The sequence below is a fragment of the Sorex araneus genome, chromosome 7 (genome assembly GCF_027595985.1).
Source record: "Sorex araneus isolate mSorAra2 chromosome 7, mSorAra2.pri, whole genome shotgun sequence".
Taxonomy (NCBI): Eukaryota; Metazoa; Chordata; class Mammalia; order Eulipotyphla; family Soricidae; genus Sorex; species Sorex araneus.
This window is the reverse complement of record NC_073308.1, coordinates 7,772,878-7,844,966: the sequence shown is the minus strand read 5'-3', so window position 1 is coordinate 7,844,966 and position 72,089 is coordinate 7,772,878. Positions and strand designations below refer to the sequence as shown.

The 72,089-nt window shown below is 43.7% G+C and overlaps 1 pseudogene; it reads right to left on the bottom strand.

Moving 5' to 3' along the window:
- Nucleotides 1–16,998: 16,998 nt before the first annotated feature.
- LOC129406566 (leucine-rich repeat-containing protein 37A3-like) lies at nucleotides 16,999–68,104 on the bottom strand (annotated as a pseudogene).
- Between the last annotated feature and the right edge of the window lie 3,985 nt (nucleotides 68,105–72,089).

The window sequence follows — 72,089 nt, the reverse complement described above, 5'->3', positions numbered from 1 at the left end:
TGAACTCTGAGCACCGCAAGTCTTATGAGTAGCTTCTGAAATTTGAGCACTGCTGAATGTGGCCTGAAAATCAAGAATAAGCAAACTTGAAGTAGGGCAGGGGAGACAGTTTAAGTAGTGACGGCACCATATGGCCCCCTCGGCATGCTGTTCTGATGGTCTGAAATCACCAAAATGTTGCCATGATGCCCTGCTAGCACCTCTGGGCTAAGCATGAAGAGCATCACAAATGGTTCCATGATGTATCAATTAATTTACAAGAGATGTCCAGAACTGGAATATCTATAGAAATAGAAAACATCTGCATGGCTGCCAGAGACTCAGAGAAAGGGGAACAGGAAGAACTGCTACTGGGTGCTACAGTACTTCTTTCACGGGGGTGCGAATATTCTAAAATTAGATTGTGGCAACAGTGGGTGGCACAGTTCTGTGAATAAATTAAAAACCACTCACCTATGTATTTCAGATGAGTACATGTCATGCCATATATGTAGTTATTGACTATTTTAATATATTACCTTGAGAAACATGTCTTTAAATCCTTTATTTTTAACTGGATCTGCTTTTTATTGCGGAAGTATAAAAGGCCTTTATATATTCTGGCTATTAGGCCCTTTAAAGTTTTTAATGTTGGGCCAGAGACACAGTATGTGGGTTATGCCACTTGTCTCCCACGTGGCTGACTCCAATTCTATTTGCTAGTACCACATATGGGCTCCCAAACACTGCAAGGAATATTTATTGGGCACAGAGCCAGGAGTGAACCCTGAGCAGTGCTGGTGCCCAATGCCCCACCTCCTTCCCCCCCATAAATAAAGGATTTTAAATCTTTATGGAAATTCAACTTAAAATTTTCTTTCTACATTAGATAGTATTACTATATTATATAGAAGGTCCAATCAGGGGTCAGAGTGATAATGTAGAGTGTAGTGCTTGTCTTATAAGCAACCGGCCTGGGTTTGACAACTGGTACCTTCGATGAGCTTCAGGCTGCCAGGTGATCCCTGAATGAAAAGCCAGGAGTAAGCTCAGTAAGCCCTGAGCACCACTAAGTATGGCCCCAAAACAAAAACAAAACAAAGATGCAATGCTTTCTTCAGCTGAACTTCTACGAGGTAGGGTAGGAAGAGACAACGAAGGCACATATGCACCAGAAGCCTACTGCCTAAAGACTCAGTCCTTGTCAGGATACAAAGCCAGCCAGTGGCTCTGCCCAACCTCTGAGGAGCACTGGGAAGGTGGCATAGGGAACAGCCTTCCGAGGAGAACCAGCCTATGGGACAGACATCCCAGTGGCCAGGAGGAGAGAAGACACAACTAAAGCTCGAAGTTCTTTGCTGGAAGAAAGTTCTCAGAATAATGGAACATCAGCAAGGAGAGAAAGCAAGCTCAGCTTCTCCCAGAAAGACACCTCAGAATTTGGTTTCCAGACAATCCAAACATTGTTCTCACACCCTGCCTCTCCCAGGGAATGCAGGGCCCATGGAGAGGCCGGGAGAGCCCAGGCCCACAGCCACCAACAGGTCCCCTTGCAAGGGCCAGAAGGAGGTAGTCTTTCGACTACATGGGAAGGAATGGACATCATGTGAGAGGGGAGGCCAGGCCGAGGGATAGTTGAGCAGCAGCGGTTCCTGAGGTCTCCTTACTCCTTTAGAGCATATGACTGGGGATCAAAGGGAAATATCAGTGCTGTGGGGGCTCAGGGAGGTCCCCTGAAAGATTTCCAGTGAGCCTGCTGCCCTAGGGCTTCTTGATGGCTCTGGGCACCACAGGGTCAAAACCTATATCCTAGTCACCCATGTGGGTGGCCACTGAGGCAGTTACTGTCTTTGTACATTTACTGTTTCCTGATTTTCCCAAGTATGAGTGTTTTGGGCTCTGAGGCAGAACAATTGTTGTCCACTTTCACAGAGAAAACTGAGGTTCAGTAGGAATGGGCCCAGAGAAGGCACAGAATTCTCTGGTCTCCTCACCCCAACCCTACGCTTCTCACCAAACCACTGTCACGGGTATTAAAATAAAAGCATTAAAGGCAACTTATTAATGAGACTTTTAGGAGATAGGCAGATGCTCCAGTTGGTTGGAGAAGACCTAAACTCATGGAGAAACCACAGTGCTGAAGGGGCAGCGGCTCCAGTCAGCTCCCACGTCCCAGCACACAGCTAGGAAGGAACTGCCCTGGTTGTTTGGGTTTTCAGTTTTCATTTTCCTCTTTATATTCTTTTACCTTCTCTATACACTTCCAATTTTACTTCTCCAATTTCCATTTTCACTCTCCCCCACCCACCCTGCTGAGATCAAAGAACAAAAAGAGAAGAATGCTTTAGAAGAGGCTTACATTGAAAGAAGAAATGCAGGGGCTGACTTTCCTGCCTTCAAAACACTTCATCCAGGAGTAAAAAGCAATCTGTGCTCCTGAGAGACTTCTCAGCCATCCCTGCTGGCCAGCTCTCTGGGGCCTGACCCCAGTCCTGTACTGGGCCGCGTGGAGCAATAGACTGACTCTCAGTCATGCAGTGGCGGTGCCACCTGATGAATCGTGTTCTGCAGCTGGGGAAGCATGGCAAATTTTGCTGTTGGAAGAAGCGTGACAAGGTTATCTTCTGACTCAGAAGGGCAGCTGACTTTTCAGCCACAAGTGCTCAATGAGTAAATGGCACTGTCTTGCACTGAGCCAAGCTGGATTTCTGGACTAGTGTCTTGTGAGGGGCAGAATGGGGGTGGGTGGGAGAGGTGGGGAGAGAGAGAGGGGAAGGTCTGTGTGTGTGTGTGTGCAAGGGAGAGGGAGGGAGAGAGAGAGAGAGAGAGAGAGAGAGAGAGAGAGAGAGAGAGAGAGAGAATGGGAACTGAGCCTTTGAAGGAACCAAGTGTAGAGAGAGAAACTTCCACTGTATGATTCCCAGACTAAGCTTGGGATACAGGAGGCAAGGATAGGTTGCTGGGGGACACCAGGTGAAAACGTTCTTTCCTTCCATCCAGCCAAGAACACCCTTTTCCCCTCACACTCTTCTCTCATGTTCCCTAGGACTCTGAATAAAAACAGGAACTTCCCCGCCCCACAAGTTTATCCACCAGTGCACCTCCAGGGCCCCGAATAGTGCTTTTGGGAAAACACTTGCTGAATGAAGTGATGAATAACATAAAAACAAGGGCAAGTCAAAGATAGCTCATGGTGGAGAACAGGCCTTGCCCACAGAACACGGGTTTGATCCCCAGCACCACACAAACCAACAGAGGCCTGGGGCAGGTGTCTCCAGTCACTGAGAAAGGGAAGTGAAGAGGAGAGCTCCTCCCATTAAACCCAGCTGCAGAAGGTGAAAACCAGTCCGATTTCTGGCACCTTAATGAGGGGGATCCTGGAGGCACTTGAAGGAGTCTCAAAGGAATGAGACTCGGAGAAGCTGCACAGAGACTATGGGTTCTCCTTAGGGTCCTTATCAACAACCGTGAAATAACCAAGTCTGCTGCCCGGTCAAGAGAATGTGGAGGGAATGTGCACCCACCGTGCATGGGGCAAGTGTGTGTGCTGCTCTGAGGTCATAGTTCCTTGGGTTCAGGAGTGTCCCAAATGGTCAAAGCTCAATGACCTGGCACCTGCAGAAAGAAGAAACAAACTTGACAGGCCCGGGTGGTTGTTGGGGCTGACCAGCAAACAGCTCTGGCTGGGGGAGCACAAGGTGAGGAGCCTTAACATGTGCAGGACAACTCACACACCATTCTGCCACCACACAGTGGCATCTCCACTTCCCCAGGCCAGCACTGTGAATGGAAGGGCTGGGTCCTGCAGCTGCAGTGGAGTGAGCGACTGAGGCACCAGCACTCACCTTCAGGGATTTGGCTGCTGCCTACCAGGCGGGTGGCCAGCACAGGGAGTCCAGCATCAGTGCCAGACACACAAACCCCAGGAAGCCCAGGGGAACAGAAGGTGAGGAGAAACTGGCTACGCAACAGGGGCGGCCCCCCATGCTAGCTGACCAGTGGAGCCTCTCGGGGGTCAGTCCAGCCAGTCCCCTTAACTGCCAGGCTGTCCCCCAAGCTAGCTGACCCCAGGAGACCCCTCGGGGGCAAGTCTAGCCTCCCCCTAACTGCCAGGTTGTGCGCAAGCGTCTGTATTTAGCTGCTGTGCGGCAGTGAGGGGGGTTAGCAGAGGGCTTGAACTTTCTCAGACCGCATGGGGACTGGGCCAAGGGGCCATGGGTGCAAGCTGAGGCCGCGGGCAGAGGTGCAAGGACCTTGCTGGGTTTGTCATGAGACGGATGAGGAAGCGGAGACGGGGGCCAGGGAGGACGGGAAGGACATGGAGTGAGGCGCTGAGCTCGGGCACATTTAAGGGCTGGTCCAGGTTGTCACCAAAGCGCTGGGCTCCACCGGCCACTCGCCTTGGCTGTGCTGGTGAACGTGGGGCCAGCGGAGGTGGAGGGGGGCTTGGAGGAGGGGCCCCTGGTTTTTGGCTTTTTTGGGGTAGACACCCGACAGTGCTCAGGGCTCAGCCCTACGTTCCGCACTCAGGAATCCCATACGCGATGCCGCGGGGGATCGAACCCGGGTCCCCGGGCGGGCCTCGGGGTGCACTGCAGGGAGCTGAGGGAAACTGGGCTAAGGGAGCCGAGCCCGCGAGGGGCAGAGCGGCGAGGGCGGCCCCCGGGGTCGCGGGGCGGCGGCGGGCCGGGGTCGGGCTCGCGGGCTCGCGGGCTCGGGTGGGGAAGGGGCTGGCAGACGCCGGGCTCGGGGCGGGCGCCCGGGGGGCTCCGCGGGGGTTCCCCGCCGCCGCGACGCTTCCCCTCTGCTCGCCCCCTCAGCCGTCACTCACCACAGGGAGCCGGGAGGCGGTGACGGGCGCTCAGGGCCGGGGCAGCCCCTCAGCTTCGCTCCAGACGCGGTGGCCGCCTCGCAGCCTCAGACAACTGGAAGCAGCGCCCGCGGCGATGACGCAAGCACGTCGTCTGGACGTCGGGCCACGCCCCCACGCGACGGCCCAATCGCGGAGCCCCGAGGAGGTTGAGGGCGGGGCCAGTCATTAGGGGCTTCGCCCCAGATCCCGGAGGAGCCTGTAGACCTTCCCCCTAGTGGGGCTTGCCACTGTCGCAGGTGTCTTAGGCACTAGATCCTACTGGCTACCTTCCCTTGCCGGCCACCTTCTGTGTAAGGATCGTCCGTCTGGGCTTCTGTGAGTGAAGCTTGCCCACTTGTGAAGCCGCCCGTCTTTGCTTTTCCAGGCCGTTGGCGCTGGGGACCAACAGAGCTCAAGCACCTTCCTGCCCAGGGGGCTCTCAGGAAAACGTGTTTTCCCTACTCCTTATAACAGGAGCCGCCCTGAAAGCCCACCGCGATGTTTTATAGTCAACTGTTTGGCATCTGTCCCAAAGACCCAAGACATTTGCACCCTTCTGGTCTTTGCAGCACTATTCACAATGGCCAAAATCTAGAGCCGACCCAAATGTCCAAGAATAGAGGACTGGTTAAAGAAGCTGTCTCTATCTTTAAAGGTACATCTAGAATGGAATACTACTCAGCTCTAAGAAAAGATGATAGCATGTAATCTGCTGCTATGTGGATAGATCTGGAGATTATCAGAACAGATGAAATTAGTCAGGAGAAGAGACCCACAATAACCTCCCTGACATATAAACGAATTACGAATAAAACATCAGTACTTTGGCTCCTTCTTTTTCCGGGTGGGATGTAGAGATCACTCTCAGGTCTGTGGTTGGGAAATGGTCACTCCTGGCAGTGCTTCTGGGACCATGAAGTGTTGTGGCTCGAACCCTGGCCTCCAGCATGCAAACTCTGTGCTCAGCCAGTGAAGGCAATCTCTGCAGCCTGTGTGACCTTTGATGGCAGCCCCAACTTATCCTTCCCTGCAGGGCATGGTGAGAGTTGGGAGGCTTTGAAGTTCAACCCCAGCTCATGGACTTGGATGTGTGAGCTTGAGCACTTGAGCACTGGCTGTCTAGAGAACAGCTATCTCTTATTCCGCATCCACAAACTGAGAGCCCTGACAAGGAAGTGACGGGCAATTCACTCAGCACACTGACCCGCAGAATGTGCTGGCCCCAGGCTCCTTGCAACACACTCATTTCATATGTCCAAAGTGTCAGCATTGATGTTGTGCTCCTTTAGGTACGTGATCAAATCTGGCTCACTGCTCATTTTCCTCACTCATGTATTTAACTTTTCCTGGCTTACAAGTGCACGGGTGATATATCAAGATGATTACTTTTCTTTTTGGGTCACACCCGGTGATGCACAGGGGATACTTCTGGCTCACACCCAGGAATTACTTCTGGTAGTGCTTGGGGGACCATATGGGATGTAGGAATCGAACCTGGGTCAGTTGTTTTCAAGGCAAATTCCCTACCCACTGTACTATTGTTTCAGACCCCAAAGATGATTATTTTGGAGTATCTAAAGGTTATGAGTATCTTCATTGTAGAGGGAGATCTGTGCTTCTTCCACTGCTACTGGGGTTCTTGCTGCCACAGATCTATCTCAGGTGGGATGGAAGGTGGGGTGCATGAGACTGGGATAAGCCCACTGGACCCAGGAGAGCCTCGGGCAGTACCTGGCTGCACCAATGTTTGGTTTGGGGGCCACACCTGGAAATGCTCAGGGGGTTCTCCTGACTGCACTCAGGAGTCACACCTGACCATGCTCGGGGACCATATGAGATGCCGGAGATCAAGCCCTGTCAGCAGCATGGAAGACAACCACCTTTTCCACTGTCTCTCTGGCCCCTCTTAATTTTTTAAAAAATAGTTTGGGGCCATATCTATCCAGGTCTTACTCTTGGCTCTGTGCTCGTGGATCACTACTGGCAAGGTTCAGGGGATTATATTGTAGGGTCACGGATCAAACTCAGGTCACTTGTGTGCAAAACAAGTGCCCTACCCACTGGTCTATTACTCCCGTCCCTCCACCAATGTTTTCTGAAATCGAGGTGGAGAAATATCATCTTAGTCAACTACTGCTCACACATTCTTCTTTACTCTGTGCCTCCCAGCATCCTGCTCACTGCAGACTGAGGGGGTTGGTTTGTTTAGCTTTTTGAGAAATGGGGCTTCGTCCCAACCTAGTGGTGGTCAGGGGATACTTAATGCTCTGTATTCAGGGGTGACTCCTAATTGGGCTTGGGGAACCAGAGGTGGTGCTGGGAGTGAATTACACATTGGTCAGTAACCTGTAAGGAAAGGGCTCTCTTTCCAGCCTGGAAGACTGTGTTTTTCATTGTGTTTGTGTTTTAAAAGAATACCAAGCCCCCCCAAAAAATAAAATTTTCTGCAAGGTTTTAAGGGAGGAGAACCTTCAATTCTAAGATAGGGCATGCACTTGTGAATAAGTCTGAGAGCTTGGGAAAACAGACAGGCCTTTAGCATCAACAGCAGTATAGACACTGCTGCAAAAGTTCTAACCATTTCAAGAGCCCGAGAGTGTGACCATAAGTAGGGGTAGGAATTGAATCTGCTGTCATTAACTGCTTTGGCACTTGGGGAGCCCTTGGACAGAACGACAGGACTGCTTGTGATTTGCTTTAATACTCATCCCTTCTGGAGGATGATGGCTTTAATAGCTTTTCAGGAATGATTATTCTGGGGCCACAGGAGAGCCTCCCATCCTTCCATCCTCCCACTCCTCGTGGACCTCATCCCCGCCTCGGGGAGGGATTCCAGCTCACGTCCAGCATTTCCTGCCAACAGCCTTTATTGGTTACATGAACGTTGACCTTTTCGGCTTTACTTCCCAAGCCCATCGCTGGACTTATTCATGTATGCATTTTAAAGTGAGAAAATAGGTATTTTATAGGAAATGCTGAGAGGCTCTTCAGAAAATAAAATTTCCAGGTGGCGTGTTGCAGGGAGCTGCCTGCTCACATAGCCCTAGGAGCTGCCTCACACAGAGGGCCAAGAACACTTGGCGTAGCTCCCTGTACTGCCACCCCCAGTACGCAGAGAAGCTATTATATTGCCAACCCAAGCCTATAGAGATTAATACATTCCCACCCTTAGCCTGCTGAGAAGTTAACAGGATATAGATGTGTTAATAGATTAGTAATCCCATCAAGGGCCAAGATCCAGAGACAATATAAAACAAATCTCCCAGAAGCACGAGGCCGCTTTGTGGCTGCACAACCACTTATAGTCTAGCCCACTGATGTGCTTAAAGCAACACACGTGTTAGGTTTTAACAAACTTGCTTGTATTCACTGATATACAGTCTCCGTTCCTCTCGGAGAGCCTGGCAAACACCGAGTATACCGCCCACATGGAAGAGCCTGGCAAGCTCCCCGTGGCATAATCGATATGCCAAATACAGTAATAGTTAAAGGTCTCATTCCCTTGACCCCGAAAAAGCCTCCAATCATTGGGAAAGACAAGCAAGGAGAGGCTACTAAAATCTCAGGGCTTGGATGAATGGAGACTTTACTAGTGCCCGCTCAAGCAAATCGATGAACAACGGGATGACAGTGATATAGTGACAGTGAATAGATTAGTAGGATACACACGTAGCTGTACGGTCTGCTAATCATTAAAAGGTTTAGGAGTGATCAGGTTGTTCCCCATTGCATTTTGTTAAGATCAAAGAAATGTATGATCTTAGGAATATGCTTTTTGCCATTACAATCGATGACAATGCTTGCCAAGTTCCTGACAGAGATGTAGAAAAGGCTTCCTGAAATAAAGATCGAGGCTGCTGGTCCACGAGCACTCAGACCTCTCAACCACTAATTTGTCTCTTTAAGATCCTCACCTTCCCTTTTAGCCCATTCCTTTGACAGCCCGCACGCACTCTAAGTGGTGCCAGAACTAAGGGCAAGAGGAACCGAGGCGTGTGGCCTGGAAAAGACAAGGCAGCTGTGGAATAGGTAAGGAAGTCTGGGGCGGGACAGTTTTGGCTGAGTAAGGGGGGACAATGGAGCAACAATTAAGTAATCAAAAACTGTTTGCACAGATGCTTGCTTTAATGATTCAAAGTGGAGATTTAAAGTAAAATAAAGTCAGATTGTAAAATTTTTGCAGCATGTACATACTGTTTCTCCTTGGTTTCCTAGCCAAGGAATTGTAAATGAGCCAACTCGGAAACAAGAGCTTGGATCAACAGCTTGGATCAAGATCTCCAGAAGCATTTTAATAATTGTGGTCCTGATAAAACTCCAGTAGATAATTTTGCTCTCTGGAAATTTATTATGGAAGGGATCTGCTTCCAGGAAGAAAAATGTGTTCCAGAACAAAAAAGGGAGAAAATAGAAACTAAGGAGGAGCCAGAACAAGGGACAGTCCCTCGGGTCCTCCCACTTCCACAGCTCCTATAGTAGCTGTTTTAGAAGAAGAAAGTACTAACAATCTTATAGCAGATCCGTTACAAAAATTAACTGTTGTTCCTATTAAACAGGATGAAAATGCTATTCGGGTATCCCAAAGAGGAATCAAAAGAGCTATGCTAGGAGTATCACGTCTCACTCAAGTGAGAAAAGGAATCCGGAGTTCAGACCTCCTCAACGGTCAAGAATCAGGGATGATGTCTCGTTTGCCAAGGCATCAAAAATCAGATGGGCCGGACATGTAATGCGATTCAGAGACTGGTCCAGAATTGTTACCGACTGGATTCCACGGGACATCAAAAGACCCCATGGCCGTCCACCAATGAGATGTTCGGACTTCATCAAAACCCTGAATGAATGGTTTGAGGCTCTCCCTGTTCCTGGAGCTAGCAGATATCATTGGGCTACACTAGAACGCAACAGGGACAAATGGAAATGTTACTGGTGCCCACTAGAGCAAATAGAAGATCAATGGGATGACAAGTGATACAAGTGATATTTCTATTAAGACTCAAGAAGGAAATACTCAGCCTCTTCCTCCATATTCTGAGAGGCAATCTGTGTGGGAGGAAGCGATTGCAAAGGCTACAGCAGCAGGAGAGGATGTCAGGGAATTTACTCTATCTCCTGTCAGACTGAATGTGCATGGAAACCGTGTGCATAATAGTCTTACCCTCAAAGAAATTAAATAGGTGTGGTTTGGGTCGCACCCTCTCTGGATTCCCTCCTCCCCCACAGTCACTGTTGAGTGAGCAGACCCAGTAGTTTGACTTTCTGATATACACCTGTCTGAACTGAGCAGTGACCAGTTAATAAAGAAAATCTCGCTGCTGCAGAGTAGTTCAAGAACAATTATATTTGGGATACATCATGCCTTCTAATTCTCCCTGAAACTCATGAATTTTCGTAATAAAAAAGAAATCTGGTAAGTGGAGGAGGCGACGAGATCTTAGAGCAGCTGATGACATATGCAGACTATGGGAGCTCTGCAGCCGGCCTGCCAAGTCCTGTTGCTATTCCTGGCCTGTATTACACAGTTGTTTTGGATTTAAAAGATTGCTTTTTTACTACACCTTGGCAAGAAAAATATTATTGTTGCTTTGCCTTTAGTGTTCCTACCATTAATTTACAAAACCTTATGAACCTTATCATTGGGTTGTTTTACCCCAAAGAATGAAAAACAGCCCCACTTTGTGTCAAAAGTTTGTAGCTAAAGCTATTCAGCCTGTAAGAAAATTATTTGAGCGGGTCATTATAATACATGATATGAGTTATATATATATATATATTTGTATATATATGTATATATATATATACATTCTTTCTGGGTCAAACCTGATGATGCACAGGGGTTACTCCTGGCTCATGCACTCAGAAATTATTCCTGATGGTGCTTGGGAGATCCTATGGGATGCTGGGAATCGAACCCGGGTCGGCTGTGTGCAAGGCAAACACCCTACCCGCTGTGCTGTCACTCTAGCTCCCTGAATGTTATTCTTTTTTTTAATTTAATTGTTTATTTATTTATTTATTTTAAATTTTATTTTTTTATTGACTCACCTTGTGGAAAGTTACAAAAGTTTCAGATTTAAGTATCAGTTATACAATGCTCAAACACCCATCTCTTCACCAGTGCACATATTCCACCACCAAGAATCACGGTATACCTTCCCCCTTCTCCCCACCTCCCCAGCCCCCCACCCCACATGTGTAACTGGTAAATTTCAATTTACTTTCACTTTACTTTGATTGCATCCTGAATGTTATTCTTATGGCTGCCAAAATTGAAGATTTAATAAAAGAAGCATATGTGGCATTACAAGATAATCTTAAGAAATGGGGACTTGTAATAGCATCAGATAAAATCCAATGGAAAGCCCCCTATGAATATTTTGGCTATAGGTTATTACAAAACCGAATTGTGCCACAAAACATGCAAATTTAGAGAGATTGTTTGAAAACTTTAAATAATTATTAAAAATCACTTGGAGATATTAATTGGATTCTACCTGATTTAAAATTAACCACTGGGAAATTAAAACCTCTTTTTGATATGTTAAAAGAAGATGCTGATCCTTTATCCCCCAGGGAGTTAACTCCAGAAGCTTCCTTAGCATTAGAAGCAGTAGAGGAGAAACTTCAAGGGGCTCAGCAAAAATACTTGAATTATAATCATTATTATCCTGGTGATAGATTGTTACAATTTGCCTTAAAGACATCTTTTATATAAGATTATACATCACGACCAAGTGGGATTCATCCCAGGGATGCAAGGATGGTTTAACATTCGGAAATCAATCAACATAATCCAGCATATCAACAAAAGTAAAGATAAAAACCATATGATCATATCAATAGATGCAGAGAAAGCATTTGACAAGATCCAACATCCTTTCATGATGAAAACCCTCGCCAAAATGGGGTTTGGAGGAACTTTCCTCAAGATAGTCGAAGCCATCTATCACAAGCCTACGGCAAGCATTATCCTCAACGGGGAAAAACTAAGGGCCTTTCCTCTGAGATCAGGCACAAGACAAGGATGCCCACTCTCACCACTCCTCTTCAATATAGTACTGGAAGTACTTGCGATAGCTATTAGACAAGAAAAAGAGATTAAGGGCATCCAGATAGGAAGGGAAGAAATCAAACTCTCACTATTTGCAGACGACATGATACTATATCTAGAGAAGCCTAAAACCTCTACTAAGAAACTCTTAGAAACAATAGACTTATACAGTAAAGTTGCAGGCTACAAAATCAATACCCAAAAATCCATGGCCTTCATATATGCAAACAATGAGGCAGAGGAAAGGGACATGAAAAAAGCAATCCCATTCACAATCGTGCCCCAGAAAATCAAGTACCTCGGAATCAGCTTAACCAAGGAAGTAAAAGACCTTTACAAAGAAAACTACATAACGCTACTCCATGAAATCAAAGAGGACATGAGGAAATGGAAACATATACCCTGCTCGTGGATAGGGAGAATCAATGTTGTCAAAATGGCAATACTCCCTAAAGCATTATACAGATTCAATGCGATCCCTATAAATATACCCATGACACTCTTCAAAGAAATGGATCAAGAAATCCTAAAATTCATATGGAATAACAAACGTCCAAGGATAGCTAAAACAATTCTTGGGAAAAAGATGATGGGAGGCATCACCATCCCCAACCTCAAACTTTACTACAAAGCAGTAACAATTAAAACAGCATGGTACTGGAACAAAGGCAGAGCCGTAGACCAATGGAACAGGGTGGAATATCCCTACACACAACCCCAAATGTATGACCATCTAATCTTTGATAAGGGAGCAAGAGATGTGAAGTGGAGCAAGGAAAGCCTCTTTAACAAATGGTGCTGGCACAACTGGACAACCACATGCAAAAAAATGGGTTTAGACCTTGACCTGACACCATGCACAAAAGTCAGATCAAAATGGATTAAAGACCTCAACATTAGACCACAAACCATAAGGTACATTGAAGACAAGGTCGGCGAAACCCTCCACGATATTGAAGATAAAGGTATCTTCAAAGGTGGCACGGAACTAAGCAATCTAGTAAAAACAGAGATCAACAAATGGGACTACATTAAACTAAAAAGCTTCTGCACCGCAAGAGATACATTGACCAGAATCCAAAGACTATCCACAGAATGGGAAAGGATATTTACACAATACCCATCAGATAAGGGGTTGATATCAATGGTATATAAAGCACTGGTTGAACTCTACAAGAAGAAAACATCCAACCCCATCAAAAAATGGGGCGAAGAAATGAACAGAAACTTTACCAAGGTAGAAATACGAATGGCCAAAAGGCACATGAAAAAGTGCTCTGCATCACTAATCATCAGAGAGATGCAGATCAAAACAACTTTGAGATACCACCTCACACCACAGAGACTAGCACACATCCAAAAGAACAAAAGCAACCGCTGTTGGAGAGGATGTGGGGAGAAAGGGACCCTTCTTCACTGCTGGTGGGAATGCCGACTGGTTCAGCCCTTCTGGAAAACAATTTGGACGATTCTCAAAAAATTAGATATTGAATTCCCATTTGACCCAGCAATACCACTGCTGGGAATATATCCCAGAGAGGCAAAAAAGTACAATCGAAACAACATCTGCACATGTATGTTTATCGCAGCACTGTTTACAATAGCCAGAATCTGGAAAAAACCCGAATGCCCCAGAACGGATGACTGGTTGAGGAAACTTTGGTACATCTATACAATGGAATACTATGCAGCTGTTAGAAAAAAGGAGGTCAAGAATTTTGTAGTTAAGTGGATGGGCATGAAAAGTTTCATGCTGAGTGAAATGAGTCAGGAAGAGAGAGACAGACATAGAAAGATTGCACTCATCTATGGTATATAGAATAACAGAGTGGGAGACTATCACCCAAGAACTGTAGAAATAAGTACCAGGAGGTTGACTCCATGGCTTCGAGGCTGGCCTCACGTTCCGGGGAAAGGTCAACTCAGAGAAGCGATCACCAACTACATTGTAGTCGAAGGCCATGTGGGGGAAGGGAGTTGCGGGCTGAATGAGGGCTAGAGACTGAGCACAGCGGCCACTGAACACCTTTATTGCAAACCACAACAGCTAATTAGAGAGAGAGAACAGAAGGGAATGCCTTGCCACAGTGGCAGGGTGGGGTGGGGGGGAGATGGGATTGGGGAGGGTGGGAGGGACGCTGGGTTTACGGGTGGTGGAGAATGGGCACTGGTGAAGGGATGGGTTCCCGAACTTTGTATGAGGGAAGTATAAGCACAAAAGTGTATAAATCTGTAACTGTACCCTCACGGTGATTCTCTAATTAAAAATAAATAAAATTTAAAAAAAAATGACATCTTTTATCTTTCCCCATGTTGTTAAATACTTCTATTGCAGGTGCCTTAACTGTATTTACTGAGGGCAACTCTAAGGGATTTGCTAGAATAGTTGTGAAAGATACACTTTAGTTGTTTTCTATTTCTTTTTTTTTTAAATTTTATTGAATCACCATGTGGAGGGTTACATAGTTCTCAGGATTATGTCGGTTGTACAATTCTCAAACACCCTTCCCTTCACCAGTGCCCATCGTCCATCACCAACCCCCCCAGTATACCTGCCGCCCCCTCCAACCTCCCCAGTCCCCACCCTTGTACTTGATAAGTTTCACTTCGTTTACGCCTTATTTCGATTACATTCCATGTTTCAACACACAACTCACTACCGTTGTTGGGGTTTCCCCCAAAAAAGAAAAGCAGTCCTATTGCCAAGGAGGCATTTGATAGTTCTCTACTGCTAAGAATATAGAGATATTAAGTCCCGCTGTTTGTTACATAACTTTTCTTTTTCCCCCTTGCCCCGCGCCACCGAGTTCACGCCTGTTTAGTAATCGCCACGCTGCCTGACAAGGGAAAAAAAACCGAAAAGGATGGTTATTTCCCGTCATCAGCAGGCGTGGGGCTCTGGCTTAGTTGATAGACTAGTAGAGTGTCTGCAAGCAGTTTCTGGAACCGAAGGTCTTGCGCTGGTATCGGCTCCGGCTCGAGATTCCACCAGCGTCCCACTGTTCCATGTACATAATTTTTCCCCTTATATCCCATTCCCACGCCACCAGGTCTGTTTGCTTAATGGACATCACACTGTAGTTGACGACACGCCGCGTTTCTTCCCGAGAAAGAAGAAAATTTCTTCTCAGCCGGCGTGGGGATATAGCTTAGTTCAGTCTAGAGAGATGGCTACCACTTTGATTGCCTTCAATATTTCAGCAACAGACTTACTATTCTTGTTAGGATCTCCCACAAAAGCCCGACCCATTAAAAAGGAACCATTACATAATGCTGATGCTAAGATGACATTAGGTCGGATGCGCGGTTTTGGGTTTCTGTATAAAGTCCAGGGAAAGTACAACCAGAAATAACATCACTACAAACTTTTACCCTTTTATGGTGCTCATAAGATGGAGAAACCTAGAGAGAGGCTCGGCGTCTCCATTTTGCGCTCAGGAAAACCGCGGAACCTGCGCTGTGCTCAGGAGGAAGGAGTTGAGAGGGAGAGGTTAAAAGAATTGGGGGATGCCCGGTTCCCACTGTTTCAGCCCGCCGTGGGGTCTCTGGTCCCATGCCGGAATTAGTTCAGTGGGCTGCTTGGAGTCCAAGGGCGCTTCCTTGGGCTCTTCCATCATGCTCGCTCCACAGCAGGGTCCAAAGGGAGTTGTTTTCTATTTCTACTGCATCTGCACAGCAGTGAATTATATGCTATTTGGAAAACTTTGCAATTATGGAAAGACACTTTGAATATTTTTATGCATAGCTACTATATAGCAAAAAATTTGCCAGCAGTAGAAACAGGCATTTTGTCTCAAATGAGTACCTCTCCTATTGTTACTTTGTTTATTAATATTCAGCAATGCTTGCAAGCCTGGATCTCTAGGGTCTATATAGGACATATCAGAGATGTCTGGGGTCTATATAGGACATATCAGAGCCCATTCAGAGTTACCAGGTCCTTTATCTGAAGGCAATGAGCAAGCAGACCTTGCTCTTAGATATCATACTATTCTTACACCTGAACTGTCACTGTCATTCTGTTGTCATCGATTTGCTCGAGCGGGCACCAGTAATGTCTCCATTGTGAGACTTGTTACTGTTTTTGGCATATTGAATACCGCCATGGGTAGCTTGCCAGGCTCTCCGAGAGGGGCAGAGGAATTGAACCCATGTCGGCCGCGTGCTAGGCAAACGCTCTAGCTGCTAGGCTATTGCTCCAGCCCAGGCTATCGCTACACCTGAACAATCAAATAAATTACATCCTCAAAATGCAAAAGCCTTTCAATATCAATTTGGATTTACTAGAAAGGCAGCATGATTGTTAAAAATTACCCTGCCTGTGCACGTCATTCCAGAATAGTTTCTGATGGGGTTAATCCGAGAGCACTCCTTCCTAATGAATTATGGCAAATGGATGTTACTCATGATCCTTAATTTGCAAAATTGAAATTTATTCATGTTTCTGAGGACACGTTTTTAGGTCTGATCTTTGAAACTTGACAAACTGACGAGGCCTTTAATGATGTATCATGTCATTGTTTTAGTCAATTTTTTCAATTTGGTATTCCACAATTCTGTAAGACTGGTAATGGCCAGGATATACTGGTAACGCATTTTATACTGGTAGCACATTTTAAAACTTTTGCGTTCACTGTGGGGCCTCTAACACCATGTCCTCCGGTGATGGTTCCTATTGCTCCTCATCAATCTGAGTTGAGATCTCCAGTGATGACAGGATCTCCTGGGATCTGAAGGACTCTCGTGCATGGGGGACCTGTGGAGCCTTGATGGACTGTCGTGCTGAGAGGGGCTGTGAAGACCTGATGGACTGTCGTGACTGGGGGGGGAGTCTGTGGTGTCGGGGTGCCATGTAGAGATTTGCTGGTCTGTCGTGCCAGGGAGACAAGTGGTGGCGGGGGGCGCTGAGGTGCCTGAGTCTCCCGTGCTCCCTGGGTCTTCATGGCTGCCTTGGTCTCCTTGGCTGCTTTCTCCTCAGGAGTCAGTTCTGCTGTTTTCACTACTCCGACCTCACTGAACTCCATGGAACAAGAAGAACACAGTCAGCTCTCACAATGTACGTCCCCCCTCTGCACCTCTTCCTGACTTCAATTTGGTATTGGACCTGTCCCATCATTTACCCTTGGTTTCTGTTGAAAGTCTCGTCCTCGTCTGAGGAATCCTTGTTGTGTAGCTTCCGTGCCATGTTTTTCTGACGTGTGGCATTGAGTGGCTGATACATGTCCCTCAACCACAGGGGCTGCCTTCGCCAGAAAAAGTCCTGGAAAAGGCAAGGGGAGCTCGTGATCCTGCACCCTGGCCCACTCCTGTCCTGCCTCAGTGCCCCTCCCTCCCCTTGCTTACCTGAGGCTCATGTTCCACTGAACTTCTCCTATGAAGCAATAATCCAAAGAAGAACCTTGGAGGAAAACACGGATACACATCATTCATCATTCGCCCATTTCCCATGCTTCCTAAGATGGAGGTCTCTGGTCTTGTTAGGATAACTACATGGGTACCTTGGTCTGGAGCCATGATGAGTCAAACCACTATGACCTGACACCTTGACAAAGTTTCCATGCATACCTGTGGCAGTTTTTAGACATTTGCTGGGTCCATCCAAAGGGACAGCAGTCTCTCAAGAGACCATTACATGTACCCTGGCTAGGAAAACATGAATGATATGTAGTTGTGCTCACCACCGTGGCCCCAGCAGATGCTATGTGCAAAGAACAAACTGCCCACCACACTGAGAGAAAGCACTAGAGTCTGTCCAGAAGCCTTTCCACTTGTCGCCTCTGGATTTAGTCTCTCAGGCACCCTTTACCGGAAGTTTTGGTTGGGGGAGGTGATTCTATCGTCCTAGCTGCTTTATCCCAGATGCTGAACTAGAGTAAATGCCTGTGTGCAATTAGCCAAATCCTTTAGCCCACTAGCTTTCATCCTGCAGACAATCGCCAGTGAGCAAAGAAGCCACAGGTATCAGCATCAAAGGCAGGAACCACACTGAGGCACGGCGATGGGTTTTGAGTGTGAACAGAGGAGAGAGCAGTCTCATGATTTACAGGCAGTGTGTGTGTACAGAGCAAGTGGGCGCTGAGTGGAGGCAAGAAATGCAGCTCCCAGTTCAAGGACTCTGGTCATCAATGGAGAGGCCCCAAGGGACAGGGACCATGCTCTTTCCCACTCACCAGCAGTGCACCCCCAAGGGCAAGGTAGTTTCCATTTTCCCTCGGTTCCTTCTTATAAGAGTTAGAGACAGAGGTTGGGGGATGTGCCTCAATGGTAAAGTACTTGGCTTGCATGTGTGAGGCCTTGGGTTCAATTTCTGGCACCACACTGAGCGCTGAGGATGGAGTAGCCCCAAGCTACTGGAAAGAGAGTTAAAGGGGCCTTTTGGGCGTGAGCCTCCAACTTTGGTCTCTGGCACCATATGGCTTCCCTGAGCACAGGTGGGCTGTGATCCCTGAGAGCAGAGCCACCCCACATGGGGGACTGAGCAGCCTGGCCTTACGGGGCCCTAAGACACTAATGCTGAACTCAGGCCAGGTCACAGAGCCAAGTAGCACACGGAAGGGCTCCAGGGTCCCTAAGCACGGCGGGGAAGGACACTCCAAGGTAAATGAAAGATTGACAGACTAATATTTACCTGGATCTTCCATCTTTACACTCCTCTGGTCTATGAGAATGAATCTGTTTTTTAAAAAAATACAATCATGATTATCGTGGTGACCAATCTCTATACAACCTTATTAATTCCATTGATTTTGCTGTACCTACTCACTGATGTCACTTTTTCAGAACAGGAATTCTCTCCTGATTAATAGTCCCGGGACTCTCCTACAGCACATGACTTAAGGGGCACAGTTAGGAATACAGCTTAGTGACTGTTTTAGAGAAATTCAGCACATTAATCCAGATTTAAAATTAAAAAAAACTGAGGTAGGAAACAAAGTATCTGCCAATACACAAACACAGAAACATTCTTTTTAACAATGTTTTCTAAACAGTGTCAAGGACCAGTCTGATGCCTTTCCCATCGCCACTATTCATCCCCAGTGAGGAGTCCTCCTCAATGCAACGAGCAGAGTCGAGTCTTACAGGAGACAAAACTTGGTTGCAATTGCAATGATTCCTCCCCAAACAAACCAAATCCAATAAAGCTTCTATGAGATATGTCGATTCCTGGAGCTATAAATATCATACAGTGGATGGGGCACTTGCCTTGAATGTGGTTGACCCAGATTCGATCCCAGGACCCTAGATGGTTCCCTGAACCCCATTGGGAGTGAACCCTGAGAGCAGAGCCAGGAATAAGCCCTGAGCACAGATAGCCCCCAATAAATAAATAAATAAATAAATAAATAAATAAATAAATAAATAAATATGTCAACTCTTTGAGCGACTTTGACTGAAATTTCAATACTTTAAACATTTCCATGTTTTTGTCCTTAAGGAGATAAAATGGAACAGTGGAATAAGGAGCACGGGCTGCTTTGCATGTGACCCTCATGTTTCAAAGTGGGATGATGGGGTTGGGGAGGTAGCTTAGTGGGAGAATGCCTGCCTTGCATGCACGAGACAGGAGTTTGGTACCCAGCATGACAAGAACAGCAGGAATGGAGGGATGCTAATGCTGCCCTTAGAGGACTGTGAGGATTAAACCAGACAACATATAGGAAACGACTTGTACTGTGGTTGGCATAAATCAGTGCTGTGTTTGCTGGTGATGTCACAAACGAGCAGCTTACACATATCAAAGGCTCAGAGAGCTCTTCCTCAGCACCGTCACTTCTAATTTATTCTAATTCTTTGTTGGTGGTTATGGTGGTGCCAGGGATTGAACCCAGGGCCTCACATGTGCAAGACAGGTGCAACACCACTAACCTAGATCCCAAACCATTCAATCACATTTTGCTGTTTTTTTTTTTTTTTTTTTAAGGCTCCACCTGGCAGTTGGTACTTGTGCGAGCTACTTCTGGAGTGGTGCTCAGGGGCCAGGTAGCACTATGGCTAGCACCTGGGTTCCCATGTGCAAAGTGAGGTGAAGTTTTAGTCCTTTGAGTTATCTCCCTGGCCCTTAAATCACTTATTTAATGTGCCTGCTGGGAAAAGTCAGTGGTGTGTAATTGAACAGTAGACAGATGTAGCTGAGCTCCTTGGAGTAACTACTGCACGCCTGCCATGATCAGAGTAGCCCAATGCGGGCTCAGGCTGCAGTGCGGGTATGTTTGGTTTGGGACCCACACAGCATATGCAGGAACAACTTGATTTGCTCTTTGGGAGGAGTTCCTGATGGCCCTGGTGGGTCTGCGGGACCATGTAGTGCTGAGGATAGAATCCAGGTCTCCGTCATGCAAAGTATGGAAATCACCCCCGTCTTAGTTGCAGTGTTTTAACTTCATCTACCAGGACGGACCTTAAACCTAAAGAGGGCTACTGCACTGATCAGCAGGACAACACCTTTATCTTTCAGTCCCAGGAGGGTGGTGACTCTCCATTTTGATCCTTCCAGTCAACAAGGAAAGTAACCAGTAGAAGAATGTCAGTGAGTGGTGAGCACATCAAACCACTGACATTCTTTTGAATTTAAAAGAGGAAAAAAAGTTTATATTGGGACCAGAGAGAGAGTGAGAGAGCTGAATGGTCAGAGTGCATGCTTTGCATGCAGAAGGTCCAGGCTGGATCCCTAGCTCTGCAAGGTGCCCTGAGCACCACCAGAAGTGACACTCCCCCACCCCGTCCCCCGAACTGAGCTGGGGGGCAGGACCTGAACATTGCAGGGAGTAGTCCCCAAACAGCACACAGGGGGTTCATCTTTTTGTTTCATCTCTATCCTTCTTATCTTCAAAGTTATCTAAGAGCTTGTTATTTTGGTTTCACTTCCACAAGGACCTCCCGGGAGTCAGGTTTCTTCACAAGCCCTGGGATCATCTTTGCAATATGAGAAGCAAGCACACCTCATTACTCAAGACTGAAGAGGAAAATCAAGTGTCATAGGAGGAAAAGGGGCTTCTATTTTCCATTTGTAGACCCTGAATCTATTATAAGACAGATTAAATCCTGGAAGTCTGAATGAACTGTTCTTACCTCAATGAGACAGAAAATTATAATCAATATCATCACGAGTACAGTCACAGATATTGCCAAGAATAATTTGTTATTATAGCCATATCCTGGAACTTCTTTTGTGAGCTGAAAGGAAAAGAACAATTATTTTTATGCATTATTTTTGGAGGGCCACACCCAGTGATGATCAGGGGTTACTCCTGGCTCTGCACTTGGAAATCACTCCTGGAAGACCAATAGGGATGCTGGGGAGAGAATTTGGGGTGGTGGCATGCAAGACAAGTGCCTAACCCACTGTACTATCGCCCCAGCACCCAAGAACAATTAGACAAAAAAATGGGAAGGATTTTTAAGCACATTAGAAAGAATGGCTAACTATTCTTATACAGTCTAAAATCCCATTTTCTCAAATCAGTGGATTATAGGCTTTTGTTTGATATGTTTTGGGGTTGTTTTGTTTTTGTTTTCAGCCCATACCCAGGGTTCTCAGAGCTAAGAGATCATCATGTTTGATCCTTTACCCACTTTCAGCACACGTCTCCCATCCAGGCGATCCCTTCCAACTATCATTGTTATCGTGATCCCTTCTCTATCCCAGCTGCCCTCTCTCCCAGCCCTTGAGGCAGGCTTTCAACTGTGGACCATTCATCCTGGTCGTTGTTTCTAAATGTCCTTGGCTGTTAATCTCATACTAAGATTTAATTTATTTTTTAACATCCCATAAATGAGTGCAATCATTCTGTTTGTCCTTCTTCTGACTTATTTCACTTATGAGACTCTATGAAAAAAAAATCTGTCCTCACCTCACTTTCCTCTGGCTGTTTCTGTTCATCCTGGCCTTCGGTATTGTCACTGATGAAGTTCTCAGTCTTCCACTGGTCCGTATCCCATTCTGGCTTGGGAACCTTTCCTTCCTCCTGCTCACTGAGACGCTTCATCAGGAGGCCGGTTTCAGAGAGGAGCTTGGCACATGCCAGCTTCAACTGAGGCTCAGAGCAGTCCATTTTTATAGTCCGCATCATGTGAGCAATGAGCTTCCTCACGTTATTGTTGGGGATAAGGGACCGCAGCTGCTGGATGTATTCCATCTCCAGTTGTTCTCTTGGGTCTGGTCTTTGTGTGGCAGAGACGATGTCCGTGGCCACGTTGTGATATTCCCACTGCATCTCGCTGGACTGCTTGACAGTCGGCGTGAGGTTGTCCACCATCGGGGCTTCCATCTCATGGGAGGTGCCTTTGCTACCAACAGTTTTCTCTGGCACCGTGATGCCTCTGGTGTTTGTCCCATTTGCAGCATTCGTGCTTTCTGCAGTCCTTTTTCCTGCAGATGAGTGTGAAGGTTGAAAGGACTGGAGCAAAGGTTTGTCCTGATCTCTCCAAGACAGAGACTCCTCTCTTGGCGGGGACTTGATGAGGCTCTTTACTGCAGCGAAAGGAGGCCGCTTGGCGACTCGCACTGGCCTCTCCGGTGCTGATTCCTTCGTCTCTGTATTCACTCTGGGTTTGGCCCTTCTGTGTCCCAGCTGAGAGTAAGATTTCTGAAAATTATAATTTGTTCCATTGTGTGGCACGGGCCTGGGAAACTTCATGTTCCGAACCCTGGCATCTGCGTCTTATAAAACACGGAGAATGTCCCTTAGGTCTTTGGGGTTCTTGGGTGGGACTTTAGGAGTGGCGGCAGATGGGTTGCCCATGGAGAACTCTTTCAGGGGCATGGAGAACACCACTTTGTGCTCCTGGATGGAGGAGGTCTCTTCATTGAAGGAGTTTTCCACCCATTTCGTGGGCCTCCCTGCCAAGGGAAGCTCTTTCGGTTCTCTTGGGGCCGGCTGCCTGAGCCTTCTTTTTTGGGCAATGTTCCCCGTCGTGGGCAGAGCCTCCCCTTTCCTTAGGCTGTGCTGATTGCCCCCTTCTTTGAAGCGCCTCTTCTGGAGGCCCCCGGGGTTCTTGAACGTGCTGCTCATCTGCAGTGGTTTCCTCTCCCCCTCCTCCACCTTTTCTAAGTGCTTTCTCTTTGGGCAGACAGTTTTCAATTTCTTCGGAAAGATTTGATGTTTCAGTTTGGGCCCGAAAAGTATGGAACTGACCAGCGTGGCAGTTTTCTCTCTCTTTCTAGCTTTGTGAACTTTTGCTTGAGTTCCTGCATTTATCAAGCTTTCCAGAAAATGGAGACTTTTCGACTTATTGTATGTTGTATTGTTGGATTCGAGCTGTAGAGACATCGGAATTGTGCTATTCTTCAAATGTTCCAGAGGATTTGCTCCATCTTGCATATCTGAAAAAAGGAGCTTAACGAAGGGTAACAATGTTGATTCAAAATCTCCTATGTTCCCATCCAGGAGAAAAGGCACTATGTAATTTAGCCCAGTACTGATATCACTCTCATCATTCACGTCTAGCTGCTCGTTCACTAAAAGGGACATGCTGTTCCTCTCTGGCGAGGTGTTCTCCGATTCAATGGTTAGCTCGGTGCTGGTTGTCCTCTTTTGGGCCTGTAAAACCTTCATGAAGTCCCCTTTGGTGTTGCTTATGGACTCTTCCTCATCTGTCAAAAAGAAAGAGCTTGCTTGTCATCATGAAAGATGACTGGGGAGAATTTTGGGAGCATCGACAGACAGAAATCCCAGGCAAGCAAATAAGTAATCAGTAAATGAATGCCGTATGGTGGGACGGGGAACAGGGAAACCCTAAATTTACACCTATGATTGACAAAAGGCTGGCTGGAGCGATAGCACTGCAGTTGGGCATTCGCCTTTCACGCGGATGACCCGAGTTCGATTCCTTCGCCTCTCTCGGAGAGCCCAGCAAGCTACTGAGAGTATCGAGCCCTCGCGGCAGAGCCTGGCAAGCTACCCGTGCGTATTGGATATGCCAAAAACAGTAACAATAAGTCTCTCAATGAGAGACGTTACTGGTGCCCGCTCGAACAAATAGATGAGCAACGGGATGACAGTGACAGTGATTGACAAAAGGAGTAATGAAGTGGTCATCGCTATTTATTCAGAATAAATAAGGCATGAAGCTCAGTACATGTCACTATCACTGTCATCCCATTGTTCATCTATTTACTCGAACAGGCACCAGTAAGGTCTCCATTCCTCGAAGCCCAGAGATTTTGCAGCCTCTCCTTACTCATCTTTCCCAATACTAGAAACTCTTTCAGGGTCAGGAGAATGAAACCTATCATTACTGCTTTTGGCATATTGAATACACCACAGGTAGCTTGCCAGGCTCTGCCCATGTGAGTGGGATTGTCTCAGTAGTTTGCCGGGCTCTCAGAGAGGTATATGTATATGTGTGTGTGTGTGTATATATATATATGTATATACATATATGTATATATATATTACTCTATATGTCACTGTCACTGTCATCCCGTTGCTCATCGATTTGCTCAAGCGGGCACCAGTAACGTCTCTCATTGAGAGACTTATTGTTACTGTTTTTGGCATATCCAATACGCATGGGTAGCTTGCCAGGCTCTGCCGCGAAGGCTTGATACTCTCAGTAGCTTGCCAGGCTCTCTGAGAGGGGCGGAGGAATCGAATTTGGGTCGGCTGCGTGAAAGGTCAATGACCAACCACTGTGCTATAGCTCTGGCCGCTCTACATGTATGTTATGTGTGTATATATATATATATATATACACATACATATATACATATATATACTAATTTAATAGATATAGATAAATTCACTCAGTACATGTATTTAGGATTATTCCACTGGCAGGCAGAGTGACAGTAGAGTAGATAAAGTACTTGTCTTCTACGCAGCCAACCTGGGTCTGATCCCCAGCACCCCATAGGGTCCCTCAAGCCTTACCAGGCCTGACCCCTGAACACAAAGTCAGAAGTAAACTTTGAGCACCTCTGAGTATGCCCCCAAACAAGCAAACACACAAACAATAATAATATGATTATTCCACTGGTCCCCAAGGACCAAGTGCCTAGTATTCAAGACAAATATTTGCTGCCCAGTTAGACTCTTTACAGATCAACAATGACTTCTGTTTTATTTTTTGGCCATTTCCAGCCATGCTCAGGGGTTACTCCTGGTTCTGCTTCAGAATTCTAGCAATTCTGATTTCTAGGAATTCAGAATTGAAGTATGTTGAGTTATGAATTCAACATAATCTGGTTCCAACTGTATTCTGTGAATCTGAAAATATTTCAGATCATTAAAAACTAACTAACCTTGGGTCTGTGATTCAGCCACAGGACAGGATTGATGCACAGCTGACTTAAATAACATGCATCTTAGAGATAAGTGACCTTCCTCTATGATTAAGGAGGAGTGTTTTAGATAGAGAAAAATTAAGATTAAAATTGAGCAAGTTCCAAATTCTGATTTAAAGTCTACACTTTTTGAGTAAAATATACCTTTCTTAATGTCTACCTGCTCTTCATGCTTATTGGTTTATATAAACACTGAACTAATTTAATAATTTATTCTTTGTGCTGATAGTTTTACTCTTTAAATAACACAATTTAACACTAAGGTCCATGTTAGAATCTATCTTATAACTGTTATAAGCTAATTGAAAAATATTAATGCCATCAATCACTATTAACATTTGAAAACTTTTCATAATGTATCATTGGGATGGCTATGAGATTAGTTCCTGGTATGTCAAACAAATCACATGTATTTGGATCTTCTTTATGTTTATCAGAAAAACTATTTAATAAAGTTTGCAGACATAATAATGCAGCTATTAGAGCTTTTGGACCCGGCTGTGGAGCGAGCATGATGGAGGGGCCCGAGGGAGCGCCCTCGGACTCCAAGCAGCCCACTGAACTAATTCCGGCATGGGACCAGAGACCCCACGGCGTGCTGAAGCAGTGGGACCCGGGCATCCCCCAATTCTTTTAACTTGTCTCTCTCTCAACTCCTCCCTCCTGAGCACAGCGCAGGGGCCGCGGTTTTCCTGAGCGCAAAATGGAGACGCCGAGCCTCTCTCTAGGTTTCTCCATCTTATGAGCACCATAAAAGGGTAAAAGTTTGTAGTGATGTTATTTCTGGTTGTACTTTCCCTGGACTTTATACAGAAACCCAAAACCGCGCATCCGACCTAATGTCATCTTAGTATGAGCAATATGTAATGGTTCCTTTCTAATGGGGCGGACTTTTGTGGGAGATCCTAATAGTAAGTCTGTTGCTGAAATATTGAAGGCAATCAAAGTGGTAGCCATCTCACTAGACTGAACTAAGCTATATCCCCACGCCGGCTGAGAAGAAATTTTCTTCTTTCTCGGAAAGAAACGCGGTGTGTCATCAACTACAGTGTGATGTCCATTAAGCAAACAGACCTGGTGGCGCGGGAATGGGATATAAGGGGAAAAATTATGTACAAGGAACAGCGGGACGCTGGTGGAATCTCGAGCCGGAGCCGATACCAGCGCAAGACCTTCGGTTCCAGAGACTGCTTACACTCTACTAGTCTATCAACTAAGCCAGAGCCCCACGCCTGCTGATGACGGGAAATAACCATCCTTTTCATTTTTTTTTTCCCTTGTCAGGCAGCGTGGCGATTACTAAAACAGGCGTGAACTCGGTGGCGCGGGGCAAGGGGGAAAAAGAAAAACTATGTAACAAACAGCGGGACTTAATATCTCTATATTCTTAGCAGTGGAGAATTATCAAATGCCTCCTTGGCAATAGGACTGCTTTTCTTTTTTGGGGGAAACCCCAACAACGGTAGTGAGTTGTGTGTTGAAACATGGAATGTAATCGAAATAAGGCGTAAACGAAGTGAAACATATCATGTGCAAGGGTTGGGACTGGGGAGGTGGGAGGGGGCGGCAGGTATACTGGGGGGGTTGGTGATGGAAGATGGGCACTGGTGAAGTGAAGGGTGTTTGAGAATTGTATAACCGACATAATCCTGAGAACTATGTAACCCTCCACATGGTGATTCAATAAAATTAATTAAAAAAAATAATGCAGCTATTAGATAATTTAACCCTGAGTTAGAGAAGCATAAGAATAAGCCCAAGAACAACCTCAAATGTATGATCATCTAATCTTTGATAAGGGAGCAAGAAATGTGAAGTGGAGCAAGGAAAGCCTCTTTAACAAATGGTGCTGGCATACCTGGGCAACCACATGCAAAAAAATGGGCTTAGACCTCGACCTGACACCAGGCACAAAAATCAGATCAAAATGGATTAAAGATCTCAACATCAGACCACAGTCCATAAGGTACATCGAAGACAAGGTCGGCAAAACCCTCCACGATATTGAAGCTAAAGGTATCTTCAAAGATGACATGCATCTAACCAACCAAGTGGAAACAGAGATAAACAAATGGGACTATATTAAACTAAGAAGCTTCTGCACCGCAAAAGATACCATGACCAAAATACAAAGACAATCTACAGAATGGGAAAGGATATTCACCCAATACCCATCCGATAAGGGGTTGATATCAATGGTATATAAAGCACTGGTTGAACTCTACAAGAAGAAAACATCCAACCCCATCAGAAAATGGGACGAAGAAATGAACAGAAACTTTCCCAAGGAAGAGATACGAATGGCCAAAAGGCACATGAAAAAGTGCTCTACATCACTAATCATCAGGGAGATGCAGATCAAAACAACCACGAGATACCACCTCACACCATAGAGAATGGCACACATCCAAAAGAACAAAAGCAACCACTGCTGGAGAGGATGTGGGGAGAAAGGGACCCTTCTACACTTCTAGTGGGAATGCCGACTGGTTCAGCCCCTTTGGAAAGCAAAATGGACGCTTCTCAAACAACTAGAAATTGAGCTTCCATTTGATCCAGCAATACCACTTCTGGGAATATATCCTGGAGAAACAAAAAAAATATACTCGAAATGACATCTGCACTTATATGTTCATTGCAGCACTGCTTACAATAGCAAGAATCTGGAAAAAACCTGAGTGCCCTAGAACAGATGACTGGTTAAAGAAACTTTGGTACATCTATACAATGAAATATTATGCAGCTGTTAGAAAAGGTGAAGTCATGAACTTTGCATATAAGTGGATCAACATGGAAAGTATCATGCTAAGTGAAATGAGTCAGAAAGAGAGGGACAGACATAGTAAGACTGCACTCATCTGTGGAATATAAAATAACAGAGTAGGAGACTAACACCCAAGAATAGTAGTATATAATACTAAGGTTTGCTCCATGGCTTGGAAGCTGGCCTCACATGCTGGGGGAAAGGCAGCCCGGATAGAGAAGGGAAGACCAAGTAAAATGTGGTTGGACATCCTGCACGGGAAGGGAGATGCGTGCAGAAAGTAGACTAGAGACTGAACACGATGGCCACTCAATACCCCTATCACAAACCACAACACCCAAAAGGAGAGAGAGGACAAAATGGAATACCCTGCCACAGAGGCGGGATGGGGTGGGGAGGACGGGATTGGAGAGTTGGAGGGATACTGGGTTCATTGGTGGTGGAGAATGGACACTGGTGAAGGGATGGGTTCTCAAACATTGTATGAGGGAAACACAAGCACGAAAATGGGTAAATTTGTAACTATACCCTCACAGTGACTCACAAATTAAAAAAATAAACATATTAAAAAAAGAAGAAGTTTAGAAGGAAGCCTCCAATTCAACCCGTGGTTCTCCAGTAGATGGAGGACAATTTAATTAGTGGAAATCTAGTTCAGTTTGGCGATATCCAAGAAGAGACAAGTTGTCCTGTTTGCTAATAGAACAGCTCATCTCTTCCAGGGTGGTTGAGAGAATGATATCAGATAGATCAGGTGAAAAAATGCGTCATCGCAGCAATTGATACAGATATAATATAAAATTTTCTCCGTAATTTCTAAGCCTTTTTGTTCAGGATAAAGAGACTTTCACAGAATCCTCATTGAAAGTATGAGTTAAGTTAGTGAGACATTAACATGCAAGGTATGAATGTGTTCAAAATTGGGGGCATGTAAAGCTAACCTAAGAGAAGGTACTGAAAAGATTGTTTAACAAGAAAGGCAGGTGCATGCCGGAGGCAAGGATATTATTTGATAAGCAGGGATGACCCAGAAATGCTCAAAATCTATAATCCTAGATAAGAAAGGTGGCTGTGCAATCAGGACCAAGAGGTTACGGATGGCTCTGGGAAACCACGATTCCTAAGAGAAGTCCAAAAATGTGGAAAAATATGGCCTTTTTAGTCGAATTCTGATGGGTATTCTTAAATGTGTCTTGAAGAATCTTTAAGGAAGAATAAACGAGAATACACATTTAAAAAAAAAGAATAAGCCCAAGAAATTTGAATGGTTTAATGTACTACAAAAATAATATTTTTTAATTTTTTAGTTAGTTATTTTTATGGCTCACAATTATCACGTTTGACAAAAGTTTAACAAAACAAGCCTGCTGTTGATCATAATAAGGTGTACTAAGCAAATATGTAAAATGATATATGATAAAGTTTAGACTTGGTGCTCTGAATGCATCAAAAAGATAAACTACATTTGAAAAATAGTTGGATTTTTTGTGGGGGAGGGGACTACATGGCAATGCTTAGGGGGTACTTCTGGTTCTGCACTCAGAAATCACTCATGATAGCGTTTGGGGAACCATATGAGATGCCAGGAATTGAATCCGGGTTGGTTACACGCAAGGCAATCACTTTACCTGCTTTACTATCTCCAGCCAAAAAAAAAATCTTTATCATGGCTAAATATTTACTTTAATTAAATTTTACATGTGCCTATTACTTATACTTGTTTGCATAATTGTTGATAGCATACTTTTTAAATAATATAGAACCGCCTTATAAAAGTAGATAAATGCAGGGCTAGAGAGAGAGTACAGAAGGTAGAGCATTCACCTTGCATGTGTCCAACCCAGATTTGATCCCTGGAATCCCACGTGTTCCCTGAACACTAGCAGAAGTAATTCCTGAGTGCAGAGCCAGGAGTAAGCCCTGAGCATTAATGGGTGTGGCCCCCAAAAGCAAATTAAAAATTAATTAAAAAATCCTTTTTTAAGGTAATTATGTCCATCAGGCTGGAGTTATCGATAGAACAGTGGGTAGGGCATTTGCCTTGAATGCAGCCAACCCGGGTTCGATTCCTCCGTCCCTCAGGAGAGCTGGCAAGCTACTGAGAGTATCCCACCTGCACGGCAGAGCCTGGTAAGCTCCCGTGGCTTATTCGATATGCCAAAAACAGTAACAACAAGTCTCACAATGGAGACGTTAGTGATGCCCTCTCAGCAACTCAATGAACAACGAGACAACAGTGCTACAGTGCTACAGTGCTGCTCTCAGAAACTATTCTGGGTGGTGCCTGGAGGACCACATGGGATCCTGGGAATCGAACCCAGGTTGACTGCATGAAAGGGAAGCACCCAGGGACTGGAGCGATAGCACAGCAGGTAGGTCATTTGCTTTGCATGTGGTCAGTCCGGATTTGAATCCCAGCATCCCATATGGTCCCCTGAGCACTGCCAGAGCCAGGAGTAACCCTTGTGTATCACCGGTTGTGACCCAATAAAGAAAAAAAAAGGCAAGCACTCTTTCCATTAGACCATCTCTCCAGTCCCTCAACTATGACTTGTTATACTCCCATACCTTTATCCTGTCCTGCCCATATAGAGAGGACTTTTCTCTCTACCTCTTTTGGGTGATAATATTCTTATTACCATCATAGACGAAGAAGAAATTCTTCCAGAAATCAGATCCTCATCTGAATGCACCCTTCCTCCACCTACCCACTAATTCTTTCGCTTATTAGCCTTTAGTGTGATGTTGTTGAATCTGGGCAGATGTCTAAGGATAGGTTAATGGATTTGCCAGAGTATATGTCAATGTGCAATGTTGATAAAATCTAGAAAATAATCTTTTTTGTTTTGTTTGTGGGCCACAATTGGTGATGCTCAGGGGTTACTCCTGATTCCGTGCTCAGGTAATCACTGCTGGTGGTGCTTGGGAAACTATATAGGATGCCAGCAATGGAACCCAGGTCATCTGTGTGGAAGGCAAGTCCCCTACTCACTGTACTATCTCTCTGGCTCCTGAAATAATATCAGAGCTACCAAAATTGGGGAATACAGCTCTTATAAGATGTGTATTTTGTCTTCACTTACTTCCTACTATTTCCAGCTCTAGTTAGGGAACCATACAAAATTTCTGACTGTGAGAAGGTCAAGTATAACATTGTGTAGTTGGGTTTCTTTTGGGGGGAGGTGGGGCCAAACCCAGCAATGTTCAGGGGTTACTTCTCTCTCTGTGCTCAGGGATCACTGCAGCTAGTAATTGGGACCATCTGGGATGCTAGGTATCCAACTCAAGTCTGCCGTATGGAAGGCAAGTGTTGTAGCTGCTAGATGATCTCTCCAACCAAACTCTACTGAAGAATTCAAAGTGCTTTTGGTGGTGGTGAAGTTTAGAGAGGGAGTTAAGGGAAGTGAGGAAGAAGCATGGACTTGCAAAGAGTCCCAGACTGGGAACACGCAATCTAGGCATTAGACACATTTAACACTTTTAGTTTTGCTTCTCCTCACATAAAATAAAAAATGTTATTAGTATCTTATTGTGATTTCGATTATTTGGTTTAGTTATTCTCTAAATAACATTATTGCAGTTGGAGTAACATGGTTACAATAGTACCAACGCTATTGGTTTCCATGTACAAAGTGAACCTCACCTGGACCACCACCGAAGTGTCGAGACACCACAGTTTGTACATCCCTTTTAGTCTGATTCTTCTCCCCGCCACACCCCCCAAATTCCCCAGGATTGATGTTCATCTTATGAAAGGTGATTTGAAAATGATTGTTATGCCCATCTTTGTGAAGGGAGTGATAGACTTGCTAAAAGTTGATTTTAACAATAACACTATCTTTGTGTAAGAAGCAAAGTGATCGATGTGCCCAATTTCTGTTAGCAAATCAGAGTCATACTATCCCGGCATGAAAACACTTTTTTGGGTGTTTCATGTGTGTGTGTGTGTGTGTGTGTGTGTGTGTGTGTGTGTGCGCGCGCGCGCGTGTGCACATGCATGCATGCCCCATATTCAGTAATACCCAAGGAATACTCCCAGCAGTGCTTCAGAAACTGTTTTGTGGGGGGTGCACTCACACCTCCCACATGAAAACTATGTGTTTTAACCTATTGTTCTATTTTCCTGGGCCCTTAAAAACACATTTTGGAAGTTATCAAGCTAAGGTCAGTAAACTTACTATGTGGAAAAATACTTAAGGGCGCCTGAGTGCTTTGTAGATGGAAGGGTTAAAGTTCTAAATAGGCTCAGAGGTGGGGATGGTCTAAGAATCCACAAGGCCATCCATCCTTAGAAGGATTGAATGGCAACCTCTGCTTAGAAAACCAGAAATTCTCAGGCTCTAAGCAAAATTTTCATAAGACAGTATGACTTGTACTTGCCTACTGAATTACAAAAACACATGCAATAAAGTAGCGACACCTGTCCTATGAAGAAAAGGGCGCTTGAGATCTGCTGTATATAAAATCTGTTTACAAACTGCATTCTGTGGCTGAGCTCTCATCTGGAGGACCAGTACCTTGCCCACAGTGTGGCCCTCATTTGTGACCATTAGTGTTAGCTCCCTTCCCCACTTCCATCCCTTTCTTCCATTCCTCTGATGTCTCAGGTCATGCATAGACTGCTAAGGTAAAGACGTAACTGAGATTCTGACTTTTACCACGGGAAATAGTTCTTAGAAATATAGGGAGTTGAACTCTTAATAGAAATAATGCAACTACATAATCAGTTTAAAATGGGCCATCAGTGATTAAAATTAAAATAAAACATAAATTAAAAATCTATTAGCAGGCAATTCAGACTCACCACAGTGTGTGGTACTGGTAGAACATTGAGTAGTACAATGTAGTTTGACTGTCTTGCACATGATTTCAATAATAACTTTAAATTGACAGAGGCAGCAGGTGAGATGCCTAGGTAATATCCTATGAATGGAAACACAGAGAATTAAGTGCAGAGTAAAGGGGTTACTTTAAGTAGGTAGAAGAGGCAGCCAAAGCCACTGTGCAGCTATTCAAAATGTTCCTGAGAACCATGGATGAGGCGCTGCTCGAACTCAGTGGTGGTGGGAACCCAACTGGGAGGTGATGCGTGCAAAGCGTGTACCTTAACCCCTCTAACTATCACTTCAGCCCTCAGAAAATTGAGTTTTGTTTTTGAGCCATATCTGGTGGTGCTCAGGGATTACTCTGGGCTCTCGACTCAGGAATCATTCCTTGCAGGCCTTGGGGAACCATAGACAGTGCCAGACTGAACAAGAGTTAACCACATGCAAGGCAAATATCTAACTCACTATCCTATCTCTCCAGCTCCCAGAGAATGATAAAAATACCAGTTATAACCTGGGGAAATCTGAAAGCACTTTTTCAGACTATGAGAAAATAGGGACTAGAGTAATATTATAGTATAGCAGCTCTGGCATTTGCTTTGAACACAGTTGACCTGGGTTTGATCCCCAGTGTCCATGAGACACCAAAAGGGATTCTTGAGTATCTCAACTTAAAACAAAAATATATATATATATATATATATATATATAAATTTAAACTCAATTAAACATAGCTTAAGAAAAATAAACAAGCTGGGGTATGGTGCCACCAGCAGGTCAACCTGTACCTGCGGGGCAAGAGCATCAGCAGCCAGATGGAGCCTTCTGGCTTCCTGATAACCCAAAATTGCTGATGTACCTGTGACTGAACCCCAACAACTTAGGGCAAGTTTACCAAGAAACTAAACAGCCAAAAGTTTGGTATGTGGGAGCCAACCCACAAACTACGTCTGGCTCAGTTATACAAGCTCAGTTACCAACCATATTTCAGAGCCCCATAAATCTCGAAAGAGATAAAAGCCACAGTTAGGGCTGGTGGTGAGGTGCCCTACGGCCAAGCGGGCATATCCTGCAGGGCATATGCCAATAGTTTATTTCTCTGAGAAGATGGAAACAAGGGCCACCATCCAGAGACACACAAAAGAATCTCTGAACCGAGCAGCTCTCTGCGAGATGCCTCCGGACTTTAAGCCAGGCCAACTTCACTGGGGAGCCTCAGACAGGGGCAGGCATCATCCCTCCACCTGCCCCTTAAAAACCCCGACAGGCACCAACTTCCAGAACACAATGAAAAGTGCAGGCACACAGGTTCAGTGACAGCAAACTCCAGGCCTCAAGGGATAGGGGATGGGCCGGTCCCTCTCATTGGCCTCCCTCTCCCCGAGGGAAGCTGGAGGTCATGCCCACAAACTGCCCTCGGCTGCCACTTAAGCTCCTTAATGGTCAAAATCCAGATACACAAAGAAACTCTGAACTGAGCAGCTCTCTGCAGAGATTTCTCCACACCTTAATTATCTAAACTTTTAAAATTTGAGGAGCACACAGCCACTCCTCTGGTCTCATGACATCTTATACTATTCATAACAAGCAACACAAGAGAGAGTAGCACTGTAGCACTGTCATCATGTTGCTCATCGATTTGCTCAAGCGGGTACCAGTAATGTCTGCATGGTGAGACTAGTTACTGTTTTTGGCATATCGAATATGCCACGGGTAGCTTGCCAGACTGCTGTGCGGGCGGGATACTCTCAGTAGCTTGCCAGGCTCTCTGAGAGGGACGGAGGAATAGAACCCCAGTTGGCTGTGTGCAAGGCAAATGCCCTACCCGCTGTGCTAGCACTCCAGTCCAACAAAAGACAGTATGGGGGAGATTGTCTGCCATAGAGGCAGGGGTAGGGGTGGGACGAGGGGGTGGATCCTGGGGACATTGGTAGTGGATGGTGGGCACTGGTGGAGGGTTGGGTGTCCTATAATTGTATGACTGAAACTCAAACATGAAAGCTTTGTAACTGTATCTCACAATGATTCAATTTAAAATTTTTTAATTAAATTAAATTAACATTCTGAATAAAAAAATGTATTGTGGAGTGCATGTCAAATTCAATTAGCCTAATCAATGGATGAATAAGTAGCAATACTCCAACATTTAAAGAAATCTGTGGCACTGTAGCACTGTCATCCCGCTGTTCATTGATTTGCTCGAGCGGGAACTAGTTACGTGTCCATTGTGAGACATGTTACTGTTTTTGGCATATCGAATACGCCAGGCTCTGCCTTGTGGGCAGGATACACTCAGTTGCTTGCCAGGCTCTCCAAGATTGAGAAACAAAAATAAAAAGCCTTAAAAACCTAAGTGAAAATAAATGTCAGAAAAATCAACTTACAGTTTTTCTAATTCAAGAGTCATCATGAGGATGTTTTGGACTGGTCCAAGCAACACTGATGTTGCTCCCATGTCTCTGAGGGAGAAAACACAAGCATGATGTGAATCCAAATGCAGAAGCTTTAGAGTTAAGTAGATGAGATTAATGAAGCATATATTTGATTCTGGCTTCGCTGTAAAGCCAGGTCAACTGTTTACTCTAGACCATAATTCCAGAGAGCTCTTACAGAAATAAGAGATTTCTCTATCATCAAATTAATGACAATTTGGTAGACTAAATAAATTTCCTTCCTTCCTTCCTTCCTTCCTTCCTTCCTTCCTTCCTTCCTTCCTTCCTTCCTTCCTTCCTTCCTTCCTTCCTTCCTTCTTTCCTTCCTTCCTTCCTTCCTTCCTTCCTTCCTTCCTTCCTTCCTTCCTGGCAGTACTTGGGAGATATGCTAGGTGCTGTACTTGTGGGTTGCTCTGAATAGAGCTCTGAGAAACACGCATGGCGCCAGAGGTCGAATCCAGGCCTCTAGCATGCAGTGCATGGGCTCCAACCACTCACCTATCTGGTCCTCTTTACTTTCTTTTTTTAAGTAATGTTTACATTATTACTCATTACTTTCTGGAATAAATAATACTTCTACATGTATATTTCTTATCTATATGTACTCAACATTGCTCTTTTCCTCTGTTGGCTGTTACCCATGTACATTCTTTCTTAATCTTTTCCTTTGACAATGAATCTCAATTCAACAATCCAGTGTTAAAATTCAAATTATAACTTTTAAATTCAATGCAAAACACAATCTTTGGCAAAAATGGAGAAAAATAAAGACCGCAAATTATAGCAGAAACCATATGAGCTACAAAACTATTATAATACTTACAGATATTTTAATGCTGGCAATTTAAAAAGATATGAATCTTCAATAGTTGTTAGAGGATTATGACTGAGAATTCTAAAAAATATACAATAAAATTAAAATTATAGACATAATCAGCAACTAGCATTAAAGTTTATATTTATTTTATTAGCATGGAACTAGAAGGTGAAAAAACATTATTTTCTGTCATTATCTATAATCATGCTTAGAATCCATAAAGCATTTTTTTTTTTGCTTTTTGGGTCACACCCGGCAATGCATGGGGTTATCCCTGGCTCATGCACTCAGGAATTACTCCTGGTGGTGCTTGGGGACCATATGGGATACTGGGAATTGAATCCAGGTTGGCTGCGTGCAAGGCAAATGCCCTACCCGCTGTGCTATTGCTCCAGCCCCAAACATTCTCCCTTTGGGGAACACTCAAGTCTCTAGATGATAAAGTGAAGAGGGAAGAGGGTGGGAGGGTGGAGAGAAACACAAATGTAGAACAAATTAAAAATATGCTGACAAATTTTTCCAAGTTGAAAACCCTAGGAAGAGAGGCCAAATAATACAGCATGTGGGGTACTTGCCTTGCATGCAGCCCACTTGTGTTCCATTCCTGCCACCTTATATAGGCCCCACAATAAGCCAGGAGTGATCCCTGAGCACAGAGTCAGGAGTAAGCCCTGGGCACCACTGGGTGTGTCTCCCTACCACCCCCAAAGATGAAAGAAAACCCAGAGAGTGATGATGTCTGCAGGAAGTCCTTGCTCTGCAGCAAATATTATTTTTTTTCTTTTTTAAAATTTTATATAGGGCATAAACTCCATATTACTTTTTCAAATTTTTTTTAACTTTACAAGTTAGTCCACAATGTTTGATTACACTGAATATTCAAACACCAATCCCACCACCATTACACCTTCCCTCCACCAAATTCGGGATGTTTCCATCCCAACCCCAATCCATGTCACAAAACACAAACGAAGTAATATATTTCATATTGTCTGTTATGAAGAACTGCTGAACAGGCTTACAAAAAAAGTGTTCACATAAGAAAGAGTGTGAAGATTGTTCTATTTTGGCAGGAACCATTAAGACATTCTATATTGAAAGTAAAGTGAAATTTATTAGTTACACAGGTGGGGGGGGCTTAGGGTGGGGAGGCTAGGGGCGTGGGGGGGTTTGGGGTGTGAGGGGGCGGGGTGGAGGTATACTGGGATTCTTGGTGGTGGAATATGAGCACTGGTGAAGGGATGGGTATTCGAGCATTGTATAACTGAGATTTAAACCTGAAAACTTTGTAACTTTGTAACTTTCCACAATAAAAAATTAAAAAAAAAAGACATTCTATAGGATATCACTAACAAGTTGTTGAAGTTTGGGTGGTGTGAGCTTTGGTATACATATCTGAAAATATGTATAACTGTATCACTGTCATCTTGTTGCTCATCAATTTGCTCGAGCGGGCACCAGTAACGCCTCCATTGTGAGACTTATTGTTACTGGTTTTTGACATATCAAATACGCCACGGGTAGCTTGCCAGCCTTTGCCATGCGGGTGAGATACTCTCGGTAGCTTGCCAGGCTCTTCTAGAGAGGTGGAGGAATTGAACCTGGGTTGACCGCATGCAAGGCAAATGCCCTACCCACTGTGCTATCATTACACCCCTGAAAATATATATGTATGCATATATACATATATTTCCCTCTATGATTTATTGCCTACAAACTGAACCCCATCAAATGTGGTGTGGTAATTATGGAGAATGGGTAGGGAGTGTTTTATGACGTGTTGTGCTGCCACTTTTGCCGCTGCACAGTCCAGGAATATTTTTGCTCGTATGTGAGGTTCGGCCTGAGCACGTAGGGAGCAGCCTTGAGCATTGTGGCGCTTGGGTTAGGGAGGTTTTCTAAGAGGATCTGGTGGAAGCAGTCTTTTTGCCAGTCATTCTCACAGAGATCTTTGTGCCCTGACCTTTGTCACACTGTATGTGATCACTGGGTCACCTGTCAGTCTCCTGGACTTTCAGCTTCTTGAATGCCAGGGTCACCTTGACTGTCACTGGTCTGACAATATTGGGTAGTTACTAGATACTTCAGAAATAACATTATGGATAGCACTGTAGCACTGTCGTCCCATTGTTCACTGATGTGCTCGAGCAGGCACCAGTAACGTCTCCATTGTGAGACTTGTTTTTACTGTTTTTGGCATATCGAATAAGTCACGGGGAGCTTGCCAGGCTCTGCTGTGCGAACATTATGGATATATTGGTAAAATGAACCAGTTCCTTCCCTCCCTCCCTCAGTTCCTCTCCCTTTTCTTTCTTTGGTTTGTGGGCCACACCCAGGAATGCTCAGGGATTACTCCTGATGGTGCTTAGGGGACCATATGGAATGCCAAGCATGAACCTGGGTCAGCCGCCTGCAAAGCAAGCACCTTTCCTGCTATATTATCACTTCAGTCCCAGAAGCAGTTCATTTTTGACAAAAAATTTTGTTCCAAGATGCTAGAATGAATTTTCTTTTTAAAAATAGGCAAACTTTTTAAAACAAGCAGACAAATACACAGGAGGGGAAAAAAACAAAGAAATTTTCAGTAAACTCTATTCAAGAAACATTAGCATTGGCATACCCTAATATATATACACATTAGCATACCCTAATATATATACACATGTATATTAGAATATATGTGTATATATATACACATATATATATATAAAGACAAAGCTAATATCTATTGCCAGATGCCTGGTATCTGTGATCAGCACTTCACATTTAATCGTCACAATAACTTTACTGATAGATATTGTTAGTCTGCTTTACAAATGAGGGAACTGAGCCACAGAGCAGTTATATATAACTTGTCCTAGCCATCAAACTGGTAAAAAGCAGAGCTGGGATTTAAATTCAGTTCAGACTCAAAAGTCTGTTTAACCTGTTGAATGATGAGAAGGGGTTTAAAAGATTGTGTAAGCTTAATTTTCTCAGGGCACTCAATGCAGAAATACCCTTTCAAACTACCTTCCTGGGAGTCCAAGTGACTGTACAATGGGCAGTGTTTGCTCTGGAATTTTTTTTTCTTTAAGAATTTTATTTTATTGAATCACCATGTGGAAAATTACAATGCTTTCAGGCTTAAGTCTCAGTTATACAATGCCGAAACAACCATCCCTTCACCAGTGCCCATATCTCACCACAAAAAAAAAAACAACACAGTACACCTCCCATCCTGCCCCCCCTCACAGCCCCACCTTGAAACTGATATAAATTTCACTTTACTTTCTATTTACTTTGGTTACATTCAATATTTCAACACAAACCTCACTATTATTGTTAGGAGTACCCCACTAGAGACAGACCTGTTTTGAAGAGATATGAGGTCTGCGGCAGCGTGGTTTTGGATTGCTGTACTTTAGCAACTAAGTCCAGGGAGGTTTCTTCCAGATATTGGATCATTGCAAGCTTGTAAACCCCATCTGTGGTCGTCATAATATGTTGGTCACCGTGCCCTTCACCCCCGGCAAGGAAGAGGCGAGAGAAATACCTTTCCCCTCCTGGGCGGGCATGGGGCCGTGGCTTAGTTCTTAGGCTGCAGACATTCTGCGAGGAGCTGCCCATGCCGAAAACTTTAGCTGGCGACTGGAGTCACGTCTGGAGATTTTTATTCCCAGCACCCCATATGGTCCCTTGAGCCCTGCCAGGAGTGATCCCAGAGCACAGAGCAAAAACCCTTACGTGCTTTATCTTCCCATCCTGGAGAGAATATAACAATTACATTTGGAGACTGAAGAGACAGCTTATATGGCTGCATGCAGGTTTTGCCCAGGTACCATCCCCAGAACTACATGAGCCGCAGATCCCCACCTATTGGCGACCCCTGAGCACGGGAGGTGTATCCCCCAAAGCATGACCTGGTGTAGCACTCCCAAACAAAAACTCTCTATTTCCTTCTTCTAAAGATCTTCCATGAGTAAATATTTAATTAGCTATAGTCATCAAGACTTTAGAGAATTGTAACCGGGCTATTGGTGAATCAGTGAAAAGGATAGAATCTAAAACTTCATTTCCTCTTTCACAAAATTAACAACTGGAATATTTGATAGAATCGTATTTTCAGAATTCTTGAATTTTAGTAAGTGGGTTTATACCAAAAACCCAGGAACATTCAGTTGAGAAAAAAGACAAATTCCTGTAAGAATAGTAAGATGGATATTGCTTTAACTTTTCAGACATTTACTCTCCATTCTGAGGGGAGCTTAAAAAGCATCCACTTCCCCCAGGATCAGTGGGAGCAGAATGCAGCTGGGGTCCCTTCAAAGCTGCATTCTCAAAGAACTGTCAGAATTTTACTTCTCTGGTGAATTTCCATGAGAAAGGCTTGTCTTTGGACTGAGGCACTATTTTACAAGGTGTTGAGGCACTTGCCTTGTACACAACCAAGCCAGATTCCATCCCTATTTTTCCATTTGCCTATTTTTAAAAAGATTCCATCCCATAGCTGGTCCTGTGAGCACTGCCAGAGTGAGTCTTGTGTGAGGATCCAGGAGCAAGCCTTGAGCACCTCCTGATGGAGAAGCTATACATAGCTAAAAGCCTCTCCCTACAGGGAATTTTTGGAAAACAGTCATAGGTAAGTATTTCAACATGGCTGCTCTTTAAGAGGCAATGGATAAAAGCTAGGGCACAAAAGTCAGCTCAACCAAAAGACTTCAAAGGTGAAGCTGAGGAATGAGAGATCCAGAGAGACTTCAAAATGCTCTGGCAAATTGCTGGGGAACTGGACCATGAGACACAAAGACTATGTGACTATAGAAAAAAAGACTACTATCATTAATAAACAAATTCCACCAGGTTTTAAGATACAGGAGCAATATGCCTAAATTGGTCATATTTCTAGACACTAGCTAGAAGTAATTAAAGATTAAATTTTTTAAAGTTTCAGATATACGGCCCAGAGATATAGTACAGCGGGTATGGTGTTTGCCTTGCACACAGCTGATCTGGGTGTGATCCCTGGTATCCCATATGGTCTCCCCAACACTTCAACACTTGAGTGCAAAGCCAGGAGGAAGTCCTGAGTATCACCAAGTGTGGTCCAATAAACAAAATAATTAAAAAATAAATTTAAAAGGTTGCATATATAATGACACAAAAAATGAGAAACAGGAGAAGAGATGAACAGGAACTTTTTCAAAGAAGAATACAAATGGCCAAGGACCGAGAGACAGCATAGTGGGTAAGGTGCTTGCTTGGATGCAGCAAACCTGGGTTCAATCCCCAGCATCCCATATGGTCCCTGAGCAGCATCAAGAGTGATTACTAAGTGCAGAACTGGGAATAAGCCCAAACATCGCCTAATATGGCCCAACTCCCAGCCCAAAGGAGATACAAATGACCAAAATGCATGTGGAAAAAACTGTTCTATATCACTAATCATCAGAGAAATGAAGATCAAAGCAACAGTGAGTTATCATCTAATACCACAGAGACTGGTATCACTGTATCACTGTCATCCCCTTGCTCATCGATTTGCTCAAGCAGGCACCAGTAATGTCTCCATTGTGAGACTTGTTACTGTTTTTGGCATATCGAATATGTTACGGATAGCTTGCCAGGCTCTGCCGTGCGGGTGAGATATTCTCGGTAGCTTGCCGGGCTCTCCGAGAGAGGTGGAGAAATCAAAGCTGGGTCGGCCGCATGCAACAGAGACTGGTACTCATCAAAAAGAACAACAAGAACTAGTGTTGACAAGGATTTGGGGGAACAGGGCCTCTCATTCACTGCTGGTGAGAATGCTAACTGATCCAACCTTTTAGGAAGACAATATGGACATTCTTCAAAAAAACTAGGAATTAAACTTCCATATGATCCAGAAATTCCACTCTTGTGAATATATCCTAAGGGCCCAAAAGCACAGTGCATAAAAGGCATCTGCACTCCTAGGTTCATTGCAGCAATATATACAACAGCCAAAATATGGCAACAGCCCAAATTCCCACAAACAGATGACTAGATAAAGAAACTATGGTAGATATACACACAATGGAATATTACCCAGCTATAAGAGGAGATAGAGTCATGCAATTTGCTGCAATGTGGATAGATCTGGAGAGTATTGTGTTGAGTGAAATCAGTCAGAGGGAGAGGAACGGACTCAGAACCATCTCTCTCAAACTTTGTAGGGGAACCTCAAATGCCCAACGGCAACAGAAACAAACAGCTGAACTGGTCTTCAGTAGGAAACTTGCCACTGGGGCAGAGATGGGGGTGGGAGATAAGTTAGGGAGAACAGTAGGACAATGAGATGGCTGGACAAAGTGCCTGCTACAGGGTCAAAGGGGACCTGGGGGAGGGAGCGGGGGGAGAGGAGGGGGAGACGGGTGGAAAGTAGTGGACTCTGGTGAAGGGGTTAGTGTTAGAACAATGTATGCCTGCACCTCAATCACAAATATCTTTGTAACTTTGTAATTCACAGGGATTAAAAATAATTTTTTTAAAGGATAAAGGACTGGAGAGATCATACAGGGGTTAAGGTGCTTGTCTTGCATCCACTGACCCAGGGAACCACACCCAGATGGTTCCCACCAAGGGACACTCCTGAGTACAGAGAGCCAGGAATGGCCCTGCATGCTGCTGGGTGTGGTCCCCAAACCCCCAAAACCACACGTAAATTTAAAAATACCTGGGAGACATTAAAGATGGAAATAAATGGAAAGACGCGTCCTGACCAGAACCCTATTACTGATAGCATTCATCAAACTGAGCTGTGTTTTTAGTATCATCTTTGTACAAATCCCAGCTTTAATATCATCATCATCATCATTATCATCATCATCATCATCATCATCATCATCATCATTATTATTATTATTATTTTGGAGCTCATGGATACATCCAGCAGTGTTTAGGGCTTATTCCAGGCTCTGTTCAAGGGTCTCTCCTGGAGGTGCTAAAGGACCATCTGTGGTACTGAGGACAAAAAGATTGTCCACATGCAAGGCAAGCGCCCTACCCGTTGTACTATCACTCAGCTCCCAAAGAGGATTTTAAAATATCTATAATAAGCATGAGGAGATAGTTAATGTATCTCCATATTCACCAGGGATATTGGCCTGTAGTTTTCTTTTTTTGTGGTGTCTTTGCTTTTGGTATTAGGGAAATATGGGTCTCATAGAAACTGTTTGGGAGAATGTCTGCTTCTCCAATTTCCTGGGAAATCTTGAAAAGAACTGACAGTAGGTCCTCTTTAAAGGTTTGAAATAATTTGCTAGTGAATCCATCTGGACCTGAACTTTTGTTTGGGGGAAGACTTTTGATTACAGTTTCAATTTTCTTGATAGTGATAGGTCTATTCAGGTATTCCACATCTTCTTGGTTCAGTCTTGGGAGAATACAGGAATCCAGGAATTTGTTCATTTTTTCAAAGTTCTCATGTTTCATGGCATATAGCCTTTCAAAGTAGTCTCTGATGATCTCTTGAATTTCTTTGGTTTCTGTTTTGATATCCTCGTTTTCATTTCTGATTCGGTTTATTTGGGTCTCTCTCTCTCTCTCTCTCTCTCTCTCTCTCTCTCTTCTCTCTCTTTGTGAGTCTTGCTAGTGGTTTGTCAATGTTCTTTATTTTCTCAAAGAACCAGCTCTTGGTTTCATTATCTTTTGAATTGTTTTTTGGGTTTCCATGTTGTTAATTTCTGCTCTAACTTTTTTTTTCGCTTTTTGGGTCACACCTGGCAATGCACAGGGGTTACTCCTGGCTCTGCACTCAGGAATCACCCCTGGCGGTGCTCAGGGGACCATATGGGATGCTGGGAATAGGACCTGGGTCGGCCGCGTGCAAGGCAAACACCCTACCCGCTGTGCTATCGCTCCAGCCCCTCTGCTCTAAGTTTTGCTATATTTTCCTTCTGCCTGTTTTGGGATCTTTTTATTGGTCCTTTTCTAAGATCTTGAGGTGTGAAGTCAATTATTTATGTAGGCCTTTTCTTCTTTCCTGAGAAATGCATACAGCGCTATAAATTTTCCCCTTAATATGGCTTTCGCTGCATCCCATAGGTTCTGGTAACTCTTGTCTTCATTATCATTTGTTTCCAGTTATCTTTTGATTTCTTCTTTGATTTCCTTCCTGACCCACTTGTTGTTCAACACTGAATTATTTAATTTCCAGGTGTTTGATTTAGTTCTCCGCATCTGTGAGTGATTGACTTCTATGTTCAGTGCATCATGGTCTGAAAAGATATTTGATACAATTTTTACCTTCCTGATTCTATTGAGGTACGTTTTGTGGCCCAGCACGTGGTCTATTTTGGAGAATGTTCCCTGTGCACTGGAAAAGAATGGGTATCCTTTCTTTTGGGGATGGAATGCCTTGTATAGATCTGTTAGCCCTCTCTCTTCTATGTCTTCCTCAACAAAATATTAGCAAATAGAATCCAACAAATTATCAAAAAAGATCATAGGCCACGACCAAGTGGGATTCATCCTGGTGATGCAAGGGTTGTTTCACACAAAAATCAATCAACATAATTCATCGTATTAACAAAAGAAAAGATAAAACCATATGAGCATATCAATAGATGCAGAGAAAGCATATGACAAGATCCAGCACTCGTTTATGATGAAAACTCTCACCAAAATGGGTTTTAAAAAAACTTTCTTCAATATAGTCAAAGCTATCTACCACAAGCCAATGGCAAGCATTATCCTCAATGGGGAAAAGCTAAGAGCCTTCCCCCTAAGGTCAGGGACAAGACAAGGATGCCCACTCTCAACACTTCTGTTCAATATAGTACTGAAAGTACTTGCAATAGCGATTAGGCAAGAAAAAGATATTAAGGGCATCCAGATAGGAAAGGAAGAAATCAAGCTCTCACTATTTGCAGATGATATGATACTATATTTAGAGAAACCTAAAGCCTCTACCAAGAAACTCCTAGAAACTATTGACTTGTATAGTAAAGTTGCAGGCTATGCGAACAATGAGAGAGAGGAAAGTGGCATAAAAAAAGCAATCCCGTTTACAGTCATACCTCAGAAAATCAAGTACCTCAGAATCAGCTTAACTAAGGAGGTAAGGGACCTGTACAAAGAAAATTACAAAACGCTACTTCATGAAATGAAAGAAGACACGAGGAAATGGACACATATCCCCTGCTCATGGATTGGGAGAATTAACATTGTCAAAATGGGAATACTCGCCCAAAGCCCTGTACACATTCAATGAGATCCTCATAAGAATACCTATGAAATTCTTCAAAGAAATGGATCACACACACTCCTGAAATTCATATGGAACAATAAATCCCCTAAAATAGCTACAGGAATTCTTAGGAAAAAGAAGATGGGAGGCATCAGCTTCCCCAACCTCAAACTCTACTACAATGCAGTTATAACTAAAACAGCATGGTACTGGAACAAAGGCAGAGCTGCAGATCAATGGAATAGGGTCAAATATCCTGATGCACACCCTCAAATATACGATCATTTAATCTTTAATAAGGGAACAAGAAATGTGAAGTGGAGCAAGGAAAGCCTCTTTAACAAATAATGCTGGCAAAACTGGACAGCAATGTGCAAAACATTGGGCTCAGACCTCTACCTAACACCAGCCACAAAAGTCAGATCAAAATGGATTAAAGACCTCAACATCAGACCAGAATTCATTAGGTACATTGAAGACAAGGTTGGCAAAGCCCTCCATGACATTGTAGCTAAAGGTATCTTCAAAGATGACACCCCACTGACCAAGCAAGTGGAAATGGAAATAAACAAATGGAACTGTCTTAAACTAAGAAGATTCTACACCTCAAAACATACAGTGACCAGAATACAAAGACAATCTACAGAGTGAGAAAGGATATTCACCCAATGCCCATCTGATAAGGAATTGATATCAAGGATATTCAAGGTACTTGTTGGACTCTACAAGAAGAAAACACCCAACCCCCATAAGAAAATGGGGTGAAGAAATGAACAGAAACTTTCTCAAAGAAGAAATCCAAAGGGCCAAAGGGCACATGAAAAAATGCTCTTTATTATTAATCATCAGGGAGATGCAGATTAAAACAACAATGAGATATCATCTCACACCACAGAGACTTGCCCACGTCCAAAAGAACAAAAGCAACTGGTGTTGGCGCGGGTATGGCAAGAATGGGACTCTCCTTCACTGCTGGTGAGAATGCCGACTGGCCCAACCCTTTTGGAAAACACTAAGGATGATCCTCAAAAAGTAGAAATTGAGCTCCCATTTGATCCAACAATACCACTTCTGGGAATATATCACGGAGATACAAAAAGCATAGAAGAAATGACATCTACACTTGTATGTTCATTGCAGCACTGTTTACAATAGCCAGAATTTGGAAAAAACCCAAGTGCCCAAGAACAGATGACTGGTTAACAAAATTTTGTACATCTACACAATGGAATAGTATGCAGCTGTTAGAAAGGATAAAGTCATACAATTTGCATGTATGTGGATCTACATGGAGAGCATCATGCTAAGTGAAATGAGTCAGAAAGAAAGGAACAGACACAGAAAGATTGCACTCATTTGTGAAATATATAGAAACAGAATGGGAGACTTACACCCAAGAATAGTAGAGATGAATACCATGAGGACTGTTCCATGGCTTGGAAGCTGGCCTCACATGTAGTGGGGAAAGGCAGCTCAGATAGAAAAGGGAACACCAACTATGGGGTGCTTGGAGGGCCCGCTCGGGATAGGAGATGCATGCTAAAAGTAGACTTCAAACCAAATGATAGCAATTCAATACCTCTATTGAGAGTCCACAACACTCATAAGGAGAGAGAGAGCAAAAGGGAATGCCCTGTCACAGAGACAGGGGGGTGTAGTGGGGATGGGTTGGGAGTGGTGGGAGAGATACTGAGATCATCGGTGGTGGAGAATAGGCATTGGTGAAGCGATGGTTACTCGATCATTGTATGACCGAAACGTAAGCACGAAAGTTTGTAAGTCTGTAACTATATCCCACGGTGAGTCATTAAAAATTTTTTTAAATAGAAGATAGTTAATATCTTGCCATTATCAAAACACATATCCAAGTCACAATTAGATACTACTTTATACTCAGTAAGATGGCTAAAAACAGATAGTAAGTGCAACCAGGGTGATGGAGAAATTGAAATCCTTATGCACTGCTGGTAAAAATATAAAAAGAGGCACTGCAGGAAAGCTTGATGGTTCCTCAAAAAAGTTAGCCATAGTTACCAAAGACTCAGCAATTTAATACCTGGGTATGTGCCCACAAAAAATGAAAACATGTCTATACAAAAGAAGTGAGTATTCAGTCAAAAATTGGAAAGGGCACCTGAACACCTGCTCTGCATGTCAGTTCTTTCTCTGGCTGACTTCATTCTGCATTTTATAGATAAATGTATGTGCATGCCTAGTTCATCCATTGCCTCTTATACATTCATGAACTTATTTCTATGCTTTATGGAATCAACTATGGCAAAAGGACTAAGAAGTAAGGCTCAGAAGTAAAACACTTGTCTTGCAGATATAAAGTCTGAGGGTCTATCCCCAGCCCCATAAATAAAGGAGCAACAGTTTCTATCAGTCTTAGAGACCATGACTGAGTTGAGGAGTTTGCTCAAAGTGGCAAAGCAGATGCCTGGCATTTCTGAGGTGCTGAGTTTGACTCCTGGTATCATCAGATCCGTGAGCACCACCATAATCGGTGCCTAGGTCCTTTGGACATTATTGGAGAATCCTATTTTAAAATAAACGAAGGGGCTGGAACAACAGCACAGCAGGTTTGCCTTGCATGCAGCCAATCCAGGTTCGATTCTCAGCATCCCATATGGTTCCTCAGCACTGCCAGGAGTGATTCCTGAGTGCAGAGCCTGGAGGAACCCCTGAGCACTGCTGGGTATGACCCAGAAAGTAAATAAATAAATAAATAAATAGATAGATAAATAAATAACAACAAAAATAGGGTTCAAACAAGCAAACAAAGAAGGGCTGGGGTAAATGCCTTGCCGAGGGGGAGGGGTGGGGCAGGTTCAAGGCACTACATGGCCCCCCTCAAGCACCCCCTCAAGGACCAGCACCCCATGAGCACTGCAGGGTATAATCCAAAAACAATAAAAAAGACTGATCTCTTTCCCTTCCCTTTCTTTTGGTTAATCGGCCACACCCAGCTGTGCTTAGGGCTGACTCCTGGCTGTGCACAGAGGGGTCAGCCCTGGTGGTGCTCTATAGGGAGAACATTCAGTGCTGGGGATTACACATGGGTCAGTGATATGCAAGGCAAGTGCCCTGCCAACTGTACCATCTCTCTGACCCCAGGCAATATTACTTTCAATGACCTTTTGAAATAGATCTTATCTGGGGACTCCGGCTTGACCCCCTCACTGCAAGCATGCAGTCTCGAATTCGATCCCCCGTGTCACCACATTGGCTGAATGAGATTCCTGGCAGCTCTGGGGTCTGTCTTGCAGCTCTGCCATTCCTCATCCCCGGCAACTGATTTCCAGTTGCACTGCAGTCAGTCAGGAGGACGTTAACATCACAAGAAAAAAGGCCCAATCCCTGGCAAGCAACACCAGTAAAAGGTTGTGGAAACACTGTTGAGTATGTTACCCCAGGTTAGAAAAACATTCAAAAGGACACATGAACACACATTCATCGCAGCACTCAGTGCAATAGCTAAGATACGGAATCAACGTAGGTGTCCAACGACAGGTGACTGTTTTGTGAAGATGTGGAATAGATATGCAATGAAATACTATGCAGCTGCAAGAAATGATGAAATCATGTAATTTGCTGCAACCTGGTTGGAACTGGAGGATATCATATTGAGTGAAGTCAGATGAGGACACATACAGGTTGATCTCACTTCTCTGTGGTAGATAGAATAATTGGATGAGGAAATGCAATGCAGTAGAAGGGGATGCCTACATCAGTCTTGAGCCCAGAGTACAGGAAGGAGAATGACAGAGAAGCAAAGAAATCAACAGGCGGTAGAAAATAAAGGGCGGGACAAGGGCCAGGGCTTTATTTTACCAATGATATGGGAAAGTGGTATAGCTCTCTACTCAAAGCACAGGCTCAACACTTAAAATATGAGACTTAAACAACCACCACTGGGACAGAGCAACAGCCCAACAGGTAATGCGCTTGCCCTGCACACGGCTGACCTGGGTTCAGTCTCCAGCAACCCATATGGTCTCCTGAGCCTGTGAGGAGTGATTCTGGAGTGCAGAGCCAGGAGTAATCCCTGAGCACCATTGTGTGTGCTTCCCCGATCCCCCACCCCCACAAAAAACCCTACAACCACTGACCTTGAAATGTGCCTGTCAAGATTGCAGATTGGGTGTAGGAACACTGATGGTGGGGTTGGGGTCAAAATATTGTATACCTAAAACCCAACAACATGTTGGAAATGCCAACTTATCCACCCTTTTTGGAAAACAATATGGGCATTCCTTAAAAAACTAGAAATAGAGCTTCCATATGACCCCACAATACCGCTTCTGGGAATATATTCCAAGAGTACAAAAAAGCACAGTAGAAATTACATCTGCACCTGTATGTTCATTGCAGCATTATCCACAATAGCAAGAATCTGGAAACTACCGAAGTGCCCAAGAACAGACGACTGGTTAAGAAAACCTTGGTACACCTACACAATGGAATACTATGTAGCTGTTAGGAAAGAAGACGTCATCAAATTTGCTTTTTAGGGCTGGAGCTATACACAGCGGGTAGGGCGTTTGCCTTGCATGCCTTTGGCCTTGCATGCCGCAAGCTGGGTTCAATTTCCAGCATCCCATATGGTCCCCTGAGCACCACCAGGGGAAATTCCTAAGTGCAGAACCAGGAGTGACCCCTAAGCATCGCCGGTTGCGACCCAAAAAGCAAAAAAAAAAAATTTTTTTTTGCTTGTAAGTGGATGGTCATGGAGAGTATCATGCTAAATGAAATGAGTCAGAAACAGAAAGAAGGGGACAGACATAGAATGCTGCACTCATTTGTGGAATATAAAATAACATAATATGAGACTGACACCCAAGGACAGCAGAGACAAGGGCCAGGAATATTGCTCCATAGTTGGAAGCCTGCCACATGAGCTGGGGAGGAGGCAGCTGGAATAGAGAAGGGATCACTACGTCAATGATGGTTGGAGAGATCATTCGGGATGGGCGATGTGTACGGAAAGTAGATAAAAAATCAAATGTGATGGTCTCTCAGTATCTATATTGCAAATCATAATGTCCTAAAGTAGAGAGAGAGTATAGAGAAAATTGTCTGCCATAGAGGTATGAGGAGGGTTGGGATTTGTATGGGGGAGATACTGGGGATATTGATGGTGAAAAATGTGCACTGGTGGCGGGATGGATGTTTGATCATTGTGTAACTGAAACTCAAATATGAAAGCTCTGTAACTGTAGCTCACAGTGATTCAATTAAAAAAAACCCAACTCTCAATAACTTTGTAAATCATGTTCTTTAAGTATTTTTTTAAGAGATGTGCACACAGTGGACTTCATGTCTGTCTCCCAATCCCCCAGGTTATCTGAACGAACATGGATACTTAGTTTGTGACAGAGCCACACTGTCCTCTTGCTAGGGACCACAGACCCTGTAGTGGCTTCCAGCCCAGGCCACTGTGGCTGAGCAGATGGCTCTCTGCCAGTGGGCACGGGTGGAGTTCAGTCTCAGGAAAAGCAAGACCCCAAGAGACACATGAATCCACCTCGAAATTCAGGCAAGGAAGGTCTTTGCTGCTCTCTGATATAAAAGAGAAACGATGAGCAAGAATCACGCTGAGAAGTGGCGCCTCTGACAAGCACAGGTGTGAGCACAGCTCTTAGAAGATTCTTATACATGAGTAACACGAGTAGAAGAGCAACCCCTGGTGGTCGTGTGTGAGATCCCCCCATACACACACACACCCTTCCCGAAAGGATGGAGGCCTGCAGCAACCATCAGCTCAGGGGGCAAGCGCCTGGCTCTGATGTAGGATTTCTGGTGAGCACCGCAACTGAATATGGGAGCATCACAGCCAGGGGTGTGTATCACCCTCAGATATCTCGCAACAAAAAAGATGAGGAAGAAAGGTAAAACCCAATTGGAGGTATGGGGGCAGCGGGGAGCTGAACCAAATCTGGGTGGTGCTCAGGTGTGACCCCTACAGTGCTCTGGCAGCACTACTAAGTTGAAACAGAGAATATCCCCTTATAAAGATGGGAAGGAAAAGACGCACTTGGGAGACCAGAGTAGTTGCTGAATGTGACCAACTCCTCAACTTCCCAAATTATTACAAAGAATCCAGTCACCCCTAAACCATTCCAAGGTCCTCAGCAGTCTTCCTCTTTAAGGTAGAAGCTTTTGAACGATAAGAAGCTGCTGCCAGGATTTCAGTACACACCCCAAATTGATAACAATGCCTTAGAGTAAGCTCTCGTGTGGACACTCATCTAAAGACAGGCCATTATGCTATGTGGCTGGGAGAGCGTGAGGGCTTCGCTGTGACCACAGCTCCGTCTGCCTTCACAGTGCAGCTCCCCACCTCACTGACAATCTCCACAGTGGGGTCAAGCGGTCAGTAGGAACAAGGTTTGGGTTTCCTTTGTTCTCTCTTAGTACTTATGTCTTGGCAAAACACTGATGTTCCACAAACAAGCCAGAGTGTCCACTGCTCTGTCTGAGTAAGGCATCGCCTTTCTACTTTGTCAAGTCTGCAGTTGCTACAATCATGGAACTTGTAACCTTAGAACTGATGAGAAGACTAAAAGAATTTTTTAAACAAGCCATCAGTGTAGACCTGTGTAGGTGAACGAAGAAACACTTGAAAGTCAGAAGGGAAAAAAAAGATGCTTGGGGCTGGAGCAATCGTACAGCAGGTAGGGTGTTTGCCTTACACACGGCTGACCCGTGTTTGATCCCCCATCCCATATGTAATTCCTGAGAGGAGAGCCAGGAACAACCCCTGAGCATGGCGGTGTGGCCCCAAAACAAAAAGGAAACAAAAAGATACTGAACGTTTAGGATTAGCAAATGCTGTTGGATTTCCATAACATATGTCATTCCTGATTTCATCTGTAAGAGATGTGATTAGCTCCCTTTCAAAAACAATGGCATCTTACTAATATTTTGGCAATTTATGGAAAATTTATTAATTTACATTTGCAAATAATTATGGCATATTGTAGGTGACCTGTTACTCATTCAACTGATAATGTGTTCACCATTCAGTGTTTATTAATATTATAGATGCTTCATTCAAAAAACTCACTGAGTGATAATTACCTGGAACCCAGGAAGAATCAAGCTTTTGTGGACCCTAAATTTCATCTAGTTTATTAAAATCCTGTTTAACAAAATAAATGAAATGCAAAGTTATGAATATAAAAATCGCTGGGATCTTCCCCGAGATCCTGCAAGTGAGGTTTGGAGTTCAGCTTCCTTTAATTCCTTATCAATTCACCTCAGCTGGGCCATTTTGTTTTGTTTGTGCTTAGGTTTGGGTTACACCTGGCATGCCCTCAGCTGACTGAGCTCTTCTGGCTCTCACCTCGACCTTTCCCCAGATATATTTAATGCAGGGAGTAAATTATGATCAACCCAGCCTCTAATCAACCCAGTCATTTGTCAGATAGGTAATAAAATGAGCTAAGTGAATCCCTTGCCTTTGGAAAAAGATGTAACATTATTTTCCCTTGTTTTTCAGCCACACATAGCAGGGTGCTCAGGGATTACTCCTGGTTGTGCTCAGGGAGAGCATGTGGGTGCTGAGACTTGAACCCAGATCAGCCATGTGCAAGGCAAGTCATGCACCCACTGTACTTGTGCTCCAGACACAGAGTTTTGATCAAGCAGGCAACTTGTACCTGAAAGGAATGAGCTAGGTCATTTAGAAAGATTGGGCCCCAAAGAAAGGAGCCCATCCCCCAGCACATTTGGGCTCCCACACTTTCGTTGCTGGGGTGGGTAGTGCCATACTTGGGCACTCCATGAGTGCTGGGGAACCATGTCGTGCAGGGGCTTAACCCTGGGGCTCCAGCACCTACAGAGTGCGCTATCTCCCCAGACTCCATGACAATCTGTTGAGGTGACTGAATTACTCTTAGGAGCTAGTTCTATTTAAATCACATGACAGGGATGATCATTTCTTTTTTTTTTTTTTTTTTTTTTTTTTTTTTTTTAACTTCTCCACAGTGACACTTTTTATTTGTTTCAATGTTTCACAATGACTGTTCCAAGACATCAGACCCAGAAACTACAACTTGAATCTATTTGATTCCTTTACAAACAACTAATTGAAATGATTTACTGGTGACAAACAGTAAAAAGATAAGTTTGCATTTGACTGATCATCTTCCTGAGAACTTTACTAGGCCTTAGACTGGTTCCTGCAAGTTTCCTTTACATTGAAGTTTTATTTTATTAATTTATTTTGTTTAATTTTTAAATTCTTTAATTAGTGAGTCACCATGAGGGTACAGATACAGATTTACACATTTTCAAGCTTGTTTTTTTCTCATACAATGTTCGAAAACCCATCCCTCCACCAGTGCCCATTCTCCACCACCAATAAACCCAGTATCCCTCCCACCTCCCAATCCCATCTCCCCCCCCACCCCACCTTGCCTCTGTGGCAGGGTATTCCCTTTTTTTTTTTTTTTTAAATTTATTTATTTTTAATTAGAGAATCACCGTGAGGGTACAGTTACAGATTTATACACTTTTGTGCTTATACTTCCCTCATACAAAGTTTGGAACCCATCCCTTCACCAGTGCCCATTCTCCACCACCCGTAAACCCTGTGTCCCTCCCACCCTCCCCAATCCCATCTCCCCCCCACCCCACCCTGCCACTGTGGCAAGGCATTCCCTTCTGTTTTCTCTCTCTAATTAGCTGTTGTGGTTTGCAATAAAGGTGTTGAGTGGCCGCTGTGCTCAGTCTCTAGCCCTCATTCAGCCCGCAACTCCCTTCCCCCACATGGCCTTCGACTACAATGTAGTTGGTGATCGCTTCTCTGAGTTGACCTTTCCCCGGAACGTGAGGCCAGCCTCGAAGCCATGGAGTCAACCTCCTGGTACTTATTTCTACAGTTCTTGGGTGTTAGTCTCCCACTCTGTTATTCTATATACCATAGATGAGTGCAATCTTTCTATGTCTGTCTCTCTCTTTCTGACTCATTTCACTCAGCATGAAACTTTTCATGCCCATCCACTTGACTACAAAATTCTTGACCTCCTTTTTTCTAACAGCTGCATAGTATTCCATTGTATAGATGTACCAAAGTTTCCTCAACCAGTCATCCGTTCTGGGGCATTCGGGTTTTTTCCAGATTCTGGCTATTGTAAACAGTGCTGCGATGAACATACATGTGCAGATGTTGTTTCGATTGTACTTTTTTGCCTCTCTGGGATATATTCCCAGCAGTGGTATTGCTGGGTCAAATGGGAATTCAATATCTAATTTTTTGAGAGTCGTCCAAATTGTTTTCCAGAAGGGCTGGACCAGTCGGCATTCCCACCAGCAGTGAAGAAGGGTCCCTTTCTCCCCACATCCTCTCCAACAGCGGTTGCTTTTGTTCTTTTGGATGTGTGCTAGTCTCTGTGGTGTGAGGTGGTATCTCAAAGTTGTTTTGATCTGCATCTCTCTGATGATTAGTGATGCAGAGCACTTTTTCATGTGCCTTTTGGCCATTCGTATTTCTTCCTTGGTAAAGTTTCTGTTCATTTCTTCGCCCCATTTTTTGATGGGGTTGGATGTTTTCTTCTTGTAGAGTTCAACCAGTGCTTTATATACCATTGATATCAACCCCTTATCTGATGGGTATTGTGTAAATATCCTTTCCCATTCTGTGGATAGTCTTTGTATTCTGGTCACTGTATCTCTTGCGGTGCAGAAGCTTTTTAGTTTAATGTAGTCCCATTTGTTGATCTCTGTTTTTACTAGATTGCTTAGTTCCGTGTCACCTTTGAAGATACCTTTATCTTCAATATCGTGGAGGGTTTCGCCGACCTTGTCTTCAATGTACCTTATGGTTTGTGGTCTAATGTTGAGGTCTTTAATCCATTTTGATCTGACTTTTGTGCATGGTGTCAGGTCAAGGTCTAAACCCATTTTTTTGCATGTGATTGTCCAGTTGTGCCAGCACCATTTGTTAAAGAGGCTTTCCTTGCTCCACTTCACATCTCTTGCTCCCTTAGGGATGATCATTTCTTTCCAGGTATCTATGATTCTTTCATTACCTTTTTCTCTCATTTGAGAGTAAAATTTCAATATATGCAATTCAAATAAATCGTCACCTTCTCCATTATAAATTTGTTGGGTTTTCTTCTCATTGTTTGGGGACCACATTTGGAGGTGTGAATGGGAGTGACTGCTGGCAATGCAAAGCTCAGGCTCCAGCTCTCTGAGCTGTCTCCTCAACCTCATTCATGATGAGTCCTTCTCAGTACACCACCCACCATTATCTCCAGTGTCGCCCCACTATCTTGTTACCCTGCTGTCTGCACTAGCAGTAGGGCTCTCATGTTTTCCCACCAGCATCTGTCTTCTTTCTTCCAGTACTCAAGGTTCTTGGTGACAAACACCCTGCTCTATTCTTCCATATAGTTAGGCTTGACACTCAGAAGAAATGGCACTCTGTGAATGTTCTTGAATGTCTTAATTTTTATAAAGTATGATGCCATTCCACCCCGCCCCCGCTGTCTCCTACAAAACTATACCAAAACTGAGGTTCTTACGGTGCTTGGTATAATATAATGCTTAGTAAAAATGTGGCATTAGAGGCACTGAGGTGACAATAATCTCTAAGCCTGCTCCTTACTAAACTGGTCTTCAGGGTTCTTTTTGCCATTGTCAGTAAATTAAGGAGGTGAAGGGGAGCTGCTACAGGTGGGCACCTGCAGGAACTGTGACCCCGGCCCAGACACACTCCAACCCTTACCCGCCCCATCTAATCTGTCTGCCGGAGGATCGACTCAGGTTTATACCCATGCAGAATCACCGAGCTGCTTTCCTGCCCTTCCTTCATCTAATCTGCAGGAATGGTATAAAACTGGATTTCTGAAACACAAGCAGGTGAAGACTCTTTTCAAAGTCAGACTGAAAGGAGGACCTTCCGCTTGAGTACAGAATTTCCTTTAAGCCTCTGTATTTTGATCTGCTTGTGTCACATCAAATCAGAGAGAAATCAGAGGGAACTTTTCACCCAAGTGGTATAAAACCACACGCTTCTTACACATGAATAATCAGAAAAGTAAGTACAATGAAATTAGGCAAGAACAATGTATGTTTGATGAATGTTTTTCACTCACTCTGATGTAACACAAACACTTTTGGGGTCACAGAGATAGTTTCAGAGATGGAGCACATGTCTGCCATGTATAAGCCCAGAGTTTGATCCCACCACACCACAGAACTCCAGGTGCCTCCCATGGCCGCCTTCTAGCTCAGCTGGCCAGTGTGATGCCAGTTTTGCCAGGAGTGATCCTGGATCCCTCCCCAGCACTGCCAGGTGTGAAGCCTATGGTATGTTTTTATCATAGCTTTTTACCAACTTTTACCACAGCTCAAATCTTTATACTGACCACAGTGAATTCACTTTAGAGGTGTGTATCTATATGTATATATATGTATATATATGTCTATATATACATATGTATTTTTTCTTCAAAATAATGGTCTAGATTATGAGGGAGGGAAATATGCTAAGACAGATGTTCAGGAACTCTTCTCCTTCCCCATGTAAAAGAAGCTACCAGCTAGGAATGAATCCATAATTCTCCTTCTCAGCCAACTCCCAGTAAAAACTGTTATACCTAGTTCTTCCCGGCTCTTTGTTGCATACATTTAAGTGGTTAGAAACTTTGCGTATGAACAGGAACCAAAGTTGGAATTAAACTGGGAATTCAAAGCCTCATTCACAGTTCAGGGCCATACCAGTGGGAATCACAAGACAATGCTAATGGATACCTTTCTGTTAGTGCTCGAGCCAATAATCAATAATAGAGAAAGCAAAGCATGCCAGGCATCATGCAAATCTCTTGGCCTCTTTGTTCCTTAGTTTCTTCGTTTGAACAAAAAGAATTGGATCTCAAGACATAGAGTTCACACTGGCCTTGCACCAGTTAGTTAATAATAACTGTATGATGTTTTGATGCAGTGTTATTATGTATATTTATCTGCTTTTTTACTTACATCTTGTGTAAAAACTGCATTCCATGCCAGGACTGAAACGTTCCAAAGCTCAGTTCAGTGATTAAATTGCAACCAAGATTCCTACCAAAGAAAAAACACAGGAAAAAAAAGAAGACAAAAGCAGCAGCAGAAGAAGAAAGAAGAAGAAGGAAGAAGAAGAAGAAGGACGAAGAAGGAAGAAAGAAGAAAGAAGGAAGGTGAAAGAAGGAAGAAGATGAAGAAGGAAGAAGGAAGAGAAAGAGGAAGAAGAAGAAGAAATAAAGAAAAAGAAAGAGGAAGAGGAGGATGAAGGGGAAGAGGAAATAAAGGAGGAGCCGGAGGAGGAGGAGGAGGAGGAGGAGGAGGAGGAGGAGGAGGAGGAGGAGGAGGAGGAGATGCAGAAAGAGAAGGAGGAGGAGGAGAAGAGGGAGAAGGAGAAGAAGGAGGAGGAGGAGGAACAAGAAGAAAGAAGGAAGAAGAAAGAGGAAGAGGAGGAGGAGGAAGAAGAGAAAGAGGAAAAAGGAGGAGGAGCAGAAGAAAAGGGAAGAGAAGGAGAAGAAGGAGATGCAGAAGGAGAAGGAGAAGATGCAAAAGGAGAAGGAGGAGGAAGACGAGGAGGAGAAGATGGAGAAGGAGGAGGAGAACAAGAGAAAGAAGGAAGAAGAAAGAGGAAGAGGAGGAGGAGGGAGAGATGGAGGAAAAAGGAGGAGGAGCAGAAGGAGGAGGAGAAAGAGAAGAAGGAGATGCAGAAGGAGAAGGAGGAGGAGGAGGAGATGGAGAAGGAGGAGAAGGAGAAGGAGAAGGAGAAGGAGAAGAAGGAGAAGGAGAAGGAGAAGAAGGAGAAGGAGAAGGAGAAGAAGGAGGAGAAGGAGAAGAAGGAGGCATTACTTCTAATTCACATAACCACATTTCATGCACTAAACATCACTGTGAAAGACCTTTAAGATTTATTCTTTGATGTTTATGACACAAAATAGCAAATGCTTAACAAATACTTCACTAATGAAGTTCTCTAGAACAGGGATTCATGACTTCAGCACTACTGCCACATGGGGACTGGATACTTATGGGGGGGCTGTCCAGTGCATTGTAGCTATTCAGCAGTGTATCTGGAGGTCTCTGCTCACTAGGCACCAACAGCATCATTATAGATCTGACAATTAAAACAATAAAAACTACCTCATGGCACTATCAAGGGTCATGTGGGCACAAAATCATCCAGGTTGAGGGCCATGGTTCTATTGTTCACATTGCTCTGACTAGTAATTCTCATACTAATACTTACTTACAGGCAAAAAAGGATTTGCTGTAGTTTTAGTAGCTGAAGCTACTAGGAGTAAGAAGGAAAAAAATCTTTCAAACTTAGTTAAGTGAAGATCTTTGCAGCTTTTAAAATTCGCTGTGTTGACAATGTTAGGGGAACTGTTTAGTAACTCAAACATAAGGTTTTATTTTGGATTTCATTGCACAACTGGCCTCTCTCTGGGCTAAAATGTGTCTCCCAAGCTAGAGTCTAGCATTGTGTGTGAAGTTGGGAGCAGGGAGGGATGCAATGAGGCCTGTGCAATGATGCTAATGAAACCCTTTCTGTATGTGATATTAAACAGTGTTTCTTAGCCTCGGAAAAGAGTAAAAAACGTTGTACAAGGGAATGGAATCATCTTTATGGTGCTTATAAAAAACATGTTATTTTTGGAAGTGGGACTCTATTGCTAATTGATTTCCTGACCCTGCTATTAACAGTTTTGTTAGAAATAATTATAAAAATATTTCCCCTAATAAAACAGATCTTAAGAAGTTGCTAGCAAACAAAGCGTTGCTTTCTTGTGCACACATATTAAAATAGATATTGTCCAATTTTCTTCAGTTCTGTCCCTGTTCATTCTTTCACTGTACGAGTGTAATCAAATGTGGTGACATTTGGGGGAGTGTATGTAAGCTTTAAAATGCTGTCTCAGTCATAATTACTGTGGTAGAAGGAGAGTGTGTCTTCTGAAAATAATAAAAAAGAAATTTGTATTACAATAGCATTGAATTTGAACCCAGAAATAAAGTAAATGTAAAAGAAATGTGCACTAGACTTGCTTAGCTGATTATTTTTCAAATACTTGTTTACAGTGATATTAAAGATTTGCATTGTTAGGCCTCATTCAAGGAACAGTAACTCAGTCTATATTAAATCTCTGTGCTCTTCTGTAGCTGATCCTGTCAAGTGACCTTTCAAAGCATCCCAAATAAGGATCGACTGAGGTCACCATAGGCTAATGAGTCTTCACCCAAGCTTCACTTAATTCTTTAAATAAAGTAATTAGGGAATGCTCTAGAATATGAAGTCTTTAAACATACCTGGATATTCCTCTTTTCAGGAGAAATTGGGGATATTGCCTCATCCTACATTTGAGAATCTACAGAATAGAAGACTTTAGACATTTCCAGTACTTCCTGAAAACTAGTTTACTTTTCTAACTATTGTGTTGAGAACAAATTGCTGTAGTTTTCTCTTAGCTAGTTTATACATGGTTATCATAAGTCACGTAACTTGGAGAACCTGGCAAGCTACTGAGAGTTTACTGCCCACATGGGGGGAGAGCCTGGCAAGCTCCCTATGGTGTATTCATATGCCAAATACAGTAATAATGATGGGTCTCAAACCCCTGATCCTGAAGAGCCTCTAATGCAATGCCACTAGGAAGGACAAGTAAAGAGAGGCTGCTAAAATCTCAGGGCTAGGATAATGGAGACGTTACTGGGCCTGCTGGAACAAATCAATGATGAACAGGATGACAGTGACAGTGACAGTGATTTTTAACTTACACATGCTGCAAAAATGGTAATGCTTCAAATGTACACCTTTCAATGAACTGTATCTTATTGCAAGATAAATCTCTAGGAAAAGGAAGAGGAAAATATTGTTTCAATTAACTACCAAATATATAATATTAGAAATAACTAGTAGAAGTCAAAATAATATTGAATGAGTAGATTTGAATGTTCCAGAACCCCTAACCTTCTTTCATTTCTCTCAACCACAAATCTTCATGAATTAATTGTATGACTACTTGGTTCTAATATTGGAGTTAAACTTTTCTTGGAGCAGAGAATTGATTGGGTGATTTTTATGTTCTCAATTCTACTTGGAGTTCAATTTTTTTTACCTCCATGTGAAATTACTATATTTAATATAATCATTTCAAATATTCAAATGAACAGTCTCATGTTTATATACCTTCCTGTTTAGCTAGGCTAATAAAATGATCCTTTTTCATATAATGTGAAATGAAATTACTCCTTTCAGACAGAACTTTGAACTAATTTAGAATTAAACTTTTTTATCATAATAGAAAATCAATTTTTGGTTCTATATTTTCTGAATATTCCATTAATTCACTGCTTTCATTGTACAGGGGTGGAACAAACAAAATCCTCAGAGTGCTGAATTTTTTTTTATTACAGTTGACTGTTTTATATCTATTAATTCTCCTTAAGTTCTTTCACATATGACCAAGATGGGTATAACTATCTCCTAGCTCATCCCTCTTCTTCTTGCCTCTGTTCTTTCTTTCGTTCCCTTCCTTGGCACTGCTCAGGGATCACTCCTGACTGCACACACATCACTCTGGGGGGCTCAGGGGACCCTGCATGGTGCTGGGGATCAAACCTGGGTCACCCATGTGCAGAAGCAAGCCCCTTACCCCTGTCCTATCATTCCAGTCCCAGGCTTTCCTTTTCTGACCCACAATGCACACCGTCATGTATTAACTTTCCAAATAGTTCTCAAACACCAGTCTCACTTGGGAGCTGATTGAAGATGCCTGTTCTCCAATCAACCTACTCCAAATCAGCTGGAGCAGGAACTGTGTTGGGGGGTTAACAGGCCCTCCAAGTGATCTACTGCAGGCCTGAGTGACCCAGCGCAGGTGGGCACGAGGGAGCTCTGCATGCTAGCCCTGGCTTACAACTCCTGGGTCTAGGTGTCTACTCTCTTTTTTGGTATTCTGAGAGCATTGAGGTGTTTTTCCTGTGTTCTACCTTTCTCCTACTCTCTTTTTACAAGATTCTGTCCAAGATGTCTGTGTGACAATAGCCCAACAATTCCTACAACAGAACTCTCCTCGTGATAATCTCACATGTTCTTAATAGTACTGCTATAGAATCACTCTGTTTTAGCCAAGTATTTCATATTTAAATTTTCATTTAAGTTATAGATAATTCAGAAATATGCTGACATAGGGTGTAAGAATGTATTGCAAATCACAATGATGAAACTACACATATTTTTTAAAATTCTGGGCTAATGGAATTCAAGTAAAGTTCTTTATTTTCTTGTTCTATAATTCAAGTTTATTTTTATTTTTTAAATAATTTTTATTAAGCCAACTTTTAAAAGTTTTCTATAAAGGCCAGAAATTTAAAAATAATAATATTCTAGATTTTGCAGAGCATATTTTTATAATATTTTTTCTTTTACAGAAAAACACAAACATCAACTTTATAAACACAAGCATAGTTTGAGCTTGCTCTTCAAGCTGTGCTCTCCCGTGTGTCTCGCTTGCTAGGGTCTATGTTCCTTGGCTTATTCACTTGCACTCTGGAAAAGCCGGTGCTCTCTCTCCAACATCGCCCTCCTTTCTCTCCTCCCACATCTTCCTAAGCACGTTTCATTCAATCTGCTTCACTGTTGCACCTCTTGAAATTCTTTCCTGCAAGGGACAGGCGGTGGACCCAGGATGCCTGTGATGAGGTTGGGACTGCTTTCCCTTTCCTACTGGTGCAGGCTGGCAGATGTACTTTGGGGGAATACTAAAACTAAAGAAGACATTCCCTAGCCCCAAAGTAGCTCAAGAGCTTGAGTCACATCATTTGAAATGCAAATCCTGAGCTCTTGGAGGAGAAACTGAGGTACCACCAGGATGCAAAAATCCAAGGCCCCACCCAGAAAAGGCTGGTCCCCTCAGAAAAGAAATTACACAAGAATCCATGAGATTATAAAGAGAACATCAACAGTGCAAGACATTCCTGTGACAACACCCAGACTAATTTTTAGTATGCAAAACTCCAGGAAAGGACAACCTTTTTGGAAGGATTGAATAAAAACACCTTCTGAAAGTCCTCAGGGCTTGCTCTTCAGGGCCTGACTATCTCACTTGCTTCTTTCTGTTTCTTTGCTTGTTTATTTCCACTCTGTCTCACCTGTGTTCTCTCTTGGACACATACTTCTTACTTCCTCTCCCTCACAACTTTCTAAATAAGTTTTAATAAAATCTATCTTTCTTCATGCACAAAATTTTAATAAATAAATAAATAAATAAATAATGAAGCCAGAGTGATAGTACAGCGGGTGGGGTGTTTGCCTGGCATGCAGCTGACCCGGGTTTGATCCCCAGCATCTCATATGGTCCCCCCAGCACTGCCAGGAGTAATTCCTGAGTTTAGAGCCAGGAGTAACCCCTGGGCATCCCTGAGTGTGATCCAAAAGTAATACATACACACATACATACATACATGAAAATTTAAAAATAAAAAATAAAAACAGGAACATATTTGCATAGCTCTTTGTTTTTATTTAGTAGTGCTCAGAGGATGCTTCAGGAACATTACTGGGGGGTCAGGGAATGGGGAGCCCAGAACCTCGTTCTGCTGGGAAACCAACCTGGGCCTCCTGTTGCTAAGCATCACACTCAACATTTGTGCAATATCCCCAGCTGACAAAAACAATTCTTAAGTTAATGGGCTATGTAAAACTGGACCATGCATTGGTTTTGATCCATGGGGACATAAAGGAACTCTATGCGAACACAGAGGAGATGGTATATTAGCACTCTAAGTTAAGTTTACATGGGTGATGCAAATATAAGTACTTTTCATTTATTATTAAAGTTTAAAGAAAAACTTTTGTGAAGCAAGACAGTTTATATTGAATGAAACTTTCTTAGAAAGATCCTGGGGGGGTTGCAAAGAGAAAGAATTTGTTCACAAGATAACCCGTTTCTCCAGACCAAAAAAAGCAAACAAAGAGACATGGGGACAAGTAAGCAAAGTACACGATCCAGGGAGAACATGGGCTTGAAGAGTAAGCCTAAAGTTTTTTTATATATGCACATGTAGATATTTATATACATAAATGCAAATATAATTTAGTGCCAGAAATAACATGAGAGGTTTTTAATGCTATAATCACAAAACTATAGAATTGTATTACTGGAAGAAATGATAAAGATTAACTTGCACACCCTTTGTTTTATAAACAACAGAGCTAAAATCTCATAAATGAATGATTAACTAACTTACAAGTACTTGAGGGATAGCAGGCCTTCAAATGAATCCTTATGTAATTCAGTCAAAGAATTGTCACTGAGGATTCTGAGAAATGGAAAAATTATTTCTGGACCAAAATGCAAAATAACTATGACTATTTACTACATAGGACTAATTCTTACACATAATCATGGTGCTTTCTAAAGACCCCAATTCTTATTTAACTTAGGGATAGTGATCTCTGTTTAAACTCTTTGTTTTGTCCTCACTTATATCCATCATATACTGATATCCATCACACAAGCACAGCTATTGACTCTTCACACCAAGTAACTTATTCAAAGCATATTCTCTAGGTCAGAAAATCTGTCAGATCCAAATTCTGGGTGACACCAGAACCTCAGGATTGCCACTCCCTCCTCTCTTCCAAACATTACTCTGGATACCCCATGAAGAATGAAATTAAATCTGTAAAGGAAGCCCTTTGAAACTTAACACCATTAACTTTTTTTGTTCTGGGAAATAAAACGTGCACAAAGTGCATATGACAAATACTCAAGAATGATTGAGGCCAGTGATCACGCTGGACAAGAATTGAGTGTTTAAGGTAGATAAGGGGATATTCCTGATAACCTTTCAGTATCAATATTGCAACCCCAATACCCAAAAGGAGAAAGACAGAGACAGAGACAGAGAGAAGAAGAGTGCCTGTCCAAAGCAGGCACGGTGTGGGGGGTGGGGGGTGATGGGAGGAACCTAGGGATACTGGTGCTGGGAAACGTACACTGGTGGAGGGATGGGTGTTGAAACAGTGTACGATTGAAACCTAACCATGAACAACCATGAAACACTACTATGGACAATACTGTAAAACTGTAAATCAAAATAGCTAAAATAAAAAGATATTTTTAAAAATGAATTAATTATAGCCTTTTCCGATCTTGCCAGTAAGTATCAAATTCCTATGACTATCATGCTTTCATTAATTTAAACATCATTTATTACTCATATTCAAGTTTAATGACATACAAAACTCATAAAAGATTAGTCTACTACTTCGGATGTCAATATTTTTCTATACATCACTTGTGTCTCAATTGACACAATTAAAAAAGCAATAAACATCAGAAAAATGGGCAAAGGACCATCCATTCAAAAAATGCAAAGGTTCAGTGAACATGTAAAAGTATTTAAATTCAAAAATAACCAGAAAAATTAAAATACAGATGGGATCCCTTTTATTCATTCATCAGACCAGCCCCCGAATGAAGAATGCTCAGAGGTGGATGGGCATGGAGAATCAATGCTTTCATGAACTGTTAAATTAGCACAACTATTTTGAGGTCAATTAAATTTTTATAACTACATATCCTTCAGCCCAGCAAATCTATATCTATTTATCTATTTAACAGACCTATTTGCCCATATTCACAAGACCATGAGCTGCAGTAATTCATGTGAAAAAAAAAATCAAGGGGGCTGGAGCAATAGCACAGTGGGTAGGGCATTTGCCTTGCACGTGGCCGACCCAGGTTCAATTCCCAGCATCCCATATGGTCCTGAGCACCACCAGGAGTAATTCCTGTGTGTAGAGCCAGGAGTAACCCCTGCGCATTGCCGGGTGTGACCCAAAAAACAAAAACAAAAACAAATTTAAAAAAATCAAAACATCTTTCAATACAATTACTATTAAACAGGAGTTTAAATGGATGGGGTAAACCTTTATGTACCATAAAGGAAAGAAGTCTAAAGCAAAATAAAGTGAAAGTATCAAGTGGCAGATGTTATATTTACAGGGAAAAAAACAAATCAGAAGATTAAATTTTGCACTATGAATCATTTTTTAAATTTTAATTAAGAATGTAGTCATGGGGCTGGAGTGATAGAACAGCAGGTAGGGCGTTTGCCTTGCACGCAGCCAATCCAATTTCGAATCCTAGCATCCCATATGCTCCCCTGAGCACCCCCAAGGGTAATTCCTGAGTGCAGAGCCAGGACTAACCCCTGTGCATTGCCAAGTGTGACCCAAGAAGCAAAAAATAAAAAAGAATGTGAACACATATCATGTTTGTTCATCTGTGTGGGCTGTCTCTAAAACATGTACTTCTCTTTTTCTCCTCTCACATCTTTCTAAAGTAAGTTTCAATAAAAACCAGCTGCATCACCAAAATATATACATATATGTATACGTGTGTATAAAATTAACTCTATTAGTTATAGAATGGAAAACAAAGAGACATTTTAAATAAGAGCTTGGTAAACTAAAAATTTTTATTTATTCATTTATTTTTGCTTTTTGGGTCACACCCGGCAATGCACAGGGGTTACTCCTGGATCTGCAATCAAGAATTACCCTTGGCAGTGCTCAGGGGACCATATGGGATGCTGAGATTCAAACCCGGGTTGGTCGCATACAAGGCAAACGCCCTACCCGCTGTGCTATCGCTCCAGCCCAGTAAACAAAAAATTTTTAAAGAAGTAAACTATTATAACTAATGGAGGTTGTTATGGGATGTGAGGGGGAAATTCCTTTTATCAGAGGTATTGATCTTAAAATTGTATACTAAGGAGGATTTTATGGTGCAATTACTTTTTAATATTCATATTTGGAGAGAATATACTCACAGTTTCTCAACCCAAGGGTATGCCTTCCATGTATTTCCATCAATGGAAGAAATAGAGTTTCCTTGGAAATTTCTATGAAGAAACACAGTTCAGAGACTTGAATAGGTAGGAAAAGAATGAACAGAATAAGTAAAAGAGGAGCTGAAGCGAGAGCACAGCAGAGAGGGCGTTTGCCTTGCACACAGCTGATCCGGGTTCGATTTCCAGCTTCACATATGGTCCTCCGAGCACTGCCAGGAGTAATTCCTGAGGGCAAAGCCAGGAATAACCCCTGAGCATTGCAGGGTGTGACCCAAAAAGCAAAACAAAACAAAACAGAATAAGTAAAAGAATAAAGAAAACACAGAAGACACCAGCTTATTTCCACAGCTATCAGATTCCCATTTTGCCCCACTAGAGACATAATGTGGGGTGACTAGTCAAACAATGAAATATCTGACAACCTAAACTTCCTAATTCCTTGAGTAGCTAAAATAATGCCAATTAATTAGCATGTAAGTCATTTTTCCAAACTCACACCTATTGTAACTCCTACTGCAAATCAATGGAGAAACTTTTAATTTCAAAAGTATAATATACAGGGAAATGAACAAAATTATCAGCAAATAAATATTTAAAAAACATTGCCAGAGAACACCAAAGTTTTAGATCTATACTCTCTATTCGAAGTTCGAGATAGTAGAAATTTCTAGACAGACTAGGGAAATTAGAAAATGAATGGGACTAGTGAGGAGAGATATATTCAATGTACTTCACCAGGAAAAGAACAAATCACAAAGAATTATCTTTAGTGGGGGAAAAAATACACAGGAAAGAAAGTAGAAGAAAACCCAAGATGGTAACAGGAGTTACTGTGCGGTAGTCATACAGCTGGGAGAGTGGGAAAGTGGGATTTTCACACATTATCCTGTTTACTTTACTGACCTATTGTACCAAAGTTTATGAACTTACACATGTATAGATGCATGAAATTGGTAGGGGTGCGGGGGGATGGTGCTGAGGACTTACCCCTGGTACTTAACTTCATAAGTATCAAAATGAACAAGTATCACAGCAATACTAGGAAGTGATAATTTACCATACTCCCCACCTAAAGAAAAGGGAACTGAGTCACAGAGCTAAATGACTTGTCCAAGGTAACAAAGCTAACAAATGACAAACTCAGGCAGTCTGGCTCCAGAAATCATGTCCATAAGCACAAGGTGTGGCACTAGCAAAAAAAGATAAGGAAGACATACTATTGTCTAAAAAAAAAAAAGCTAGGGCAAAAAAGAAAACAAAGGTTAGGGAATTAAATGAAGGAATGAGGGGATGAAGGATAGGTTGAGGGTGAGACAAAAATAGGGAAGGAAAGAGAGTATGGACAATTATAAGAAAAAGACTGGGGAAGAAGAAACAACATTTAAAGAAAAATGAGGATATCTTTTTTTTTTTTTTTTGCTTTTTGGGTCACACCCAGTGATGCTCAGGGGTTACTCCTGGCTTTGCACTCAGGAATTGCTCCTGGCAGTGCTTGGGGGACCATATGGGATGCCGGGGATCAAACCCAGGTCGGCCGAGTGCAAGGCAAATGCCCTACCCGCTGTGCTATCGCTCCAGCCCCAAAGAATGAGGATATCTTTTGACCAACAAAATATGAAAAAAGAGAGAGAATCATTTAACGTGGACATGGGGGATGAGGCAGATACAGGAAGACATTGAAGCAAAGGCTTGCTACGTCAATAGGCAGAATGCAGAGATGAGAGGAAAGGTGATTCTTACAGTATAGTGAAGGTCCTGTTGATGTTGGGCCCTGGCACAGGCACTCTACGGAGTCTCTTCTCTGGACTGAGACCGGTGCAGGAGAGGGTATCCTCTGTTCAGGTACAGAGCTCACATATGTTGAAGGTCATGTGTTCATTCTGTTGCAGTTGCTCAGGGAAATCTACATGTGCCTTTTCGGAAGTAGATCGTCCAGAAGATAGGGCTGAAGAGTGAGTCAGGGAAGCTGTCCTTGATGTTTCTGGTTGTGGCGTTTCGTCCAAAGTTACAGATGTCTGTTCACTCAGATCTGTGTGTTGATGCTGACGCTGTTCTGACAGCAATCCCTCTGTGGGGGTTGTCAGAGTGGTACTTGTTGAAACTGTTACCTCAGCTTTCTTTGGGGCCTTTGAAAACGGAACTCCAGTCTCTTGCATGGTTGGAGCTGTAACTGAACTGCCTTCAGTGACAGGAACGTCCTTGTTTATAGGTGGATATGTGACTTCACTCAGGTTTGAATGAGGACTCAGAGATGGTGTAATAGGTGTCACATCTGAGTGCTCTGTAGCACTGGTACTTGTCAGGGTTGTCGAGGGTTTAGTCTTCACAGTGTGTTCTGAAGGTACAGTTATATATTGATGTGTAGAAGGTTGATTTTGATTAGAAGTCTGACCTGTGGTCTTCTGTGTGGTTGGAGAAGGTACTGTCTTCAAAACCCCCAGACTGGGTAGAGCTGAAATCTTAGTGGCGATTGAATGAGTCTGCACATTCCCTGTTGGTTTTGTCACAGTGTGCTCTGTGGGAGCGGTAGTCTTCTTCAGGGTCATAGAAGCTTTGCTCTCCCTACTTGGTTCTGCCGTGAGAGTCGTGACCCGGACTGATGATGGATGCTGAGTTGATGCTGAAAGTGGTCCTTCCAAATGCTCTGAAGCCTGAGCCAAAACGATATCTGTTGGTAACTCTGAAAGCTGAGTGAGGGTCTCCTGCACAGGTGAAGAAATTTCCATTTTCTCAGCAGGTTCCTTGTCTGGCGAAAGCTGAGTTAGAGTCTGACCCAAATGTAGAGCTACCATCTCACTCTGGAACATCTGTGTTTCAGAAATGGTTGATGATACAATCTGCCAGCCAGATAATTCCATGTTCTCAGAGAGGCCTGGAAATGAAGCCTGGACCTCCTGGGATGGAGGTTGAGCCTGGGCCTCCTGCTGAACTGAAGGTTTGACCTCATTTATGACCTCTGTAGTTTCAGAAATAGTCACACCCTTAGGATTAGAAGTGACACTGGGCAAGTTGATGTGTGGAGCTTTACTGTGACTTGGAGATGGAATATTTTCTTCAGAATGCGGGAAAGGGTGAGTGACGGATTCCTCAGATGGCTCAGGAGATTGAGCCTGCATCTCCTGCTGGACTGAAGGTTCATCCTCATTACTGATCTCTGTAGATATGGAAAATGTCACACCAATAGGTTTAGCACTGACATATGTCAAATTTAAGCTTGGGGATTCATTGTGACGTGGAGATGTAATAAACTCTTCGGGATGCAGGGGTGGATTAGTGACAGATTCCTCAGATGGCTCAGACGGTTGATCCAGGGCCTCTTGTGGCACTGGAGAAGATTCAACCTCATCACCAACCTCTGAAAAAATGGAAAATGTCACACTCAAAGGCTGAGCAGTGACATGGGGCAAGTTTAAGTGTGAAGTTCCATTCTGACTTGGAGTTGGAAGATTTTCTGCAGGATGAAGAAATGGTTGAGCTTCCAACTCCATAGAAGATTCAGGAGGCTGAGCTAGGGATTCCTGCTGGATAGAAGATTCAGTCACCTCAAGGATCTCTGGAGCTTGAGCCACTGCCTCCTGCTGTATGGCAGAGTCACCCTCAGGGCTCTCTAGAGGCTGAGACTGGGCCACCTCTTGAGCTAGAGAGTGTTCATTCTCTTCTCGGTTCTCTCCTGTGTGACTTAGACTTAGGGTTTCTGGCTGGGTTGAAATTTCATCCTTCTTGTTGACTCTTGGAGTTCCAGTAATCTGCAGATAGGCAGGTTTGATGATGACAGTAGAAATATTTGAAAGATGGGCTTCTTTCTGGACTGGAGACAGTTCATTTGGCTGATGATGAAGTAAAGACTGCACTTTCAGACCTGACTCTGAAGACTGAGCTTCCATCTCCTGAGGTACTGAAGACCCCCTTTCTTCAGGAGCCAATGTAGGCTGAACTAGGATTTCTGGCTGGACCGAAGCAGTATCACCCTCTTCAGGGGTACTGGACAGCAAATCTGAGTCTGGAACTAAAGGTTTCGATTCCTCGGGAAATCCTGGAAGTGCAACTGGGGTCTGTTGTGTGCTTGCTGAAACTTCAGCTTCCAGGGCCTTAAAGGGAAGCTGTTCTAGCTCTTCAGAGGGTTCTGGATGCTGGGACTGGGTTGAAAAGGATTCAGTCTTGTGAGGGATCTGTGGATGTGGCTCTGAATCTTCCAGTACATCCAAGGGTTCATTCCCCTCAGGATAAAAGATATCCATACTGGAATCTAAGTCCTCATCCTGCATCTGTTGTGGTCGATGATGAGGTTTCTTAGATTTTCTGGGAGTTCCAACTGTTAAGTTAAAAGAAATTATATTGTGTTAAAGCCCACTCTTGACCTTTGTAACCTCGCTTTGTTCTGCTTCTGTAACCATGCTTATGACCCTGAACTGTATATAATAATGTACTATGCCTGGGTCCTGTCACATACATCCTGACATCTGACTGTCGGTTGGGCTGGAATTCACGTATGTGCCTAAAAGATAGGGACCCGCTCACAGAAGGAGTTGCTGAGAACAAGGAGCCCAGATAGTGACTCCGGTCCCACGGCCCAGCAGATAGTGAATCCGGCCCAGTAGATAGTGACTCCGGCCCCTGACACATAGCCCAGATAGTGACTCCGGTCCCAGGGCTCTACAGATAGTAACTCCTGACGAAGGGCAAGAAGAATGAAAGAATGTCTCCAGACACAGGAATTCCGAGATAGTGGTTCCGGACGAGGCTACGTGACTAACGTGACTGGCCCAGAGGACTTGAGCCCTATAAAAAGACTACCCTAACTAGCACAAACCGCTGCATCCACTTGAGGTGCAGCCCCAGCATGTTGGTTTGAATAAACTTTTTCCTTGCAAGTCTGGCCCGTCTCTGCTTCTTGCGGCTCTGGACCCAACACAATTTCAGCAGCATGGTGATGGCCAACTAGACCCTCCCTCCTGTTTTCAGGAGAAATAATGAAGTTTAGTAGTTTTGGAACCTGTCCACCTAGAGGTGGAGCAGGCATTTCAGATGTGTGATCTTCAGGTTGACCTAGAACTATAGTTGGACTTGTACTTGCCCCTCTAAGAGACAAAGCTAGAAGTGGACTCTGATCCTGAGTCCATCATATTATTGGATCAACTGGGAGCCTCTGATGTGTTGCTGGCTTGTCATTCAAACCCTGGTGTGGAAGGGCAAATCGATGGGATGCAGAGGGCAACCCTTTACCTGAGTATTCATGCAGAATGGGGATGAAACCTTTAAACTTCTGCGGCGGTAACAACATCCGGCCAACAGTCGGGGTGAAACGTTGAAAAAACCCGGACTTGACCCGTGGTTGAAGGGCATGAAGCGATTCAGGTGCAGGAGCACGGGAAGGTGAAATCCAGGGCTTGGGGGTGGAGGGGTCGGGGATCAGCGGGACTGGGTGCAGGACCTGCTTCATGATCGGAGCTCCCTGCACAAGCAGCCACATTGGTGGCCACAAGAGTAGACACAGGACATATCGCTGTTGCCAGGACATGACACTCGGATTAACTCGAGAGCCATGGTCCAAGCCACTAGGGCGCGGGCGTCCGGACCCGAGGCCAGCCATTGTGGCAGCCAGGAGATCCGTGGCACCCTTAGGCACTGAGGACCTTAGCAACGGCACACCCTTAGCAACCCCGCGCCCCTCCCCCACAGCCCCTTTATGCTGCCTTTATTGGGGAACCAGCAGGACCCAGAAAGGCACTTGAAAGGCACCAAAGACGTCCAATCAGGTCCTCTTCCCACCTTCTCCGCCCACCCCCAGCCTCCCCTGCCAGCCAAACAGGACTGGGACTGCCAACGACTCTGGGCCTAGCCCTGTGGTGGGGGTGGGGAGGGGAAGGAACAGTGTGTCCCCCATTGGGCACACTGGCGAATTCAACAGTACTAGTCCAGTTGTGGTGGTCTTGGTGTGTCCTCCTCACTACTGAAATCCGAGACACATTCTTCCTCCCCTGGGCCATCCTGCTTCCAAGAAAGCTAGCTGACCTGCAAAAGGAGC